The following is a 72,089-nucleotide window of genomic DNA, read 5'->3' on the forward strand; positions in this document are numbered from 1 at the left end:
AATTAAGAATTCAATCACGAGCATTTGGTCTTGGTAGATTAACGATTGTAGGCGTTCGTTCTCAATTTGCTATTTTAAGTTTCAATCTTGAGTGTTCGTTCTTAAATTGATATCCTGAGGTTTCAATTCTAAGCGTTCGGTCTTCGCGTAGTATCCTTAGGTTTCAATCATGAGCGTTCGGTATTAATCTGAGGTTTGAATCTTAAAATGGTCAGTCTTGATGTATTAATAATTATAGCATTCGGTTTTAATCTGGTAGTATCAGCTGGTGACCCTGAGCGTTCGGTCTTGCTTCTGTACTAGTAATTGTAAGCGTTCGGTTTTTGATGAGGTATTCACAGGTTTAACTTGTGAGTGTTCGGTCTTAATTTTGATTCTTAGGTTTGAATCTGGAACGTTCGGTTTTGGGGTATTAGTGTTTATAAGCGTTGGTCCTCAATTGTTATTCTTAGAAAGCAATCTAGATCGTTCGGCCTTGGTGTATCAGTCAAAATAAGCGTTCGTTCTTAACTTGGTATTCTCGGGCAGTAGTGTTGAGCGTTCGTACTTCATTTGATAATCTTAAGATTGGAATCTTTAGCGTTCGGTCTTATTAGTGATTTATAGCGTTCGACCTGGATCAGGTATTTTGAGGTTTAGATTGTAAGCGTTCGGTTTTGGTGTAGATCTTGACCAGTTAGTCTTAGGCTTCAATCTAAAGGGTTCGTGGTGTTAGTGAACGTTCGGTCTTGATAAAGTTTCAGTTAGTGATCGTCAATAGTGAGCGTTCGATCTTAGTGATGTTTTCTGGTTAATGATCATTTGCATGGAGCGGTCGTTCTTGATGATGTCTACTCGTCCTACGCAACGTTCAGTCTTGATGAAGTTTGATATTGGAGCGATCGTTCAAACAGTGTTTAATTCAATAGGGTGTTCGATGGTTTAACGTTCGGCCTAGGTAATTGACCTTAGCGTTCGGCTCAGTAGCGTTGAATCCAACATGGTGTTCGTTCTTTAGCGTTCGGCCTAGTATGGTTTGATCTCTCAGCGTTCGTTCTGAAAGTGTTCGGTCCATATGGTGTTCGGTAAAAATAGCGTTCGTTCAGTAGCGTTCGTCTAGCAGTATTCGGTGAATATGGCTCGTTCAAATAGTGTTCGGCAGAAAACGTTCGGCAGAAAGCGTTCGGCAGACTGTGTTCGGTTGAGTGACATTGATTTACCCTAGACACTTGAGAGAAACACTGTGAGTGCATCTGTGAGGTTTTGTTATTTTTGAATCACCTCTTGAGCTGATTAATCATTTTGCTATGTATTGAATTGCTTGGATGATTTCTGTAAGTATGTGCTTTTCTTGACTATGTGTTGGATATTGTCTACTTCTTTTCTCTGTCCAGACTTCTTGAGAACTTTGTAAATCCTGTTTATTTTTCTCGTGAGTCTTTATTTTTCTGTATGTTGCATTTGTGTCACTCCTTTGAAGTCCTTTGAATTATTCCCTGATTTGCGTCTTAATTTTGCCCAGGAGTGCAAAAGACTAAGTGTGGTCTATTTTGATGAATCATTATTTTATTCACTTCATTTAGTTTATTGTGCTAGAATTAATCAGGGAATTGTGCTTAATTGTCCAGTATTTTCCCATTTTACTGAATTGAGCCTAATCCGATCAGAAATTCTTATTTTAATTAATTTGAATTATCTGAAACGAATTATTTACATTATTGAGTGCATGAAAAATTTTGGAAAATATTTTTGGACATTTAGACTTTCTGTACAAATTCCCAATTCCTCTCGGGTAATCGTTTACAGGGGCAGAAGTGCCTAAAAGTCAGTTTTTTTTGCCAATGGTGACCTGTGTTCACCGGACTGAGTACCTGTGTTGGACTTTCTGTACAAATTTGCAATTCCTCTCGGGTAATCGTTTACAGGGGTGCTGTAAACGATTACCAGTGCTGCGTGAATGTTGTGTCAACTTGTGTGTCTTCGTTTGAGTTCAATTCTTATCCGTTTTCCATGCAATTTTTTTTGTTAGTTTCGTCTAGATGTCTATTTTCACGTATAGTTTTTCGTTTGTTAAAATTCGTTTTGTATTGTTCCCAGTATTTGTTTTACTCTCCTATGTCAGTTTAGTGCACATTGTTTGAGTGACTTCTAATATGTTTGCATTTGCTTGTTGTTTGGTACTTGTGGTGACTAGGAATATATAATTGGACAATGCTAAGACCTCCCAACACTCTTAAAAAATACGTTTTGGAGGAAGCACATAATGGAAGGAAGCCACCAAGTTCCAAGTGCAGCTGCAACAAGGGAATTTCATTCTTAAGAAGTAGAAAACTACGATTATGGTCATGTTCCAAGCTAGGACCCATTGGAAAATTTATTTTTGAAAAACCATCTACGTTTCAACCAAGTGCAGCCCACGGTTTTCTTAAATCATGTTGGAAGATAGTTGATAGTTTGTTACATGCCACACGAAAATGCAGCAAAACATCTTTTTGAATGTGGGAGCCGCCACACATTTTGCAATAAAAGAGGGACCACTTTGTAGAAAAACACACGGCCCTCTTCTTATTTTCTTTGAAGGAAATTATACAACACATGGGGCCACTACTTGTGTCTAATGTGTTGAATTTTATTTAATTGACATTATGAAGGAAAGTGGTGTCTTTGCGGAGAATTAATCTTTGGAAATCTAAGTTATTTTGAGCTGGAACGTTGTTGCCAATTTAAGTGGGAAATGACTCATTACACCTTTAAAGAAGCTCTCAAGGTCACACACTTCACGGCAACTTGGAGCAGTCCAGCAAGGAGGATGGTGACATGACTGGAGTGTCTTGCAACGTGATTGAAGAAGGGAGGAAGGCAAGGAGACAACAGCTGAATTTGAAGAAGAAGTCCAGCCACATATCTAGGAGTATCACGGTGCAGCAAAAAGAAAGAGGAGATGGAGCTGGACGTGTGAAAGAAGATGAAAGTGGAGGTTCATGACCAGTAGTGATGTCTCGGTCCAGCAACACCACCAACACCAGCAGCTACAACTTGTGGATGCAAGGAGTTCATGGCTGCTGGAATGTGCATAAGGAGGAAGCTCACGACGTGCTTGAAGAAAAAGGGAGAAGGAGGTGTTGAACAAACCCAGCAGCTACAAACAGACAAGCAATTTGGAGAGGGTCCCATCTATTTTCATACATGCAAGGAGTTGGTGAATATTGGTTAATAAGTCACGGGGGAGACAAAACAAAACGGGAAAGCTGATACAGTTGGAAAGAAGGAGTAGATTAGGAGGATGTTCAGAATTGTTGCTATAAAATGGAAGGCAGCATAGAAGAAAAAGATCAGACTTGGGAGAATTTTAGAGGGGATTAGATTTAGGATTAGGAGTAAGTTTAGGAAGCAACTCTCGGTTCCTCCCTTCCAGGGGCTGAGTTTCCATTTCATCCAAAAATGTAGTTTTTATTTCTGAAGCATTGTTCATTTCATTTTTACTTCTACGGTTCAGAATTTTATTTTAATGTTGAATTTCGTTTTCAGTCAAACAATTTTATTTTTATTGTTTTTATTCCATTTCCAGTTAAATGTTTTTATCTCTTAAATTTACCGTTAATGATTTTCTACACCGTTAAATTCTATCATTGTGTTTTACTGGTAATGTTATTTTCAAGAGTCATTTTTTACGGTTTATTTTTACTGAAGCTTTTGGTAAATTTTAATTACACTGTTGTTTTGTCTTTTGCATATTTACTGTTCCATGTTTTGATTTCCAATACTGTGTAATTTTCCATTTTCCGTTTTTACCATCTTTTACCGTTTATTTTTATTGTCTTTAAAATTTATTTCAGTGTTTTTACTTTCAGTTGTGTTTAAATTCCAGTCTAGTTTTAAATTTTATTTACCGCACAAAACATTCACAAACCCCCCCTTTCGTGTTAGCTCTGAGACTGAACCACAAATATTGGTCCTTGAGAGACGACCTAGGAGTCACATCCTAGACTATACTACATTCCTTTAATGCACATCAAATTTGACGGGTCGCGACACTCGTACCAAGTGGACATCTCGGGGAGAGATGGATGAAAGTGGTTATGTGGTGTTGTATTGTTGTGTATAAACTGTATGAAGCTTTGAAATGGTATGTCTATCCCTAAACTCAAAGCATTGTTCATACTCAAGTAGAGAAGAACAAGGTAAGTGGTGAGAGTAGAGGGAGGTCCTCATCTATAGTCTTTGAATTTAGACATAGACAGATTGGGGGATTTACCTTGCTAGTGTTGGAGAGAGACCAGTTGAACTATGCAAGTGCAAAGACGACCAATAGTTCGACAGTTATACAAATCCGGATGAGTCGTGTGAGTGTGAGTTGTGGTTTAATGAGTATGCTTTAATTGTTCCTGTATATGTATCTACGTATGATGACCTAAATTAACTGTGTTGTATGTATAACATGCTTTTTATATCTAGCTCACCCTTGCATTGTTTGTGTTGTGTGCTGTTTGGGTATATTTCTTTGGCGATGATCATCCACTTGGATGAGAGCAGATGTTGTCGAGGAGATCCCCTTGGAACAAGAGCTGGAGGTTGCTGATGTTGCAGAGTAGTCTTCTTAGGATTTCCTGATTGAACACTTGTAGTGTTCAATCCTTTCAACTGTTCAAGTTTAAATTCCCATTTATTTTATTTCTGGATGACTGTAATTTCACATTTAATTACACGTCATATTCCGACTGCTTTCTATAGTTGAATGTTGACGTCTTTATTATATAATATTGGGTATTATATAATCGGGATGTGACATTAATGATATCAGAGCAGTTCTTTCCTTAGAAACCTGTAGGTTGTGGGTGTGCTCCATTTGTGATTGCGTATTGTGGCCTCGTGTTGGAAGTTGTGTTGGTTTAAGTCAGGCTAATGGTCTTTCTTTCTGTGAGAACAGAAGATGGCACCTACGTCTCCTCATCGTTCTCCTCCGCGAGTCGATCAACCTTACACTAATCAGATGCTGAATGCGGTGCTCCAGGCGTTACAACAGCAGAATACTGCGTTGGTTCAGCAAAATACCTTTGCATTGCAAAATCTTGAAGCCGCAAGGGTATCGGCAGAGAACGCGAGAGTGTCTTCCGAGAACACTCAGAGGGAGTGGAATTGATGACTAGTGCTAGGACTCCTCCAAGTGTTTCTTCCGTTGTTATTCCTGCGCAAGAATGAAGCTTTGAAAGTTTTCTGCAACATCGCCCAGCGAGATTCACTGGCAAGTGCAGCCCTGATGAAGCTGATCACTGGTTCGGAGACATGGAGAGGATATTCGAAGCCAAGGAATGTCCTGATGAGAAGAAGTTGGCCTATACCCAGTATCTGCTTACCGGGGAAGCTGGTCATTGGTGGAACAGCATGAAGATGATTCTTGAAATAAGTGGGACTCCTTGGTAATTGTTTAAGACCAAATTTTACACTGAGTATTTTCCTGACAGTGTGAGATTTGCAAAGGAAGTGGAATTCTTAGAGCTGGTGCAAGGCAGCAGGATAGTGTCAGAGTATGCAAATCGCTTCAAGCATTTACTTCACTTCAACACGATGGCAGTGAATGAAGAGTGGCAGTGCAGAAAGTTCGAGAATGGCTTGAGGAATGATATCAAGTTGCTGGTAAAGGGATTGCGCATCAGAGAATTCCCTACATTGGTGGAGATGTCTCATGATCTAGAGAAGACGAAAAAGGAATCTGAGGGAAAACAGAGTCAGCCTACTAGGAATGGGGGACCATCTGGGTCTCGTGATGGAGTTAGTACTAAGAAGACCCCTTACGTTAGACCATCCTTTCCTTTTGGGTCTAAGGGTTCATCCTATCAACCATCGGTGCAGTCAGGACCAGCCGGCCCATCCGACATCGTTAGATGTTATACTTGTGGAGGACCTCATTACCGGAACAACTACCCTATGAGAAGTAGAGCAAAGAAGTGTTTCAAGTGCGGGAAGGAGGGGCATTTTGGTGTAGATTGTACTTCAGCAGTAGGATCAGGGTATCAGGCACAGAGAACTGGTTTGCCTCCACCCAGGGGAGGTGGCAGACCTCAGGCGATGGGCAGAGTTTACGCCTTAGTGGGATCAGAGGCAGTCAGCTCAGGTAACATCCTCATCTGTAGTTGTTTATTCCTTGGTATGCTTTGTGTTGTGCTTTTGAATTTGGGGCAACACACTCCTTTGTATTGAAGGCAGTTGTTAAAAGTTGGGTAGGTCTGTAGAAGAGTTAGGCATTGGTTTGTTGGTGTTTACACCAGCATCAGGATTAATTGGGACGTTTTCTGTGTGTATCCGTTATCCGATTGTCATAAAGAGACGTCAGTTCAAGGTAAACCTCACCCATTTACCTTTGCAAGGATTAGGAGAAATCTTGAGAATGGATTGGCTATCCATGAATCGCATCCTTATCAACTGCGATGATAAGGAGATGTCGTTTCCGGATGAAGACAAAGATGTCTTTGTCGATCGACGTCGTGAGTCAAAACCTCCTGGAAGGTGCTAGTTGCTTCTTAGTGTCATCACATATGGAAGCGACTCAAGTTTCAGACCATGCGGTGCAGAAGAGTCAGCGTGTAGACCTCGCATTTGCGGATGACTTCTTAGACTCAATCTAAAAATCATATATTTAGATTGAATTGTGTTCGCTTTGATGGAAGAATTGAAAAACGAAATCCATCACTAAAATTGTCAGGATCTGACATTTTTAGGCAAGTGGAAAATATTAATGTTATATTTCGGAGAGAAATAATTTTGGATGGTAGATTAAAACGATATAGACAAGAAGTTAAAAAATGAAAAAAATGAAGCATTTTCTTTGAACTTCCATATTGGGAGTCTAATTTGTTACGTCACAATTTAGACTTTATGCATATTGAAAAAAATGTATTTGACAATATCATATCTACTTTGCTGAATGAAAAGCCTAAATCTAAAGACAATCTTAATGCTAGGAAAGATTAAAGGAAATGGGCATAAGACAAAATCTTTGGCCAGGTGATAATTGAAGATATCACCTTGCTTTGTTTTCACTAACTCGTGATAACAAAAAGTTGTTTCTCAAAAATTTGAAAAATGTTTTAGTATGACATGGTTACTCAAGTAACATTTCTAGATGTTTTGATGAGGTGCAACATAAAATATCAGAACTAAAAAATCATGATTGTCATATTATTATGGAGCAATTACTTCTGTTGGGAATATGTAATTTGTTATCAAACCATGTCACTACAATCTTGGTGGAGTTTTGCTCATTCTTTAAAGTCCTTTGTAGTAAAAGCTTAAATCTACAAGAACTTAAAATTCTTCAAGATCACATTGTGGTTACACTTTGCCACTTAGACATGTTAGTCCCACCATCATTCTTCATAGTTATGGTTCATTTAATTGTCCATCTAGTAGAGGAAGCAAAACTGAGAGGTCCAATTCATTATTGATATATGTATCCTATAGAGAGGTAATGTTGAGTACTTTTAGTTTAAGGTATCATATTATATATATCCAAGTTGTTTAATATAATTATTTCTGACTATTATAGGGAATTAAGTCATTTAAAGACCTTTGTACGAAACAAGGCACAACCAAAAGGTTATATAGTTGATGGATTCTTAGTTGAAGATTTTGTTATTACCTTCTAAATACATTAAAGATATAAAGACAAGGTTCAATAGACCACAGCGTGTATGCGATAACCGAAATGATAGTGATTCTTTTGTCATTTATATTCCCGCAAGGTAGGAAGTCGATAAGAGGTTCCACAATGTTTACTTTAACTTAGATACAAAAGTTACAAGTCCATCGATATATGAAATGCCCCAAATTTCAGGATGTCACGAGTTATTCAAAAGCTGGTAAATTTCAAAAAATTCATCATAGCGCGGAAACGTATTTTCAAAACCTTAACATTTAAACATGCATAACTTATTCAAAACATAATAGTTCTAAAACATTTGTCCAATAAAAATAATGAAGGAAAATAAACTAACTCCAATTACATTGTCTTAAAGTTCAACTACAATAACTTTAAATAAAAATCCCAAGTTTATCCCCCATCATTTCTCAAATCTATCATGCTTCAACACCACCTACAAGTCATCCGTTCAAGTATAACACATTATACGATCATCGCCAATAATATCATTCACAACACACAAACACAAACACGTATGAGGTGAGATACCGATAAAATAATCAAAATAACTAGATATAAACACACTGATTATATCAACCATAAACAACCACCCTATACATAGTAGTAAGAACAACAGGATTCTTAATCTCTCAACAAAATTTTTTTTCATAATGAATTACTCGATCCTCGATCCATTGTCTCTAACCCTTAATGTCATCACTAACATCTCACACATAGACCTTTGGTCTATCCACTTATTAACACCTATGCTAACTACTTACTATAACGATTATAGTAACACCAATATCAACATAGCATAACTTGGAGCATCTTCAATATCATGATCATCATCATAGTTACACCACCATCATGATTAGCCCAATCATAATAACACCATCACTAACACAAAAATATCTTTTAACGTCTGTTATTTTAGGCTTTTGACGTTTGTTAAATGTTTGAGGTCATAGCGGGAGACATTAAATTGACGTTTGTTGTCTTTGAACAGAAGTTAATTGACGTTTATTGCCTTATAATAGACGTTAAGTAACGTCTGTTGTAAGAATAACAAACATCAATTTATGGGCATTTTAAAAAGAAATTGTTAATATTTTTTTTCCACTGAAACCATGAAAAATCAATATACAACACAAGAATACACCACAAAAATTTCCAAAATTTTAGAAGTAGTTAAGGAAATAGACAAGTGCCACTATGAGGGTGAGGAGAAAAACATGCACAATAACGGTCTGAAAATCCTCGTCGCAGTTATCCTAGAATGCACCCAAGAATTGCACCAAAAGCTAATGAAAACAAATTTTAATCGGTGCAAATGAAAGATAATGGTTCCAAACGTAATATAATCGGTGCAAAATGATTTTAAATGATGCAAAGTGGAAGAAAACTTACCTAGACGTTAATGGCGAATGAGAGAAAGCAGAGGAAGAAGTTGAATGCAATGAGAGAGAAAACGCGTAACTGGTTCTCCTATTCTGAAGTAGGTGAAAATGCAGGGTATTTGACGTTGGCCCCCTTCCCAAGCGACGTCTAAGTGGTAACAAAAAAGTAATATTGGCGCCCAAAATGAGATATTTTAGGACATTTTTTACGTCCGTGGAGAGGGGAGTCAATGTCTAATTGCAGTTAGACTTCGGGGGGTCTGTAGCCGATGTTTAAAGGTAATAAAATAATGACTTTTCAGTCCTGTGTGCAGACCATTTGACGTCTGACCCTAGGGGAGCTGATGTCTATACCTTATTTGACATCAATGATTCATTTAACCGACTTCTATAATGACGTTTTATTTATGAAACTGCCACCGGTCATTTTTTACGTTGGAGTTCCTTTCGTTAGACGTTAAACACGTGACGTTAAATACTATTTCTGCACTAGTGTACGAGTATCACTAAACCATGAACTCCATCATGTCAAAACTCAGTCATACTCATGTACCTTACCTCACCCGCCTATAACTACTTCTATACACCCATCTATAGTTTCTCTTACAAATACACTCGAGTTATCCTTCTTCTAACTTTGGACTTGTTCCCCTATCACACAAGGTAGAACATCTATCCCCCTCACCAAAGAAGATTCAACACTCGATTACCATTCTCTTTTCTACAACTATTTTCCAAAGAGAACACCATTCTCTTTTCAACAACCAATGCTAAAGAGAGTCACTCCCTTTTCAACAACCAATGCCAAAGGTAATATCCCTCCCTTTAGAATAATCAATGCCAAAGGGAGCACCTATCTACAGATAGAACCAGGATTTACTAGGTACAAAAAGTATACTAATCTCCCATGCCTCCTGCTCATTAACGCTCTTGTGCATTTCATCTTCCACTCATGCTCCAATCTCAACCACAAGTCAAACCTGACCTTAAACACAACCACTAATCTCAATCTCTGATTATCATCACATTCCACAGCTCATCAAGCTTGGTTCACATTCATTATTCATCAAAACACAATGTTTCTAGTAAAAATACTCCAAGATAATCGATTATCATAAGTGATAATCAATTATTCTTGAAACATACACATGTACACAAATTACCCTGTGATAATTGATTATCACTTAAGATAATTGATTATCTTAGTGATTCCACATAACAAATCGCCAGAATTCATCATGCATAAAGGGATAATCAATTATCATCTTAGATAATCAATTATTATCGTGAATAATCACGTTCCTAGAGCAAAACCTAAGGTCTAACCCCCATGTATCAATCCCAAATGACGTGAAAACATGCTTCAGACATCATACATGCATTCAAGCATCACATACCCTTGTAACATACTCAAACACATACATCATAACACTTGAATAATCCAAACTCAATCATTATACATGTTATACCCCAACAAACCGATATATCACAACACCCTTACAACATATATTTGTATGGGAAACCCTTAAGCATCATACCTTTGTTCCCTCTTAGCATTAAACTCTCTATTGGAATAACCCAACAAACCATATCCCTATGCCTACACAACCCTTACCCAATAATAATCACACGTAATCATAACCATAATCATATATACACATACATCAAAACAAAGACTACCAATCAATATAATCAATAACACATATAACATATAACAACAAGCAACAATGGTAAGCTTCCTCATACATTGACCAATACTAGGACTTTATCTACAATCCCAAAACATCACAAATCTTCCTTTGCATTAAGTTTATGTTGTTCTCTCTCTTCTTCTCCTTTAAACGTCAATCTCCTCTCTTCCTATGTTTTCTCTCTTTGATTTAGATTTTCTAGGGTTTTTAAACACACAATACACCCCTCTCTCTATATCTTAATATGTATAAATCAACTCAACTCTATCTCTAATATCTCCTCACTTATAATAATATATTTTAAAAACCAATCTATCTAAATCTTTAATTCTCTTTTATCTTATGTTCCCTTCTCTAGCCTTTTATTTTATTTAATTCAAACTCTTTTACATTTTACACCCCCTTTATTTAATTTCTACACCAATTAAATAAAGATAAAAGATCATTTTGCCCCTAAGCAAAAATACAAATAAAACAAAGGTTTCCTTTAACTCCCTTTCTCCCTAGAATTGAACTCACACCCATTCAAACCATCAATTATTAACAAGTCAACACATCACTTTGATAATATCACTCACACATCAATTACTTAATTATCAAGATATTAATCATGTGTTGCACTTTAGTACAATGATTTTATAATGGAATACTACCTATATATGGCTATTATGATGCTTTAGATCATATTTGGAAATAGTATGGTAATAATCTATTTACTTATATATGGCAATTGTGATACTTAAGATCACATTTAGCAATTGTGATACTTAAGATCATATTTGACAATACTTAAGATCATATTTAGAAAAAGTAGAATAAGAATGTACTAGGGAAAATTTTTATAAAGATAACATCTTTTTCACTACAAAAAAAAAATAGAATTACATACAGCCAAAATCTGTATATAAAATTCAAAATTCGTATATAACACTTGGTTACATACGGCTTACATACGGAAAAAATCCGTATATAAAACTGTCATAGATAAGTTATATACGAATTTATCCGTATATAAGTTATATACAGATTATATACGAATATATCCGTATGTAACTTTGTGGTTTTATAGAGAAACAATTAGATGACCTCACGCATCCAATACGTATAAATTTAATAAGGTGAAAGTTCATCTATGACTAAAGAACAAGCACCCAAGAAAAATGCAATCAAGTTTGTCCATATGACTACAAAACCCAAGAAACTCAAAACAATAATTTCACGCATAAAGTTAACATACTATAAAATTCAAATATCTAGGTACTCAAACATATTAATAACTAAATTCTGGATGTTTCTAATACTAATACTTACAATAAGAATGAAGCAAAATAAAGGATTCTTTATCTTGTACTTGATCATTGTCATGCAACTCTTAGTTTGAATCAAATTGACCTCCTATGTTGCAATGGTGTTAGGAGTTCTCCTGATTGCTTGTAGAAAAACTTTCCATCCTCCATGACAAATGCTTGAGGGATGGTGACAAAGGTTAGGAACCATATAAGGAGCGACCCCATTTTCATCAAACCCTTAGCCTTTTTGTTTTTGATACCTACTCACAAGTAAACTTTATCACCAAAAAATCATATTACCAATAAGATATGAAAAATGATTGTCCTAAACACTCAGACACACAGTAAAGAAAATACATTCTCGGAGAGCGAAAATGGGTGTTTAATTGTATTTAATTATTTCTTTATGATGCAATTATAGCAAAATCATAGTTTAAAATCTTTGAATGAGAATTTCTAAAATTATTAAACAAAATGTTAATTATTTAAAAATTGTTTAAAGTTTGATTTTATTTTATATTTTATTTATAGTTCTAAAATAAAAGTTATCTTCACAAAATTAATCTCTTAAATTATATTTTAATATTACTCATTTAAAATACGTTTTTCAAGACAATGATGCCATTACCTTATTATCTTCAGGCTTGCCGACAATGCTAAGATCTGCATAATACATTTTTGCAGAAAAACACTGGGGTGAGTCCAAATAAACTACAAGCTTTCAGGCCTAGTATCCCCAGTAAACCACGCAGGAATGCTAACCTAAATCAACATTTGCAAAAATTAAAAGCTAGCTTGCACAAATAAAGTACAGAGAACCATGTCATCTTGCCAAGAAAAGAAAATATAATTATTAAACAAAATTCATGACGTGAATCATACCATCTCAAATAACTCTTTCTTTTTCTTCTCAAATGAAACCTAGATAGTTGATAAGTGAAGAAAGAGTGTATGAATCTTGAATCCATGTGGAGAAGAGATAGTGAAAGGAGTGAACACTTCAGAACATCATCCACTTGATTAATTCCACCATGGCAGCAAAAATTCCAGCGTGGTAGCCACTTTACTTCTGTTTACAGCCTTTTGTGTGACTGTGCAAATTATAAATATAGCATAGGTTAACAAGAGAGGTAAATATGACTATAAAAAGGGAGACTCAAGTTTTAAAAGAATTCAATCAATTAAGCACCCGTCAATCATCATACTAATGCAACACCCAAAATTATAAATTGTTTTACTTTAGCATTTATAGACTCAAGTTCCTTAGCAAAATTTAAACTATTAAGAGTGTGTTTGAAACTCAGTGGAGCTTATCGAAATGCCAATCAATCAAGTCCCATTCTCTCTATATTTACTGTTCTAGAAAGTGGTGTTTTCTAGTTACAAGGCTACAAATGTGTTTCCTAACAAGGTAAAGATATATCACGGTACCTTTGACATCCTGCCTCAGCAATGACATTAGAGCCTTATCAGGCTCCACAAATTCTTCTACAAGAATGAAATAGGAGAAAACATCAGTTAGAATAATTACTAAGTCTACTTGTTAGTGTAGTCAACAGGACTAAAATAGGGGTAGTTTTTTGGGTTATCTCTAATCATTGTATCTAGCAGTCTAAGACAGTGACTTGACCTTCTATCTCTCTATTGTATCAACTCTTTGTCTATATAAATAACAGAACATGAGAGGTGTCTTTTAAGCCCTCAAGAACATATTTTTATCTAAAGTTGGTATCAGAGCAAGTTCATCCTACTCTGGTTTCTGCCCTAAGTGGTCCACCAGCATTGTCATTGTTGTTTGCATTTGTCCGGTGCCCATTGTCGTTGTCCGCGGTTGTCTTGCCATTGTCTGCAGCTGTCAACTGCAGTTTGAAGCTCTTCAACTTGGTTCTCTGCCATCTCGCATCTGTCTGCCACCGTCCACTGTCGTCCGCCATCACTGTTCCGTCCGGCGACCACTGGATCTGGTTCGCCTCTTCACGCGTCCACCAACCGCACCGGTGCCGGTGTCTGATTCTTCCCCACGCTCCGCCATGTGCCGCTTCTTTGTGCGATGCGAACAGGCGCGTGCAGGTCACGTGTCGCCCTCTGGCTGCCGGAAAGTCACCGCGACACTTCCATAGCCGTCGCTTGGACCTCCTCTCTTTGCTCTGCCCCTCCAAACCCTGCTTCAGTGAGGTCCAGAAGCTCCCCTTGAAGAAAGCTGTCGCTTGGACCACCTTGAGCAGGATGGAAGCCAAGTACCTTCTGAAAAAGCTGAACAATGGAAACAAGCAGATTTCCAATTGTGTGCCTTATTGTGGAAATCTGTGGAACCCCGACTTTTGATATCTCTTAGAGCCTTCAAAACATGTTAATCTTTTTGGAAGAAAGCTCAAAGCATTTATGCTAATGATATGGTCTCCTTCATGACTGAAGCCCAAGCAGTTGTGGAAGAGTTGAGAATGTTCTTGGAAGTGGAATCTTCGGAAGACATCAAGAAGAAGCTTGACAAGTATTATATGGTAATGATCCTCCGTGCTTTACACCCTGAATTGAGTCATATCAGAGATCAACTTCTGACAAGTCATGAGGTCCCTTCCTTGGAAGCCTTGACCACACGTCTTCTTCGTGTTCCAGTGCCTCAATCTCAGGAAGCTCTTGAAATAATGGAACCATCTATCATGGTTGCTACGCGGGAAAGATGAGGACGGGGCACTAGAGGAGGAGAACGTGGAGGTAGGGGACGTCCACAGTGCACTTACTGTAAGAGGATGGGTCACACCCAAGAAAACTGTTATTCCTTGCATGATTTTCCTTCAAAAATAGCCAATATCTCTAAGGCTGAAACTCCCACTTCCAACTCCAAGTTCACTGAGGAAGAGTATCAAGAGTATCTGCGATTAAAGTCTAACAGCTTGGCGCAATCATCTCAATCCCCAAGTACATCCACAACTTGCATTTCTCAATCCATGGAAGGTCAAAATTCATGGGTAATTGACTTGGGTGCTTCTGATCACATCTCTGGTAATACCTCATTGTTCTCAACCCTTTCCCTCCAAGAAAACCCCCATTTCATTACTCTTGCAAATGGCTCTAAAACTTGTTCAAAGGGAGTCGGTCAAGTCTCCCTATCTCCCTCTCTAACTCTAAAATTTGTTCTTTTTGTCCCTAATTGTCCATTCAATTTAATTTCCTTAAGTTAGTTAACCAAAATGTTAAATTGTTCAATAACATTCAATTCAAAATCTTTTGTTGTACAGGAGCGTGGCTCAGTGAGACAGATTGGAGGAGGATATGAAGCTGGAGGTTTATACCATTTTGGATCTCGTCCACGGGTATCCTGTGTTGCAGCTCTTCCCCCTAAAGTGTTACATGACTGATTTGGCCACCCTCACTTGTCAAAGTTAAAAAAGATGTGTCCTGAACTTAGTGGTCTTCAGACTTTAGAATGTGAGTCTTGTCAACTAGGAAAACATGTTAGATTTGTCTTTCCTAAAAAGTCTCAATCAATGTGTAATTCTAGTTTTTCTATTATTCATTCTGATGTCTAGGGACCTAGTCGCGTCTCTTCTTTTGATTTTAGATACTTTGTTATCTTTATTGATGAGTATTCTCGATGTACTTGGGTTTATCTAATGAAAGATCGCTCTGAATTGTTACCTATCTTCACATTCTTTTTGAATGAAATCAATAACCAATTTGGTTAAGTGATTAAAATCTTAAGAAGTGATAATGCTAGAGAGTATTTCTCATCCAATTTTTCTGCAATCCTTAGCTCCCATGGTATTTTGCATCAGTCCACTTGTCCTCATACACCCTAGCAAAAGGGTATAGCCGAAAGAAAAAATAGACACTTAGTTGAAACTGCCACTACAAAAAAGAAGGGCATTACCGAAGGCCACAAGCCCTCGGAAACAGCCCAAAACCGTCGGTATAGGACATTTACAGACGGCTTATCGACGGCCAAAAACCCTCGGTAATTCCCTTGTCGCTAACATTTACCGAGGGCCAAAAGCCTTCGGTAATTACCGAGGGCCAGAAGCCTTCGGTAATTACCGAAGGCCTGAAGCCTTCGGTAATTACCGAGGGCCTGAGGCCTTCGGTAATTACCGAAGGGCATAAGCCTTCGGTAATGACCTAACATTGGTATTTACCGAGGGCCAAAAGCCTTCGGTAAAATGGAGGGAAATGTAACTAAAAATTGTATTTGTTATAAACCAACCAGCAGACCTGCATAACAGTTTTCAAGTACAATAGGATTTTAAATGACTACTTAACTTAAAAATTAAGTTGTAGCCTAATAAATGCACATACCATATATAGGAACATAGAATATATACATCAACATACAATATATACAATATTTGAGAAAAATATTTTTTATATTTTAGTAAAAGATACAGATTAATGCAGGCAACAACAAGCACAAAACTCTGAAGTTGTTGGTAGTCTAAAAATAGAATGAATTTTAGTTTTCTTTTTTAACAAATACTAATACTATATGTGTATTTTTTTTGGACCACACTACAACTTTAAGTTATTAGACCCTACCTACACAATTATTTTTAAAATTGTTTTAATTAAAATTATAAATTTATCTTCACAATCTGTATAACAAAGGTCAATGTTTATATTGAGATAAACATTTCTTTGTAATCAAATGATGATAATAAAAACAATTGAGGTTTGGCTTCTGTTCTATTATCTGCTTAAAAAGTATAATACTCAATTTTTTTTCTTTTTAATTATGTTTCTAATTCTTAAATGTATTACATAATTATTATAAATAAGAAAAATAAAAATAATGAATGTTATTTACAAAGGTAAAACTAGTTTCAATACAAAATCTTGTTTCTTTTGAAGTAGACAAACAAAAGGGGAAAAAGAAAATGCTCTGCCATTGATTGTGAGACCTGTCATTTGACATGAGATATCAATATGTTACTCCTAAGTTTGAATGTCTGGTCTGAGAAAGTTTACATCCTACTGTCACATGTTTATTATTAGTCATCAATTTAAAATACTGTTCCATTTTCTACAGTTTTATCTGAATATTTGAATAGAAACAGACAAGCAAAATAAGATAATGAAAAAATAATAATCTTTTAACTGTTTCTTCTTTCAAAATATGTTAAATTTTATATGAAAAGTTGATTGTTGATTACAGTGCATTTGTCTAGATGATAGTTTTTAAAACAAAAAAAGTAAGAATGTATGCTTTAACTATTCCTTTTATTTTAGTAACTAAAGATAATAATGAAATAAAAGAAAATCTGATATACTTGAATCAGAGGGATGATAAAGACTAAGACTAAAGAGAATTAAAATCTTATTTGAATTACATTAAAGTTCTTTCTTTAACTCTCTCATAAAGCTCTTTATCTAAATAAAGATCGTGTGTGGATGGATCCTAAGCTCTCAGGATCAGATGAGCCTCCGAAGGAAGACTTTCAAGTTAATTATTGCTACTTTTTCATGTTTGGTAGAATGCCACATTTGCTTTTTCTAGTATTCTTACTGCAACCATTATGTCAATAACATCATAAGTCCACCCAAAACCCAAAAGTGTTCCTGTAGAAGAATTCCAATAATACTTCATGTGATTAGGAACAAAGGCTAGTCTTAGTCTTGTTTGGTGAACAGAATCTTTTAAACTCAGTTTTGGTGGTGTAATGGAGTGATTTCGAACCCAAAAGTGCTTGGAAGTGTTTCAACAGCTAAAGTGATGCTTCAAGCAAGTTTATATCATGAATTTGAAGGTGTGCAATCACTTAAACAATAAACATAAAGACTACACCAGAAAATCAGTGGTCTACTTCCAATTTTAGGCAAAATTTGGTGGTTTAAAGGGTGATTTTGCACAAACACGTTTGGACACATAATTTGATGTTTTGAGCAACTTTGTATCATCAATTTGGATGTGTTTAAACACTGAAACAACCAACAAACACACTGCAGCAGAAAAACACTAGTTGACTTCCACTTTTAGGCAAAAGTGATGGTTTAGGAAGTCATTTTTCATAATGGCTGAAATTTGACCAAATTAACACTGCATACAACTTCCAAATGACAAAATAAAATTGCACAAATGGTAAAAATGCACTGAAACAATCAGATTCATCAAACCACCCCTGCTGCAGCCAATTATGCAGCATTTTTTACACCATATTTGCACCAGAATTGAAAACAAATACTAGAATCAAATTGGACAGCACAAACAAAGCTTATGGAAGTCCTAATTCACTAGATATAGTTGCAGAATATTAGCTAGGAGATGTTTAAAGACATAAAACACATGCAAGGATATCAATCACGGTGAAAACGATGATTACAATATGCCACAGCACTTTGCTAATGGATTTGAAGCAACTTAGATATGCTTTTTGCATTTTATGGATTAATACAAGTTGCCACTACTTCAGACATGTGTAATAACATCAAATGGAAGTGTTCAAATGTTAAGAACAACAAAATGTGCATTGGAATAGGTTTTTGATATTGCACCAGAAATGAAAATTATGTGTAGATTTTGAAAACCAAAATAACTTCTTTTATGCTTTAGCAAATATCATCCAGGCTAGACATTGCCTCATTGCCTTTTATGGATTGATATATTGGTAGACATGCATCTAAACACAGATTTCCAATAAAAACACAGAAAATAAAGGCTGGAACAGAATCAACACACACAACACAAGAGAGAAGACAAAAGGCGAAAGAGAAAGAGAGATAAAAGGCAAACAAAATAGTATTTACCAAAAGGAGGAGCCAGCATGTTTATTTATCAAATTGTTGCATGGCTATATGCTTTTAGACAGATCAATCATGAGCAAAATAAATCAAGGCAAACAGAATAAGACATCATTTACCTACCTGGAAATGATGAAGTCTTCGACACTTGAGTGTAGCCCTTAAACAATGACACTTTTGCAACTAACTTTAACCCACTACGTTTGAAGCTTCCAAACGTTATGTGCTCCTAATTGAAACCCCAAAACCTTGTACAATAATGGACAATTTTAATTAGTAAAACGCAACAACAACAAAAGATTAATCATCACACACCCTATATCCATCCCAAACATAATTCCTACGTATATGCATGCTCACAAGGCCACCATTTTAAACAAAAGAGAAATTAAGTCAAGAATCATACCTTAGCTGGAAAAAAAATTCTGCACTACAAAAAGTCTCTAGTTTGGTGGGTTGATACTAAAAAACATATGCAAGTGATTTAAACACACAACTGAATGTTCAAGTAACTTTATTTGATGATTTTAATTGTCTTTAAACTCTAAAATTAGTTATAAACAGCCTGCAACTCAAAATCACTACTCCACTTCTATTTTAACTCAAAAAGTGATGGTTTTCACAGTGTTAGATGTCCTTCAAATGTACAATTCCACTTTGATCATGCTTAGTTGTATTTTTCAAGCTTAGTTTAGTGTATTTACACTTTCTACAGTCATTTGCATTGATAGCTAGTTGTTTCAATCATTATAACTTAGAATGAGATGTGTAGTTGTTTAATTTGCTACCTTATTACCTGTTATAAGGTCAAATTTTGGAATATACTATTTCTATGCCAAATAATAACTCAAAATACTTTGTTTTGATGATTTAAAGCTGTTCTAAAATTCTAATTTGACTTATAACCACTGTTGCCTAATCATATTTCAGTTTTAGCTTACAGAACCAGGGGCACATTCAAACCTTTGATTTCTATGTAAAAAATTGTTATGTTAACGATTATGACTTGAATATGTACAGGGACCTCTCCTACAACAACCTCAGTGGTTCCTTGCCTAGAATCTTGGGAAGAACTAACTACATCTTTAATTACAAGATTTGGGGGAAACATAGGTGTACATTGAGAAACTGGCAGCATTAAGGCAGAAAGGAAATGCGGAGGAATATTGACGATTTTAAAAGATTAATAAACAAGCATCTGAGTTGATAGACTAACACCTATTAGGCTATTTCTTTGTTAGACTGCAGGGAGATATAAGGAGCCAAATTAGACCCACAACCCCAAAGATTTGTTGAAATGAAGATTGCCAGGGACGTTAAGGAGGTCACCAAAGATTCTCGTAGCAATAGGGGGCAGCCAACTGGAGCAGTCAATCAGCTGGAAGGTATTAGGGAGGTTATAGGGTTATTTTGGGCACAAAACTGTTCATAGGAACTAAAACCAGACATAGTACGAGGAGTAACACCACTAGAGGTTCCAAGATGGGCAGTAACAATGGAAGTAATATCATATATAGGGGGTTAAGACTACGTCAACTACTAGAAAAATCCGAATCAAAATAATCTTCATATAGGGAGCGGTAATCATCCATAGTCACCTCCTTCTATGGTCTTAGTTCATCATGCTAAAAGTTCCAACTTATTAACAACAAAAATTTCTGTATTTATGTCCTCCAAAAACAATGCACAAAAAGTTTGTTCTACAGCAACTAATGACCATCCACAATATGAAATCAAATGCATAACATATAAGATACAGATTACAAGTATATAATTATTTATACATGTCAACACAGACACACCTTTAGAATCACAGAAATAATAGAAAGATCAAATTACAGAGTAAAATGTCGATATCACTTGTGCTCTGGTTCATAAAGGATGAGGAAAACTTTAATGGCAATAAAGGAGGGCAATAAAACCAGAAAACCTTTTGATGGAGAGTAACCCTGCCTAAGCTTCATTTCATTTCCAGTAAAACTAACAATACCACAACCCAATGAATAAATAAACAGGAAAGGAGTGAAGGTTGCTTACTTGTTAGAGTAAAGGCAAAGGGATTTTTCATCTGGTGCGCTAATAGGCACTTCTCTTTTCCTTTACTGTCCCGTGTTCCAATCTCCCTATCATTTTCTTTTATTGCTTCGACTCCTCCCAGGTGTCGTCTTCTGATGTGAAAAAAGGGCAGCAAGCCATCAAACTGATATCAAATGATTAAATACCCATCAAGCAAACACATAACTTACCTCGCACTACAGAACACCCAATTCGAGGGAAGCCCCTGCACATCGCCAACTCTGAACACAAGCCTCACGCGCACAGCCACGAACCACCACTCCTATGGCGCCAAAGCGTAATGATGACGAAACACCACCCCTGTGGCTACCCCACCCACAACGGCACCAAGAACCTTGATGAGACCGAACAAAACGGAGAGGCGCACAATGCCACCGGATAGACAGAGGTAAACGACAAAGGTAGACGAGATAATGGAAGCACAAACGAAAACGAAGCCACGAGAGAGGTAGCCGAGAGAATGGAAGCACGAAGTAAAACGATGGCAGACGTAGACGAGAGAGGTAGGGCAGGGGGGTTTTCACAGTTTCAGGAAATTGGGGACGACCTCGACGAATAGAACGAATCACTTGGTTTAATGGGTCTAGCCTATTACCGAAGGACACACATCCCTCGCTATCGTCTTCCTGACCTTCGGTAGTTTAATTTCACTAAGCCCGTCGGTACTTCTCTTTATGGCCGTCGGCACCTCTCTTTTACAGACGGCCTCAAGGCCTTCGGTATTAAGCCGCCGGTAATTAGCCAATTTCTTGTAGTGTGCTCGTACCCTTTTAGTTGGTGCCCATATACCTATCCATCATTGGGGGGATGCCATCTTAACCGCCTGTTTTCTTATTAATAGGATGCCCTCCTCCTCTCTCTCAATAATAAAGTCCCTTTCTCCATTCTCTTTCCCAATGATCCTCTCTTTCACACCCCTCCTCGAGTTTTTGATTGTGTATGTTTTGTTCATGACATGTATCCGGGGCTAGACAAGCTCTCCACTCGTGCGATCAAATGTGTTTTTTTTGGGCTATTCTCGGCTTCAAAAATGGTACCGGTGTTACTCTCTTAAAACCAAGAAGTACTACATGTCTGCCAATGTTACATTCTTTGAACAGACACCTTTCTTCTCTCCATCTGTTCAAGATGTCCATATCCTCCAACAGGTACTTCCTCTTCCCGTAGTTGAGTCCAATATATCTTCTGTCACTGTCAATCCAAGTCATGCTCAAGGTCCTCCCGAACCTTCCTCTCCACATATGGATATCTTCTGACACAGTACCCCGATGAGTAGTCCTCTTCTAGAAAATGGTGGATCTCCTCCTTCAAATTCTTCTCCCTCATTGCCTCCTGCCACGCCTCCTGGTGAAGATGATTCTGGTTGGCCCATTGCTCTCAGAAAAGGTACTCGTTCCACTCGAAACCCTCATCCCATTTATAATTTTCTTAGCTATCACAGATTATCGCCCTCCTTTTATTCCCTTTTATCCTCAGTGTCCTCTGTGGTTATACCCAAAAATGTAAAAGAAGCACTTGATCATCCTGGATGGCGACAAGCCATGATTGCCTAAATGCAGGCTCTTGACCACAGTAATACTTGGAAGCTTGTGCCACTTCCTCCGGGCAAAAAGACTGTTGGTTGTCGATGGGTCTTTGCAATTAAAGTTGGCCCTAATGGTGACATTGATCGGCTCAAAGCCCAGCTAGTTGCAAAAGGGTACACTCAGGTGTATGGCCTTGATTATTGTGACACATTTTCTCCCATGGCCAAGATGACTACCATTCGTCTGTTCTTTGCAATGGCAGCAATTCGTCATTTGCCACTTCATCAATTGGATATCAAGAATGCCTTTCTCCATGGTGATCTTGAGGAGGAAGTTTATATGGAGCAACCTCCTGGGTTTGTTGTTCAGGGGGGGTCTGGTATGGTTTGCAAATTTCACCAATCTTTATATGGGCTCAAGCAATCACCACATACTTGGTCTGGAAAATTCAGCTCCATTGTTTAGAAATTTGGACTAAAACTCAGTGAAGCAGATCATTCAGTCTTTTATTATCACTCGTCTCTCGGGAAATGTGTTTACTTAATTGTATATGTTGATGATATCGTTATTATAGGGAATGATACTGCTGGAATATCTCAATTGAAGGAGTACTTGTGTAGACATTTCCAAACCAAGGATCTTGGAAGCCTCAAATACTTCTTAAGCATTGAAGTAGCTTAATCAAAAGATGGAGTTGTAATCTCCCAAAGGAAGTATGCTCTAGATATTTTGCAAGAAACAAACATGATTGATTGTAGACCGGTTGAGAGTCCCTTGGACCCAAATCAAAAATTAACAACATAAGAAGGTGAGTTATTCTCTGACCCGAAGAGATATAGGAGGCTAGTTGGAAAACTAATCTATCTCACTATTACAAGGCCAGATCTATCTTTTGCTGTTAGGGTGGTTAGTCAGTTCATGCAAGCTCCATGTGTTGGCCATTGGAATGCTATCATTCGCATTATAAGGTATCTGAAAAAGGCTCCCGGGCAAGGGCTGTTATATGAAGAAAAAGGAAGGCTTCAGGTATGAGGATATTGTGATGCCGATTGGGCAGGTTCTCCTATTGATAGACGATCCACTACTGGATTTTGTGTTTTCCTTGGAGGAAACATTATCTCATGGAAAAGTAAGAAACAGAATGTAGTGGCTCGATCAACAATGGAAGCTGAATATAGGGCAATGGCGTCACTAACATGTGAACTTATATAAGTGAAACAGTTCCTTCAAGGGCTTAGCTTCTGTGACATCCAGAGTATGAAGATGTATTGTGATAACCAAGCTGCTCTTCACATTGCATCAAATCCAGTGTTTCACGAGAGGACTAAGCATATAGAAATTGATTGTCATTTTATTCGGGAAAAGTTATTGTCAAAAGAAATATGTACCGAGTTTGTTGGATCAAATGACCAACTCGCAGATGTGTTGATTAAGTCATTAAGGGGACCTCAGATCGAGTTTATTTGTTCCAAGCTTGGTACATACAATCTGTATGCTCCAGCTTGAGGGGGAATGTTAGAATAATTACTAAGTCTACTTGTTAGTGTAGTCAGTAGGACTAAAATAAGGGGTAGTGTGTTGGGTTATCTCTAATCATTGTACCTAGCAGTCTAGGACAATAACTTGACCTTCTATCTCTCTATTGTATCAACTATTTATCTATATAAATAGCAGAACATGAGAGGTGTCTTTTAAGCCCTCAAGAACATATTTTTATCTCAAGTACATGCTACAATCAATCATGGCTATGTTCTCAACCGTAAAACCTACAAAGTGCCCAACTTACCAGAGCCAAGAATTTGCACAAGTATATCAACCATCTTCCCTATATTCTCAAGTGTATCCTTATAGAAAAAAGGTAGTCCCCTAATTGCTTGTACACGAACCTGTGAAGCAACAGAAAAACACCAAAAAATGGAAAGAAACCTCAGCACATACATAATTCACTAGTAGAAATCCAGAGACAAAACAGAACCACCAAGATACAATAAAGCAGAAGACTTCTTTTCTCCATTACCAATGTTTGGTTTAAATCTAATAAAAACCTCCCTTGGTTTTCTTCCATTTTGAATAGGACGCCCTTCATATAAATTATTTATATACTCTGATTTTCTTGTGTGTGTTTATCATCTCCATTGATGAACTAAAAACAAAACAACAACCCTAGATGATCTCTTCCACCGCCACTGCAAAATGTTTATCATCTTTTCATCTTACACTTCTAAATGTTCTCTAAAACACAAATAAAACAACAACATCCATATCAGAAATGCCATGCGAATTACCCGTGGGTTTCTCACGATCCTCCATCTCACAACTTTATATTTGCACACAACAATCCTACACTCCACGTAAACACAAATTATACAATTACATTATCTCGTGACTCATTCAACTCATAAAACAAAGTAATGTGAAATGACTACGGAGACAAAGGACGAAAATCCTTACCCTAAGCAAAAATTGTGTGTAGCGAAAACGATTCTTAGTCATGGCAAAACAAATACCGCTCAAGAAGTAAAAGCAGTGTACCTTAATTGGCGAGGAATTCCCGGAAACTGATTCGCCACTAGGGGAAAATGAAGGATTTCAGCGGGCAATGAAAATTGCAGATGAGAAATGAAATGAAAAAGAGTGTGTTCCTATTTTATATATGAAATTAGAAATGGAATTGAAATGAATGGAGTAGAACCAGAAAAGATAAACCTAGCTTCTTCTCGAGCTCGTGAATCTCCTCACCTCATCACTCTCACAGAGCCTTCATCTTCGTGATTCACATCACTGAATCACATCTTGCGACTTGATTCGTCCTCGTTACAACCTTCTCCACCGAATCCACTGATTACATCCTCATTTTGGCACCGTTTCACCGAACACACGACCTAAATCGTATTTATCACCGAACAATCTTCCTACTTTCCACTCTGCTTCGAATCCTTCCTGCTCCTAGAGTATTATCACGAACCTAGGGTTTTCCAGACGCATTCCTCCTCTTTGGAGTACTCTTGCTAAGGTCCTTCATCGAATCTGTCGTCGTCTCACTGTTCACCGTTGTTCTTACATTCTGTTGTGTTTACTCATGGAGGAAGCTTCAAGGAGTCCAAACTATGTTTTCACTTAGGGTTCCAGATGATGGAGGGGAAATGCTCCAGAATAACGGCTCGATGAGAAGATGAGAACGACAAGAAGAGGCATTGAAGAATGGCTCGATGACGGTGGTTTATGATCGAAAGGGAAATATATGAGAGAGAAAGTTGAGAGGGAAAGCTGAAAATGCCTCGAGAACTTTCCAATTAGTTATCTACTATTTTCACTTAGGGTTAAATTTTTTAATTTTTTCTCTGTTCGTATATAATATCTGTATGTAACAGTTCCATTATATACGGGTTCAAATCCGTATGTAATAATTTGTACGTAAATAGCCTTTTTTTATTTTTCTTCTTTTCTTTTTTGTTATGAAACCTATATTATTGTGTGATAATTTTTTTGGCATATTATGTTGTTGTAACCAATTATTCAACAAAAGTGGCAGAACTGGTTTTTGGCTTGAGCTCTCCTCCATTGATATACGAAAGCTCTATAAGGATTTTTTTGAATAAATTTTTTTTCTTTCTTTTAGAATAATGAAGACAAGTAACATCTCGAAACATTGATATTTCTATATTTAAAAAGTATCTTTTAAAAAATAGTTGAGTTATTATTTTATGTAATGTTTGTTCGAGGACAATGATCTAGTATTTAGTTAGAGAGACATGACAAGTTTTTTTTTTAACTTATTTTTATATATTTATTTGTATATAAGTTAGGTAACCCTATTTTTTCTTTTAATATATTTGTTATTTTATCAAAAAAAAAATACTTCTACATCTAACTTTAATTTATTTATAAGTAAACTTATTAAAGAAATTTTAATTTATATTCTAAATTTAACATATAACTTATTGAATCTCATTTGATTTTTATCAATCACAAAATAACTAATTGAAAATCTATTAAGGATGAATTAAGTTGAGCTAAAGACACAAATCGTTCCAAGCCAAAAGCAATTTACACTACTACAAATTCATTGATTACCGAAGGATTATTACCGAAGGCCTCTTGCCCCTCGGTAAAAATGATAATACCGAAAGATTTCCCGACGGTCATTAAAGTTGGTCATTACCGAAGGCTTTTGCCCTTCGGTATTACACAGAGGATTTACCGAAGGCTTATGGCCGTCGGTATATGCATTCACTTAATAAAATATGAATTTGGGATTTCCCTCTTCCATTTTCCCAAATACTTTCCAGGAAAGCTTCTCCCAAACTTTCACTCCCGTCCCCGCTTTCCACTCTCCCCTGCCCTAATCTCTACCTCCCTCTGTCGTTCACAATCCGAAACCATCATTGCCATTGATTCTGAACCTATCGAGCTCGTGTTTCTGTACGACGGTGGTTTGGCGGCGTCAGGAGGTGTTGTCGCTGCGTCAGGGTTGTTGTCGCGGCGTGGGCAGAGCTTGTAGTTGCCAAGGGAGGCTAATCCAGGGGTTGTGTGATGAAGTAGTTGTCGTTGCGTAAGAAGGGTTGCGCGACAGAGGGTATCGAAGGGTTGTCGCTACCGTAGAGGTGAGTTATTGGTTCAAATTATTGCTTGAAATTATGTACCTTTTGGTGGCTGCCCTGTTTGTGATGTATGTGAGAGTTAACCTGAATATGTGTGTATTGCTTTTGAGTCATTCTGCACATTGTAACCAAATAGAAATCTAAGAAATAACCGATGGTGTGACCACGAAAAAATATTCTATAAATTTTAATGGGAACCGAGAGGTGTGGCAGCAATATATAGAGGATATATATTTATATTTAGTTATATGGCAAAGAACATATCTTATCTACCTGTGTGGATAGAAAAGAGTGGCACAAAGAGTTTTTTTATTTATATCTGTGGCTTGAATTGTAATGCCAATATAATGGTTTGGCACATGATGAAATGCATGCCGATACAAAGGTCAAAACAGTGAAGAAAACAGAAATAAAGATTTTTAGAAGGAGTGAAAATTTGTGTATGGAATAGGTAGAACAATGAAACGGATCGATGTGGAATGGAGAACATTAAAAGCCTGAAAGAATGTGAATTAAGTTCTTCTCTCTCGGGATCTATTGTCTTTAATATTTTGATGTCATTTCACTTTTGGTATTTCCACTAACATGCCTAAAACCTTATCATTTCGTATAAAGCGCTAGATTCTACGGTAGTTTATTTAACATACATATTCTTCTTCCACTTTCTTAATTCCTTTTTTTGAATTATGGGTTTACTTAAATTAATGCCATTTATTCTATCTATGTATACCTCACTGTCAGAATGGATGCTTGTTTGCTTTTTTTATGAAAAATATTAAAGTTCTGTTTTGAAAACAAATTAGGTGATTAATAATTAATTACTTCCAGAAGTGAATTACAACATGTTAAAAATGGTCCCAAATGAAAAATAGTTAACACTGTGGAGTGAAAGAGAAATAGAGAATCAGATTTGTGTTTGCGTTGCACTTTGTCCCACTTCAGACAAGGGTTTTCTCTAGTCAACACACATGCCAATTCTGAATAATTAGATCAACTAGAAAAGGCACGTCCTTTCACAATGGGTCACAAGCACTACCCTTGTATCTCTGTAATATTGACCTCGCATGGCTTCCCTAGCTAGCTGGTCCCCATTAACAGTTAGGTTATGTTTCTTTTCAACTCTTGTGTCTTGCAGTTCTTGCCAATTGGCTCTTTCTCAGCTTCATATAGTGCACATCACAATAATATGAATGATTTATATGAATTGTGAAGTTTTTATGAACAGAATGTAATGTTTTTGTGGAAGGAAGAGATATTAGGTTGAAGTGTGATGGTGCATTGTTCCTCACTGAAAATTTAGGCCATATACAGTGCATCAAATTGATAGCCCTTGCCTAATAAGAATAGTCATATATACGAAGAATGTTAGAGATCCCATTATGGATTAAATTAGTACAAACTTCATAAAAGTTATTCTGATAAAAGATTATCAAATGCAGGAAGTTGAGCAATTAAGATTAGTCCAGAAAAATGTTTATACAGATTCTATGCACTCAAGTAGAGAACATAACATGCACAAGGGTAGTAAGAATTGTATGTCATTTTAGGAAGAGGTTTTGTTCTATTAGTTAAGCAACCAATGGTGTTTTCGTTGGTTGAAAAGTTATGGAGATATATATATATATATATATATATATATATATATATATATATATATATATATATATTGAAAGGCAACTAGTCAGTCTACAGGACTTTGTTTTTTTATTTGGATTTAGTGAAAGTAGACATATGTATTCATAAGTAAAAATCTATGCAACCAGAGGAAGAGAAGTGATAACAGCATTAACTCACACGGTTCAAGAGTTAAGACATCTCTCGAATTGGCCAATGAGATGTGTCAAAGAATGGCACACTTACTTCACCAATGGTTACAAATTCCATACACATGAATGGTCTAAAGGAAACAAAACATCAAATTGTGGTGTGTATGTGAAGGGCCTAACAGAGGGTTGTTATGATGATTTCTACGGCATCATTCATAAAATATATGAGTTAGAGTACAACAGCACTACTTCTCCAAACAGAGTAGTACTTTTTTATTGTCAATGGTTTGATCCTTCTAGAGCTGGTACTAGAGTCGATCCACGCTTTAATATTGTCGAACTCAACCAAAGATTAAGATATGGACCGTTTGATCCTTTCATTCTACCAACTAATGTCAGACAAGTTTATTATGTGCCATATCCACCATTCCGCAATATTGACAAGCGTGGTTGGGCCGTAGCAATACAAACCAAGCCTAGAGGTCGCATTGACTCAAATGAGGTTGAGGAAGATGTTGCCTACCAACTTGACCAAATGTCACAACCACAAGAAGTTATTGAAGTTGAACGTATAACCGCATTGGTCGACCCTGATGGTGATGGAGATGAATTACAAGCAACAATACAAGGTGATGAAGAACAAGAAGAAGAGGAAGAAGAAGAAGAAGAAGAAGAAGAAGAAGAAGATGATGATGATGATGATGATGATGATGATGATGATGATGATGATGATGATCATGATGACGACGAAGAAGAAGAAGACGAAGATGATGATTATAAAGACGATGATGAAGAAGAAGATGAAGATGAAGATCATGATGACGACAATTGAATGTTGGACATCCATTGTAGCAAATTGAACTGTCATTTCAATAGAGTTATCTAAAATACCATCTTAAAAGTTGTATGCAATTATTTATACATTTACTTTAAAAACCATTGATCCTTCATTAATCATTTCTATTTTTTCGCTTTATTTGTAACCATTTCAATGCAGTAATGACAGGACAAGGTTCAGAACGTCCTGATAAAGGAAAGGGGGTTGCAAGGCCTAGAAAGAGGCAACGGCAGGCACCAAAGTATGTACTTAGGGTGCCTGCTAGACTACCTACCACTGCTGCCGGCAGTACATCATCTGTGGGGCCTCCTCCTACCCCTACAGTACAGCCTCCTACACCTGCAGTAGACCCTACTCCTACACCTTCAGTAGACCCTACTCCTACCCCTGTAGTACACCCTTCTACTACCCCTACAACAGACCCTCTTCCTCCTCCTGTAATTATAACCCCCACTCCTCCCCCTGTGGTTATGTCCCCCACTCCTGACCCTGACCCTACTTCTATACCTTCCTCATCTGTTATACCGCCTTCTAACACTGTCAGACCATCTGCTGATCAAGATTCAAGTGGTGATGGTGAAGGTCTTGATCCGCCCCTCCATGATCGACCATGGATTGAGCCGTATGGTAAAGGGTAAGTTTTTAATCTCTTGATATAATTTGATGTTTAAACCCTACTGTAAGAGATGTTTGACTTTTATCCTGCAGTTTTATTCCATCAAGGGTTGCTTCCCAGGCCATCACACGTTCAATTAAGCAACAGTTTCTAAGTCCATGGCCTACTTGGGGAGCAATTCCTGATGACGACAAAAAGCCCTTCTGGCAGCGTTTTCAGGTGAACAATCTATTTAACTAATTGTCCCTCTTATTTTACTATGTTCTGTCATCAATGTTTGTTCTCTTTAATGTTACAGATGAAGGTGCAGTGGAAACCTAAACATGAAAGTCAGATACACAGAAATTTCCACATGAAAGCATCTCATCGAATGTCAGAGATGTTTAGAGATGCCCGCAATGCAGGACAGCACCCTTACTGGCTGGGTGAAATAATTTGGAACTCTTTACTGGCTCATTGGAATACAGTAGAGTTTCGCAATAAATGTGCCAAAGCCCAGAGGAACAGAGCGTCTGAAAGGGGTGGCACCCTGTATACTAGTGGGTCGATCACCATTCATGAGCATGCCATTCGTATGGTATAATTTCATTACATAACTCTTTCTTTCATATATAAGTTATGTATTTATTTCATACATACACTTGTAATTCTAAATTATGTTACAGGCACAAGCTCTAGGACGGGCGGTCCATGTTGATGAGGTCTTTGCACAGACTCATGTAAGGAAGGGCACTAATCAATTCGTTGATGAAAGATCTCGGAAGACTCATGTAAGCAAATAACACTATTACTATTACTAATTTTTCATTTAAGCTATTCTATCATTTCCTAACATTGCTTTTAATGTTTCAACAGGAAGAATTTTCTACGAGACTTTCACAGGTTAGATCTGAACATGAGTCAGCTCCTACACCGGATGATGCCAATAATGCAGAAGATGACATTCGTAGGACATAGTGCTGGATCGACATCGTTGGTGGGAAGAAAAAAGGATGAGTGTACGGTGCAGGACAACTTGCTGCAAACTATACAGCATCGAGAGGAGGTACTCTGAAGCACCAACCTTCTTCTTCCACCACTACTCCTGACGAGGTCGTTCTCTGCTTCACGCAGGCACTGCAACAACGTGACCAGGAAATCACTGATTTGAGAGCAGAGTTTACAAACTTCAAGGCCCTGGTCATGAGAGTTTTTCCTGCTACTTCACAGGATGAATTAGTTATCCCTCCAACCCAGCCACAACCCTCCTTGTCACCCGCTGTCCCTCAGTAGCCCTCATCAGTCCAACCCTCATCAGTCCAACCCACACCAGTCCAACCCACACCAGTCCAACCATCAATAGAGGAGCAGGATGATGAAGATCATTCTGATGATAACTATGTACATTATTAGTTTCATTTTCTTATTAGTTGTTATAGAAACATTTGGATATTAGAACATTTGGAGTTAAGATAATGTCGATGTTAGATGAACTTGGTGACTTTGAATGTTAGAACATCATTAAGATTGATTGTTTTATGTTTTAACTATAAATACATGTTCTATGGATTAATGGATATTCTATAGATTACTGTATTTTCTATGGATATTGATCAATGATTGCATCTTTCAGATGCACATTATGTAGGTCTGTATGTGCTTGAAAACTGTTTAGCAGGTCTGTTTGTGATTGAAAATTGTTATGCAGGTATGTTATATGTTGTTGGTTTCGCCACAACAGAATTGTCCCTTTCATTTCCTTCAAATTTACCAAAGGCTTTTGCCCTTCGGTAAATTCCCACGTTTGACACTTACCGAAGGCCTCCGCCCTTCGGTAATTACCGAGGGCTTTTGCCCTTCGGTAATTACCGAAGGCTACTGCCCTTCGGTAATTACCGAAGGCTGCTGCCCTTCGGTAATTACCGAAGACTTTTGGGCCTCGGTAATTACCGAAGACTTTTGGCCCTCGGTAATTACCGAAGGGCAAAAGCCCTCGGTAAATTTTAGCGACAAGGGATTTACCGAGGACTCTTTGGCCGTCGATAAGCCTTCGGTAAGTACCTTCTACCGACGATTTTTGGCTGTTTCCGAGGACTTCTGACCTTCGGTAATGCCCTTCTTTTTTGTAGTGTTACACAAATCAACTTGAATTAAAGAATTAAATCAAGTTAATTTGAGTCGAAGATCAACATCTCTATTAAAGTCAATAATCAAAACTAATAAGTTCTAAGATTGGAATAAGTATTTTATATATATATATATATATATATATATATATATATATATATATATATATATATATATATATATTTAGAAGTTAATTAAGTGAGACTCACTTGAATTAAATATTATCTTCTCTAAAAACAACTAATAAAAAAGTTTTCATAAGTCAAATTGAGACTCTATTTCTAATATAATATATTATTTTATTTGATGATAGTAACTATATATATATATATATATAAATTTTGAAAATTTATTTAAGATTGTTTTATTTGTAAATGAGCATTAACTAGTTGGAACTATATTTAAGAAATTAAAAATTAGTATTTTATTTATACGTATATGACCCAGAAAAATAATGTTAATATAAATTTAAAAATAAAATTTTTATTATTTTATCCATTCGGTCTAAATTATCTTAGTATCTTAGACTAAATGTTTACAAATTCGTAAGACATATTGAGACAAAAATATTTTAATGCCAGACCCACTTCTGGATAATCCTAATTGAATGCAATTCCCTTCTTCTGACTTACTTTCAAATATATATAGATATTGCTTTGTATTTATTTTAATAAATTTAATATTATATTAAAGTACTCATTAAGTCCGATTGCGCTAATTATTTTTTTCTTCTGCTGCATCTCTTTGATTAACTGATATGGATCTAGCTCCTCCTCAATCTAAAAAACATAGATAATCTAACGTAATACATTTTATTTGTTTTCATTATTTTATTTATATGCTAAAGAAAACGAGAAAGGATATTTTAATACAAATAAATTTTTTACATTTATAAAGCACTACTTTTAGTTTTTTTTTTCTTTTATAAATACAAAAATATACTTTTTCTGTGACTATTTTATTTTTATAATATATATTAAATAAATATAAATGTGTGTTATGAAAACTTATCTGTCCTTCCGTTTTAGTCTAATACATATTTTCCGTTGACTCCAATATAACGTTTTACTAGCAGCTTCCCAATATGTAATTGGTCTTATTAGTTCAACATTTAACACTACAAACAAAACAGGCTTTTCCATTCTACTAGTACTAAATAAGAGGGTGCACTTTTTATATAGCTGGCTTTTGTCATTGTTTATAAAGAATGAAAATGCTACAATAGATGATACCAGCGTTCAAAAGTTTATATAGGAATAGGAGCCATGGATCATACAACAACACCAACTAAGTCTTGCAGTGTTGTAGAAGCAGCGTTGGAGTTCTGAGCGATGAGATCCTTTTGTGCTTGGAGATTTAGGTGTATATATATAGTTATATACATAGTAGAGTGAAATGATGTGAATATAATTGCAGTGGATTTACAAAGATGGAGGAGTTTGACGGTGCGGTGCTTTGTTCCTAGAATTGTTGCCCCATTCGATGGCTTCAGCAACTGCTCTTTGGCGTTCCATGGCAGCGAGATCTTGATCAAGAAGATTGGAAGAAGCATTGGTGGGTTGTTGAGGGTCGTCAACAGGAGATGCTCCTGGTAGGTCTTCTTCACCCTTTGGGATTGTCCCAAGAAAACTAAGGGCAGTCACAACATCACTGATCAAAGGTCTCACTGATGGCTCCTCGTTCAAACACATGGCTGCTATTGCCACTGCTTGATTCAAGGATCTCACTGGAAACTTTCCTTCAAGAACTGGGTCTGCCAATTCTGAGTACCTGTTTGGCTCCTTGAATATTGGTTCTGCCTGCTTCGTTCAGGAACAATTAGGGCAAAATCTAACAAATCAAAATCATTTTTTTATATAAAGTGAATTAGGGAAAACTGACCCAATTAACGAGATTTTGCTCATGTGGTTTTCTTGTGTTATCGATGGCTCTCCTTCCGGTGATCAATTCAAGCATAACAACTCCAAAGCTGTATACATCTGATTGTACAGTTAGTTTACCAGTTCTTTGATACTCAGGAGCACAGTATCCATAAGTACCCATTACTCTTGAAGATACATGAGATTTGTCTCCCGTAGGACCCAACTTTGCAAGTCCAAAATCAGACAGTTTTGCATTGAATTCTCTGTCTAATAAGATGTTTGATGATTTCAAGTCACGGTAGATCACTGGAGGATTCGCTTTGTCATGCAAATATTCTAGACCTTTTGCAGCATCCAAAGCTATTTTCATTCTATGGAACCATTCTAGAGGCTTTTGTCGTGGTTCAAGATCTGCTACAAAATTCAACAAAATATGTTGGGAACCTTTATCAATTGTTCACATGAGCAGAAGGAATAAGCAGAATCTTACCAAGAAGATGATCCTCAAGGGATCCCAATGGCATGTACTCATAGACCAATAATCTTTGATCTCCATCAGCACAATATCCAATTAGATTCACTAGATTTTTATGGTGCAAAAGACTCAACATTAAAACTTCAACAAGAAATTCTCTGTTCCCTTGTAATCCATTCCTGTCAAGTTGCTTCACAGCTACTTCCTGTGCATATTTAATTAATTACAAATATCAGAGGCATGTTCTTCAAAAGATCATCAATATCACCAGAGAAAAAGAACTGAGTACTGAGTAATATAGCTGCAAAATAAAGTGCCATTGTCCTACCTGGTTGGTTTTTTCAAGTTTTCCTTTGTATACCCTCCCAAAACCACCTTCTCCTATTAGGCATTCTTGCCTGAAGTTCTTTGTGATATTAGCCAATTCCCTGAAGGTGAAAGTTTGAGCAGCAATGTTGTTGTTCTCTTTATCTTTTTTGACCTCCTCTATTTTAGGTTCTGTTTGATGGTTTGTCTTTGCCTTGTAATTGTGATTCTCTGTAACTAAACAAGTTTGCATTAAAAATCATGAGACAAACTTTTGAGTTAAATATATTCTTAATTTTTATACCCGAAATTAAAATTTATTTTTGTCTCAAATTTTAATACATTCTAATTCTTAATTTTAAAAAATAATAGATATAATCTTTTTATTTAATAACATTAATTTTTTTAAACTTATTAAATAATATTCCAAACTTATATATATCATAACGCGGTTATGAGATCTATGTATTTATAAATTTGTTTTTAAATTTTGGATTCTCTTAAAATTTGAGATAAAAAAAAATCAATTTTACATCAAAGGTTAAAGACTACAAACATATTTATTTCTATATTTTATTACAAATAAATATTAATGAAAAAGTATACAAAATATATATTAATGACAAAAGTATATATATAATAAAAGTTGATGATTGATATTTCTTGTTCAAATGATTTCACCTGGTAGTGACTGAGCTGATTCTTTGGGAGAATGACAAGTAGGCTGTGGCATCCTTTTTCCATTGTTAGAAGGTTTGGCTGCTTTACTTGATGAAAAACATGAAAAGCAACTCATTTCTCTACAAATACTAAACAGAAAAAATTTGATTTTTTTCAAGGAGAAAAAAAAAAGAAGGACCTTTAGATAGATTCAATTTAAAATCCTGGAGACTCCAAATTTTCAATCCATCAACAGAAGCTTCCTTTTCTATTTACGTCCCCAAAACCACAAAGAAAAACATATTTTACAAAGTGAAAATGGTTTGAAACTTTTAAGGAGACTTTAATGTCCTTGTCTTAAGAGCTTTGAAATCAGAAGAAGAGGAGCTCCAAAAACTCTAATTTGGAATGTTTAATGAAAGAAAGCAAAGAAGAAGGAAAAAGATTTCTAATGAGGTTCGAGAACGGAAGGACAAAGTATGAAACACAACCCAAATGAAGAACCAAACCCCATCAAAACCCAAATGCCATGCATCTAATGGGGCTTAACAAACCAAGAAACAAAGAGACACCGTGGAGAGTTTTGGCCACTATAGGAACAAATTTGGATGATGAAATTTTTTTTATCTTCCCACATAATGTGGCGAGTAAAATGGACATAAGTTGTAACATTCTCTCGATTTGTATGAGAGAGAAAGACGAACATAACTAATTCCAACGTGTGGAGTTATGTTCAATGTGTCGTTACACAACACACTTATGTTCCATTATAGAATGAGACAAACACAAAAATAGAGGCCTTTGGATCTATATTTTGACATAGTATTATGGGAAAAGATGAAATTATCTTTTCTTGAATGATCTTAACAAAGCTCAAGGAAAACGTAAGTAAAGGACAAATTGAAGTATCAATTAGACTACAAGCTTATATCACACGCGTAAATCCATAATGAATGTTAATGGGTGGTGTGATACATGCATATTTTAATTATCTTCTTCTTGATAGGCAGGTATAGATATCATATGATACTCAATCCGTGTTATTTGAGTAATTTAGAAAAATTAAGTGATAAAATATAAAGTTATTAGTGAGAGAATGGTAATTATTTAAGAATTATTTATAATTTGTTAATATATTGTATATAACTTACTTAAATGAGATTCAGGTTATTTTTTTTGTATTGTATAAGATTGGGATTATCCTATCCTACAACTATAAAAACAATAAGAGGTCATGTTGGATCAAGTTAGCTAGCATTATCTTGACCTACATAGGATAATACTATCCTATGTCAATTTAAGATATGGTATTTATTATAGTATTTGAACATTCCTAAAACGAGAATGTATTCCTAAAGGTTTATATACACATACTTGTCACCTAAATCATATCAATGACTTGAACATTATGGTGTCTATAGCTACCCCACCTCCATTAGTTGAATCATGAGCCACACAAGAGCATCTTAAACATTAGAATATACGCACACATGATCCTACAAAACAATTTTGTTCCATACAAGAACATTTGACACTTATCGTGGTGTCGATGTATACTTGGAAGATCTAATGATATCTACGAGAAACATGACCAATCAAGATAAACAAGTGGTGACTAGAGAATATAACAACACAGATTCAAACACTACATTATTCTTGGAGTTGTAGTAACAACTGGTTAAGGTTAAGAGGAAGAATGAGGAGGAGAAAAACAACTTAGAGAGATGAAAATTTTATGTTTCAAAGACAACTTGAGGAGACATCTCAAAATAATGAAAATTGGAGGAGTCAATTGAAGAAGAAGAAAACACTAGAAGGAAAACATCATGAATGAATATGACTAATCAAACCCCTACAAGGCTGGGAGTATGATGTTGTTACCCTTTTGTGCATAGGATAACAGACTATTAAACATATCGGCTCTAGTTGGTCAGTCTTGACCTTCAGCCTAGGCCGACAAGTCTCGACCTTCAGCCCAGGCCGACAAGTCTCGACCTTCAATCTGGGTTTAACTGTCTCGACTTTTGACAAGGTCAACTTATATAGACCTTCGACCTAAGTTGGCTCATGTCGGCTGTCAACACTTAATTTCGTCCGGATTGACTAAATAATTTTGTTTTATTGTATTCACCTCATAAAAGATAAATTTAAAAAATGTATATAAAAAGAAAAAAAATATATATATAATAAAAAAAAAAAGATCAGACGTTCGTCCAAACAGTGAGCGTTCGTCCTTCTCCACTGTTGCTGAGGCCGTTCGTCCAAATTGTTGAACGCTCGTCCCATACCGTTCGTCCAGTTCACCATGCATGCGACCGTCTCATGTGACCGTTCGTCCTGATTTGTGAGTCGTCAGCGTTCGTCATTTCTCAGCCCAGCGTTCGTCTTCTACTGTAGCTTTAGGACGAGCGATCGCGTTCGTTCTCGAGGATCGTTCGTCCTCTGCATGGCGCGACCGTTCGTCCTCTATCGTTCGTCCTTCCTCACTGTTGCTGAAAGCGTTCGTCCTTCTCCACTGTTGCTGAGGCCGTTCGTCCTCATATTCAACCGTTCGGTCATCCTCAAACGTTCACTATTCGACCGTTCGGCCATTTGTTCATTTTGGACGTTCGTCCTCGCCCTCAACTGTTCAACCTCTCATGTTTACCGTTCGGTTATTTCTGTTTATTAAACGTTTGTTTATTTTGTGTAATAAGCGTTCGGTCTTTAAATTGAACGCTCGGTCTCCATGATATTTGTCTTCAGCGTTCGGTTTTGGACGTTCGGTCTTGTTTTGTGAACGTTCGGTTTTCATTTGAACGTTCGCTTTTCATTCGAACGATCGTCGTCCACCGTTCGTACTTTGCCCTTATTTGGATGTTCGTTCATACTGACTTTTAGGGCGTTCGGCAAACAGTGTGTTGAGGCGTTCGTCCAGATTGCTCCCATCTTCTGCCGCTCGTCTAATTCACCTCCCCATTCTACCGCTCGTCCAGATTGTATTTCTTTTTGAAAACGGACGTTCGTCATATGATATTGGATGGCGTTCGTCCAATTTGAGTTTCGGACGTTCGGTGCTGGCGTTCGTCCAAAAGGTCCGGGGTGGGCCCTAATCTCAATTATTCCACCATCCACTTCTAACTTCTCCCATTTCCACTATTCCCCACCATCACCAACCTCACACGAATGAGTGCTCCACCACCATCCAATCTTCCACTACTGTTTCCCACTATTCCCCACCGTATCAATCTCCACTTCTACCTTCTCCCATTTCCCCCAATCCTGGCCGACATCACCAAACCTCCCACTTCAATGGATGCTCCACTCAACTTCCACTAATGATTTCCCCCACCGTATCAAACTCCACTAGCTCCACTTCTCATCATCACCCACCGTGACCCAACCACCTCACCTTCTTCCTCCATTTTCATCATCCAACTTCAAATTCAAATTTTCAATCCAACTCTCACAAGAAAAAAGAAACCACTCACTTAAAACCATACCCTCCAAAACCAATTCACTCCAACAAACAGAGAACCCAAATATGTCCACGGCCTAATCTTAAGCCGGAACTCCCTTCACCCAACCGATCCTCCATATTCACTTACTGCACCTATCATCCTTACACCATCTCCAGCATCATCAACACGCCCACTGATCCTTTCCCTCTTTCCCTCACGACCATTTTACTATTCATTCATCAACCCCAACATCCCAAACCCAATGCCACGATCAACCTTACCTCACGGCCAACACAAGATACACGGCCAACATCCATCCATCTTCATCGCCTTCAGCTTCATCCTTACACTACAGCCCAACACCTATCACCCTTATACTTCTCATTCTCATCATTCGTTCATTCACCTTTCAATAACCTTCATCTTCCCAGCCATCACTAACCCCTCTCTGCTATCACCCCTTCTTCATCTTTTCCTCCCGGCCAACATCATTATCTTCACCTTACCACAACCATCACAGTACCACCATCTTCATCAATTTTCATCTTCAACACCATAGATCTCCAACACCCGTCACTGCAAAACTCACACCCCTTCATTCTTCGCCCTTTTCTTCTTTCATTCCTTCCATCACAGACTCACACAGATTTTCGGAAACCAATCATCCATCTTCACCCACGGCCATCTTCAATAGCTCACGCCCCCCGCTACTAGGGATACCCCCCATCATCATCTTCACCATGGCATAACTCTCATCACCCAATGATCAACCATCCCAAGAGCCAAACCCAATCAAAGCAATCAAACACAGAAACAAAAAATGGATAAAGAAGACCAGGAGAGCCCATCGTGGTGGCCTCGGTGGTGATGGGCATCGTTGGAGACGACAAGGGTGTGCCCAACTCGCGTGCGAAGAACGACGAAAGAGGAGAAAATCCCGTGCGTGAAGAGAAGAAGGGAGAAAAAGCCTGGATCTGTTGGCCGGCGACGACCTCGGTGGTGAGCGGTGGCTTGAAGCAGAGGCGCGACTGGATCAGGGAAGGAGAGACGCGGTTGGTCCGGAGAGGTAAAGACGCGGTGGTCATCTTCATCGAGGTGGCTGGTCCGTTTCGAAGGCCGCAACTGGCAGTGGAGAGCTCAACTCGCGGCGGCTTGCCTGAAGGAGATGGCGGCCCGTGTACAGGCGTGGCAGAAGCAAAATCCTCCCTGGGTTGTCGTCGTTACAGAGAGGCGAGAGAGAAGCGGTGGTGCGATGGCCGGTCCGGACTGGTAAAGGAGCAGCGATGTGCGTGTGGAAGTGACGCCCATTTCATTGGAGAACTTGGCTGGAAGAAGGAGAGGAACCCCTAAGGGTCTCCTGTGCTGAATAAGAGAAGGGCCCTGGACCTCTTGTTTTCTTTTACCCAATCCCATAAAAAAACAAAACAGAGAACAAAAAAAAAAGATAAAAAAAATATAATACTTTTCCTACTTCACGTACCCCCTATTTTCTCACTCGCGCACCCCAATCCATTTCTTGAACTTAGACCCATCCAAACCCTTAAACAAAAAAAAAGAACTTTTTCTGCACCCTTTGTTTCATGATTGGCACCCATTCAACTTGGGCCTAAACGAAAAAAATTGGATCGAACACACATTTCAGAATACACCTCCAAATTTCATTTCTACACCACTCGGACATATACAAAATTGGAGAAAAAGGACATTGACCCAAACAAAGGGGCATCAATTTCACACGTCACTCCTGGTTTTATCTCTGTACCCTTAATTTTGTTAATTTTCTCTTGTTTTGTTTTTTACGCTTTAGTTTCTTAATTTTATTATTATTTGTTTGGTCATTAATTTATATCGTGTAATCCCCTTGTATGATAACCCCCCATCCCTCTGTACTGTTTTTGTCTTGTTTATTTATCTGCATACACTCACTTTTTTTTTATATAATGAACAAAAATTACAAAAATAAATAAATAAAAATATATTTTAAAGGTTTAGGCACATGTGTGATCGCACGCATCGTCCTTGTGCCAAAAACCTTTTCTCTTTCTTCAAAAATACCAAAAAAATATGTTTTAAAGGTTTAGGCACATGTGTGATCGCACGCATCGTCCTTGTGCCAAAAACCTTTTCTCTTTCTTCAAAAATACCAAAAAATATGTTTTAAAGGTTTAGGCACATGTGTGATCGCACACATCGTCCTTGCGCCAAAAACCTTTTCTCTTTCTTCAAAAATTACAAAAATATATTTCAAAGGTTTAGGCACATGTGTGATCGCACGCATCGTCCTTGTGCCAAAAACCTTTTCATTCTCCTAAATAAAAAATACCAAAAAATATAAAAATCCTCAAAAACCAAAAAATCAACATTTTCAAACAACAAACAATATCGCCTCTGCAGAACTACGTGATCCTTGATTCTCCATCAAAAGTGGAGATACGTAGGAGCAAGGCCAGTCCTTGTCAGGCTCATTCTCCCAAAAATCTAAATTATCCATAACAGGTTTTCAAACAATTTTCCAAACAAATTTCTCAAACAGTTTCTAAATGAACTACGGAACCCTGATTTCTCATTCTACATGAGAATACGTAGGAGCAAGGTCAATCCTTGTCGGGCCCAAAAAGCTAAAAAATATTGTTTGTTTTCTTTAGCGTTTTATTTTAAGGGGAAGTTAAATACTTTGAAAACCACATCCACGTCCGCACATTTAGTTAAAGGTACTGCCTTAGGGCAGGCGTTGTAGGGTGCTAATACCTTCCCTACACGTAACCGACTCCCGAACCAAGAATCTGGTTCATTTTGACCATGCCTTATCATTTTATGGTTTTTCCGTAGTTTTCCAGAATAAACTATGGTGGCGACTCCAAAATCTCTTTTCAATATTTACTCTTTTTTTATTGGATCGTCGTCCCGTCGCGATTCCGGTTGCCACAGGTGGCGACTCCACTGGGGACCGAACCCAGAATCTCTGGTTTGATTAATAAATTTACTTTCATCAAAAAATAAAAAAAATATATAATATTTCCTCGTTCACTGCATCTGTAGCATTGGTGGACCCTCCACGAGGTTGTCACACTTCAATTCTCAGTTTTGTTTATTTGTTTCTTTCTCTGTTTGTTTCTTGTTTATCTTGAAATTCAGACGAAATTAGTATTTCTATCTTTACTTATCTTTTACTCTGATAATATGAAAACATTGTTTATCATATGATCTAGTAAAATCTAAGTAAAGAGGGGCAGCTGTCAACACTTAATTTCGTCCGGATTGACTAAATAATTTTGTTTTATTGTATTCACCTCATAAAAGATAAATTTAAAAATGTATATAAAAAGAAAAAAAAAATATATATAATAAAAAAAAAAAAAGATCAGACGTTCGTCCAAACAGTGAGCGTTCGTCCTTCTCCACTGTTGCTGAGGTCGTTCGTCCAAATTGTTGAACGCTCGTCCCATACCGTTCGTCCAGTTCACCATGCATGCGACCGTCTCATGTGACCGTTCGTCCTGATTTGTGAGTCGTCAGCGTTCGTCATTTCTCAGCCTACCGTTCGTCTTCTACTGTAGCTTTAGGACGAGCGATCGCGTTCGTTCTCGAGGATCGTTCGTCCTCTGCATGGCGCGACCGTTCATCCTCTGTCGTTCGTCCTTCCTCACTGTTGCTGAAAGCGTTCGTCCTTCCCCACTGTTGCTGAGGCCGTTCGTCCTCATATTCAACCGTTCGGTCATCCTCAAACGTTCACTATTCGACCGTTCGGCCATTTGTTCATTTTGGACGTTCGTCCTCGCCCTCAACTGTTCAACCTCTCATGTTTACCGTTCGGTTATTTCTGTTTATTAAACGTTCGTTTATTTTGTGTAATAAGCGTTCGGTCTTTAAATTGAACGCTCGGTCTCCATGATATTTGTCTTCAGCGTTCGATTTTGGACGTTCGGTCTTGTTTTGTGAACGTTCGGTTTTCATTTGAACGTTCGCTTTTCATTCGAACGATCATCGTCCACCGTTCGTACTTTGCCCTTATTTGGATGTTCGTTCATACTGACTTTTAGGGCATTCGGCAAACAGTGTGTTGAGGCGTTCGTCCAGATTGCTCCCATCTTCTGCCGCTCGTCTAATTCACCTCCCCATTCTACCGCTCGTCCAGATTGTATTTCTTTTTGAAAACGGACGTTCGTCATATGATATTGGATGGCGTTCGTCCAATTTGAGTTTCGGACGTTCGGTGTTGGCCACTACAAGAAATGCAGTAATTACCGAAGGATAAATACCGAAGGCTTTTTGGACCGTCGGTAATATCGATTTACCGAAGGCTTTACCGAAGGGCATGTGAGGTGGTAATTACCGAAGGATTGTGACCGTCGATAATGGCTGAGTGGAAACCGAAGGCTTACGACCGTCGGTATAAGCATCGACTTAATGAAATGCGAATTTGTGATTTCCCTCTCCCATTGTCCCAAATTGTTTTCGCGCAAGTCTTCCTTTCTCCCTTTACCCGAAATTTCTTTCTCCGAACACTACTCCCTTTCTTGATTCCCCAATCCATTTGAGTCCAAGAAAATTGTTTGTCCTTTGCTCCCAATCAACATTGACTTCCTTCTTCGGTTGGTGGTGGTGAGGGGAGGCTTGGAGCTGGTTTGGTGCTGTCGCTACGAGAGGTTGGGTGGTGCGTTTCTGTCATCTTGGTTAGGGGTTTTCTTTGACGAATATTCTACGGTAGAGGCTGAGTTGCTGCCTTTTGTGCTGTGGAGGAGGCTATGTTAGAGGGAGGGTGTGGACAATCCCTGCGGTGGAGGTTTTGTGTTGCCTTACTTCCCCTGCCGTCAAGGTAAGTAGGTTTCTTATTGAACCTGCATGTGTTGAGCCCTTATTCTTCGTAAGAGGGTGTTTGATAATTACTATTTGTTGGTGTTACGTTTTGGTAATGTAACTTGTCCATTATTGTACAAGGTCTGAGTGACAGAAGGTGTGGAAGGTTCCAACACAGTAGGTTAAAGCTGGTTGCAAAAGGGCTGCACTCAAGTGTCCAACAGTTATCATTTACAGGTAGGTAAAGTTCATTCTGTTGTGTTTGTCATGCTCATTGTGTTCTGTTAATTGCCTTATGAACTGAGAGCCAATCATAATTGAATTTGGATTGTAAAGTTTGCAATTTGAGCATGTATGAGTTGTCTATTTTGATGATAGCCTTGATGGGAAATAAATTGTGCACTTTGAGCATAGAAACTGTAGTTGATGCTGTTTTAGTTTGCTGTTGATTGATCTATCTAAAATACTATAGCCTTGATGGGAATGAGCCTTTTTCCCTACACCTAAACTTCAAATAACTCACAAAACTGAATAACACTACACAATGAGCATATAGTAGGAGAGGTTACTTGTTAAGTAACCCTACCATTCAACCTTTCCAAAATAACTTTCTGCCAAAGTTATTCACTGTTTCCCCCTGAAATTGGCTTCCATAATAGTCCCACATATGAAATAAGGAAAGAGTGAGTAGAGGAACTGCCCATTATTGCAATATAGATGTCGTGATTGCACCAGCTCAATGATAGAAGTGAATGTTAATGAGCCTATTTGGAAGTAGAAGCCCACCCTATAAATATGGTAACCCCAATTAAATTCATACCCACAGATCTTGCACTTTTTTCAACCACCAGTTGCCAAGGAATCAAATTAAGTCTCAACTGGATCTGTGTTCAACCTTTTCCATAATATACATAATTCTTTCCTTACTTTCTATCTTCTGCTATAATTGTCATTCTCATTCTTCTTTGTTTGTGTCATTTGTAGCTTTATTTTTTCAGTTTCAGTTTTGTCTTAGTCATGTGCATTTGTTGATTATTACCATTTGTATCTTTTAGTGTTGTTGAAGGTTGCTTAAGGTGTAGCCAACCATAATAAGCAATGGAATGCAATATGCATAGCTTGGTTCCTAAATTCCTTACCATTTCACTGTTTCAGAATTTAATTGTAGTTTTTCACCTTGGTCAACTTCTTTGAATTTTTCATTCTGAGTTTGGTCATGCTAAGCCTTTTAATTGTAGCTTAGTTTAGTACAGTTACACATTCTTGAGTCAATTAAATTGTTGTCCAACCTTTGCTTGTTTTGAAATCTGATTTTGGTGTTATAATGGTGTAATTTACTGCATAAATTGGCTATGGCAGGGTTGATTTTCGAATTTTGCTGTTTTTATGGTATTGGAAAGCTTGAACAAGCTTAAATTGGTGTTCTAAAGTTGATAGTACTGTTGAATTGGTCATATGTTAGCTTATATGCAGATTTGGTCTTTACACCATCACTTTTTTGTTTCTTAAGCAATGTGCAAGTTTGTTTAATGATATGAAACATGTTCCAAGTAATAGCAACCTGTATTAATCACTAAAGTGCAAAAAGCATAGTTGAGTTGCTAATAAATCCTGAATCAAGGTGCTGTTATTGCTTTTTTGATCAATCTTTTCACCGTGATTGATATCTTTGCTTGTGTCTTAGGTGTTTAAATTCTTCTAGCTGATTCTCTGCAGTTATATCAAGTGTTTTAGGATGTCTTAGAGTCATTGTAACTGTTGTCTTCATTTCATTTCACTGAATTCTAAATTCTGGTGTAGTTTTGGTAACATTTTCATGCATATTTGGCTATAGCAAGTATGATTTGTTGAATGTTGTTGTGTTTGTGCATATACAAAGTTTGAGCAAGTTTATTTTTCCATTTTAAAGTTGTGTGCACTGTTCAAATGGTCATTTTTATGCCTATATGCATAATCATCTCTTAAACCATCAAAATTGGCTTTAAAATGGAAGTGAACCAGTGAATTCACATTGTAAGATGTTTTCAAACTGTTTGTGTTTAAACATCTTTAAAATGATGATACAAAGTTGTTTGATGCAACAATTGAGCTGTTGAATGACTTCCAATCAATATTGGGTTTAAAACCACCAAATTATAAGCATTTTCCTAGTGCAGTGTTCAAATCAAGTAGTGTTTGAAAATTTGTTTGCTCCAATTTTCGATTCTGGGTTGGCATGTGTAGGTTTATGTTTCCAAATGTAAGGATATGACTAAAACATTGTAAAAAATCCATAAAAAGCAAAACAATAACCTAAAACTCAAAGTTTGAGTATTTAGTACCTAAAAAGTGTACTTATAAGGTGACAAATTGTCATTTCACCTAATGTAGACTCATTCTAAGGTATGTGAACATCCTAACATGTCTAAACTAGTGGAATGAAGCTAGGAAACTTGTCAAAAGCAAAGAATTACCTAGCCAGCAAAGGTCAAAGTTGACAACATGTTATCTCACCGAAGTTGCTCATCTCATAAACATTGTTTCTTTCCTCCATCATGGGGTGCCAAAACATCACTTTCCTCCACTAAAACACCAGGACCAGCCTAAGACAAGATCAAAAGTGCTTAAAACTCACTTCTTTTAACAATGGTGACCCCTGTTCACCTGACTGAGTACCTGTGTTGGACTTTCTGTACAAAATCCAATTTTCTCTCGGGTAATCGTTTACGGTGTCCTTGTAATCGATTACAGTGTCAAACAAGGTGTAAATTTGATTTCTAAGGCATAATTTGAAAGGTCTTTGAGTATAGATTCCAACAAAACAAGAATCAACTCATTTGGAGTTCGGTGGAGAAAGTTATGAGCAAAAGAACAAGCAAAGGTCAGAGTTGGCAAAAATATATGAAACGCTAACTTGAAACAATAAACTGTACCAACTCAGATGTCCAAAAATTACAAATTAGTAGTCATTGGAAAGATTTTTGAGTCTAGTTTCTAATAAAAAAAGAATCACATCATTTGGAGGTCGGTGGGAAAAGTTATTAGTAAAATAGCCAGCAAAGGTCAAAGTTGACAGCATGTTATCTCACTCAAGTTGCTCATCTCATAAACATTGTTTCTTTCCTCCATCATGGGGTGCCAAAACATCACTTTCCTCCATCATTGGGACATAATCACATCACTAACCTCCCTCTCCCACCACTGAAACACAAGGAACAGCCTAAGACAAGTGCAAAAGTGCCTAAAAGTCACTTCTTTTTTCAATGGTGACCCCTGTTCACCTGACTGAGTACCTGTGTTGGACTTTCTGTACAAATTCCAATTTTCTCTCGGGTAATCGTTTACAGGGTTGGTGTAAACGATTACCAGACCCTTGACTGAGTACCCTCCATTATACTTTTTTTTTCAGCTATTCGGTAATTACCGAAGGCTTTTGGCCCTCGGTAATTACCGAAGGCCAAAAGCCCTCGGTAAATGTTAGCGACAAGCGATTTACCGAGGGCTCTTTGGCCGTCGATAAGCCTTCGGTAATTACCTTTTACCGACGAATTTGGGCTGTTTCCGAGGGCTTCTGGCCTTCGGTAATGCCCTTCTTTTTTGTAGTGGGCGTTCGTCCAAATGGTCCGGGGTGGGCCCTAATCTCAATTATTCCACCATCCACTTCTAACTTCTCCCATTTCCACTATTCCCCACCATCACCAACCTCACACGAATGAGTGCTCCACCACCATCCAATCTTCCACTACTGTTTCCCACTATTCCCCACCGTATCAATCTCCACTTCTACCTTCTCCCATTTCCCCCAATCCTGGCCGACATCACCAAACCTCCCACTTCAATGGATGCTCCACTCAACTTCCACTAATGATTTCCCCCACCGTATCAAACTCCACTAGCTCCACTTCTCATCATCACCCACCGTGATCCAACCACCTCACCTTCTTCCTCCATTTTCATCATCCAACTTCAAATTCAAATTTTCAATCCAACTCTCACAAGAAAAAAGAAACCACTCACTTAAAACCATACCCTCCAAAACCAATTCACTCCAACAAACAGAGAACCCAAATATGTCCACGGCCTAATCTTAAGCCGGAACTCCCTTCACCCAACCGATCCTCCATATTCACTTACTGCACCTATCATCCTTACACCATCTCCAGCATCATCAACACGCCCACTGATCCTTTCCCTCTTTCCCTCACGACCATTTTACTATTCATTCATCAACCCCAACATCCCAAACCCAATGCCACGATCAACCTTACCTCACGGCCAACACAAGATACACGGCCAACATCCATCCATCTTCATCGCCTTCAGCTTCATCCTTACACTACAGCCCAGCACCTATCACCCTTATACTTCTCATTCTCATCATCCGTTCATTCACCTTTCAACAACCTTCATCTTCCCAGCCATCACTAACCCCTCTCTGCTATCACCCCTTCTTCATCTTTTCCTCCCGGCCAACATCATTATCTTCACCTTACCACAACCATCACAGTACCACCATCTTCATCAATTTTCATATTCAACACCATAGATCTCCAACACCCGTCACTGCAAAACTCACACCCCTTCATTCTTCGCCCTTTTCTTCTTTCATTCCTTCCATCACAGACTCACACAGATTTTCGGAAACCAATCATCCATCTTCACCCACGGCCATCTTCAATAGCTCACGCCCCCCGCTACTAGGGATACCCCCCATCATCATCTACACCATGGCATAACTCTCATCACCCAATGATCAACCATCCCAAGAGCCAAACCCAATCAAAGCAATCAAACACAGAAACAAAAAATGGATAAAGAAGACCAGGAGAGCCCATCGTGGTGGCCTCGGTGGTGATGGGCATCGTTGGAGACGGCAAGGGTGTGCCCAACTCGCGTGCGAAGAACGACGAAAGAGGAGAAAATCCCGTGCGTGAAGAGAAGAAGGGAGAAAAGGCCTGGATCTGTTGGCCGGCGACGACCTCGGTGGTGAGCGGTGGCTTGAAGCAGAGGCGCGACTGGATCGGGGAAGGAGAGACGCGGTTGGTCCGGAGAGGTAAAGACGCGGTGGTCATCTTCATCGAGGTGGCTGGTCCGTTTCGAAGGCCGCAACTGGCAGTGGAGAGCTCAACTCGCGGCGGCTTGCCTGAAGGAGATGGCGGCCCGTGTACAGGCGTGGCAGAAGCAAAATCCTCCCTGGGTTGCCGTCGTTACAGAGAGGCGAGAGAGAAGCGGTGGTGCGATGGCCGGTCCGGACTGGTAAAGGAGCGGCGATGTGCGTGTGGAAGTGACGCCCATTTCATTGGAGAACTTGGCTGGAAGAAGGAGAGGAACCCCTAAGGGTCTCCTGTGCTGAATAAGAGAAGGGCCCTGGACCTCTTGTTTTCTTTTACCCAATCCCATAAAAAAACAAAACAGAGAACAAAAAAAAAAAGATAAAAAAAATATAATACTTTTCCTACTTCACGTACCCCCTATTTTCTCACTCGCGCACCCCAATCCATTTCTTGAACTTAGACCCATCCAAACCCTTAAACAAAAAAAAAGAACTTTTTCTGCACCCTTTGTTTCATGATTGGCACCCATTCAACTTGGGCCTAAACGAAAAAAATTGGATCGAACACACATTTCAGAATACACCTCCAAATTTCATTTCTACACCACTCGGACATATACAAAATTGGAGAAAAAGGACATTGACCCAAACAAAGGGGCATCAATTTCACACGTCACTCCTGGTTTTATCTCTGTACCCTTAATTTTGTTAATTTTCTCTTGTTTTGTTTTTTACGCTTTAGTTTCTTAATTTTATTATTATTTGTTTGGTCATTAATTTATATCGTGTAATCCCCTTGTATGATAACCCCCCATCCCTCTGTACTGTTTTTGTCTTGTTTATTTATCTGCATACACTCACTTTTTTTTTATATAATGAACAAAAATTACAAAAATAAATAAATAAAAATATATTTTAAAGGTTTAGGCACATGTGTGATCGCACGCATCGTCCTTGTGCCAAAAACCTTTTCTCTTTCTTCAAAAATACCAAAAAAATATGTTTTAAAGGTTTAGGCACATGTGTGATCGCACGCATCGTCCTTGTGCCAAAAACCTTTTCTCTTTCTTCAAAAATACCAAAAAATATGTTTTAAAGGTTTAGGCACATGTGTGATCGCACGCATCGTCCTTGTGCCAAAAACCTTTTCTCTTTCTTCAAAAATACCAAAAAATATGTTTTAAAGGTTTAGGCACATGTGTGATCGCACGCATCGTCCTTGCGCCAAAAACCTTTTCTCTTTCTTCAAAAATTACAAAAATATATTTCAAAGGTTTAGGCACATGTGTGATCGCACGCATCGTCCTTGTGCCAAAAACCTTTTCATTCTCCTAAATAAAAAATACCAAAAAATATAAAAATCCTCAAAAACCAAAAACATCAACATTTTCAAACAACAAACAATATCGCCTCTGCAGAACTACGTGATCCTTGATTCTCCATCAAAAGTGGAGATACGTAGGAGCAAGGCCAGTCCTTGTCAGGCTCATTCTCCCAAAAATCCAAATTATCCATAACAGGTTTTCAAACAATTTTCCAAACAAATTTCTCAAACAGTTTCTAAATGAACTACGGAACCCTGATTTCTCATTCTGCATGAGAATACGTAGGAGCAAGGTCAATCCTTGTCGGGCCCAAAAAGCTAAAAAATATTGTTTGTTTTCTTTAGCGTTTTATTTTAAGGGGAAGTTAAATACTTTGAAAACCACATCCACGTCCGCACATTTAGTTAAAGGTACTGCCTTAGGGCAGGCGTTGTAGGGTGCTAATACCTTCCCTACACGTAACCGACTCCCGAACCAAGAATCTGGTTCATTTTGACCATGCCTTATCATTTTATGGTTTTTCCGTAGTTTTCCAGAATAAACTATGGTGGCGACTCCAAAATCTCTTTTCAATATTTACTCTTTTTTTATTGGATCGTCGTCCCGTCGCGATTCCGGTTGCGACAGATGGCGACTCCACTGGGGATTAACAGAGAGTCAGGCCATTTAATTAGATGTGCAAATTCAATGTGGTTTTTCTTTGTGTTCTTCTTCCTTTTTTTTTTTTTTCTCTTTATCCTTATTTGATATAATTGTATGTGTGTTTGTTTTGATTATATTGAACCCTAGGGTAGAAAACATGTTATATCTGCCTGGGATTTTTCTGGTTGTTTTGCAGGTGAGGGTTTGGGGTGTACGATTGCATTCTCCCTTCACACACACACATTATGCATATCATGAGTGGGGCCCTATACCCGGGTCTGAGCGCAAATTAGAAATAGAGGGGTTGTGTAGCGGTGTCATTTGGGACATACTTCCTGTTTGGCTATCGTGAGAACCCCAGCCAGAGTCTGTTCTCTTCATTTGTGTCTCCACATCTAGTTGATTACTCTGACTGTTGTGGAGAAACAGTGAAAAGTGCCATAGCTCTGGTGGCCTGATTTAAGCATTAGGGAGCTATCCTTGCGAGTGCATATATTTGGCCTTAGAACTTCAGTCATCCAACCTTTGATAAGGCACAAAAGGGAGAAATGTGTATTCTTATAACCCTCATGTTCGCTTAATAAAAATCACGCACCTTGTACATACCTCTTTATCCATTTTTTTTTTTTTTACTTTTTCCTTCTTTCTTAGCTCATGTTTTTTTTTAGTCTTGTCACGTTTTGTGGATTCTAGTCAAAAATTATAAAGTTGTGATTAATGCCTTAAGCTAAAAAAGGGGAATTAACATGGAATTTTGAGTCAAGAGGTATTCGAGTTCATACATTTTGACGAAAAGATGCACGTCGAGTAAAGGAGGATAATATTGGTGGGGTATAAGAATTTGTTGAGTCTGTTAGAGGTGGAGGCCCAAACATCAGCAATTACTACTTTAGCCCAGTACAATGATCCACCACTAAGGTGCTTCACTTTCCAAGATTTCCAACTTGTGCCACCAGTGGAAGAATTCGAGCAAGTCTTAGATATGGAAAAGACTCCATACAGCTACCTTGAGCAGTATATACTTATCTTGCAGTTAGCGAGGATCAGGAAAGTACACTCAATGAAGTTGGAAAGCGAGTTCACAATCAAGGGCAAAGTGAGGGGCCTTCCTCAAAGATACTTATAGGAATACCTACATCGTTTGGCTTAAGAGGAAAATTGGGAAATGTTTACAAATGTATTAGCCCTTCTCCGCTATGGTGTCATGCTTTCTCCTAAAATGTTAAGAACCTCGTCGATTATGCCGCTATGAATGCATTTGTGGGAGACAAAGAGCGCTGTGAGAATCTAGTCAGTGCCATCCTGGCTGAAGTTTATGGGATCCTTAATCGTTTTACGAACTTAAGGGGGGAAAGATGTTATGTTGTCTACCAGTGTTGTATTTGTGGTTCATTTCCCGTGAGACTGGTGACGTCTTAAATTCCCTGTACCCCATGGACGAATTATTGTAGTATGTAATCGATTACAAGGACATTGTAAACGATTACCCGAGAGAAAATTGGATTTTGTACAAAAAGTCCATCACAGGTACTCAGTCAGGTGAACATGGGTCACCATTGGAAAAAGAAGTGACTTTTAGGCACTTTTGCGCTTGTCTTAGGCTGTTCCTTGTGAACCACATGTGAAAAGAGTAAATGAATGGGCGCAACTTTGTGCAAGTTTAAATGAAGAACAAGTTAAATGGTGTGTCCCTTGGGAGCATAGATCGCAGATTACATATCATTGCGGGAGGTATCCTAATGTACCCCTCATGGGTATTAGGTGTTGTATTTATTGCAATCCTGTGTTAGCGCAAAAAATAATTTGAGTATCCTGAGAGGATCGCTAACACCTGCATCTCTCGCCACATTGCAGATCATATGAGGAATGAATCTTCGCTGAAATGTTCCATCAAGTTAAAGACAATTGGGGGCAATGTTGTTTGCTTCAATGAAAGGCCCAAGATCATGAACTGTTAATGAAAGTTTCCCTTAGCCAATGAATCACAGAAAGGGTTAAGATAATCAAGTTGTAATTAATTTCCCTTACCCAAATTGCGAAAAGAAATTTCAAAATGATGAGCAGTGGATAGAAGCAGCAGTGACAAAATTAGAAGGAATGTTGCCATTCAGCTAAAAGGGGACATAAAGATTGAATGAGTCAGATGAAGGAATATGTCGTTGAAGAAGGACAAGTCACTCACAATTAGATTTCTTCATCAATGAAGTCATGTTCCTAAGCTATTAGCTGATGCTGGGTCTGTAATGTCAATCATCAACCCGCCTAAGGGGATTGAAACATTCCTCAATTGCTGTGAGAAACTGATCAGACCAATGAAGAATGTGATGATTAAAGCCTGCGATGGTTGACCAAGAATTCCTATGTCTCGCATTTTGGGGATTTCAGAATGATGAACCACCTTATTGACTCTGTTTCGTGTTAATTTCCAAAGTTATACCGGGGCAATTATTTTCACAGCTTTATAATTTCTGACTAGCGATTTTGAACTGCGTTGTCTGTTCTTTTCTTTTTTTATTTTTTTCCTTTTTTTAATTTCTTTTAAAAAAAAAAAAACTAAAAAAACTAAAATACAGCTAAGATACCCTAAAGGACTCGAACCAGTTCACAAATCTTGGAGAACCAAAAAGAAGGAATGAAAGTCGATATCCAACAACTGAAGGAACAAATGAGCTTAATCTTAGAGGCCCTAAACGCCTTACAATGACTTGGAGATTTGTACACACCATAACTACAATAGAGTTTGAGTGGCACAAATTTTCCCTCCTTATTGGTCTTTCCTCATATTACACTCCGCCGTGAGAGGCAGACTCGGGTCATGAAGCCCACAAAAGACCAAGAAGAACACATTTTAAAGAGGAAACAAGCTGGGGACAACCACTTGCATGGTCCATTGGGGAAATTATTAAGCCAAGTATTGTGAGCACGATGAGGACAAAGCTGCCTGAGTTGAAATCTTCTCACCAAGTCAATGTTGAGGTTGTCAGGCACAAATTTGAGGTGCTAGAAAAATTGTGAAAGCCATAAAAGGTGGATGAAGCGTCAAGTTTGAAGGTGTTGAATGGACGCTCGTCGCCAAGTGAGCGGACGCTCGTCACATGGCGAGCGCACGCTCGTTCCATAGCCACGCTCGTTCAGCGCGCAGAGGACGTTCGTCCAGAAAGTGGACGCTCGTCCAGAAGGAGGACGCTCGTCCAGAAAGTGGACGCTCTCCACGCTCATGCATAACGCTCGAATCGCTCGTCCAGCAGAGGACGTTCGTCCAGAAAGTGGACGCTCGTCCACGCTCGTGCATAACGCTCGAAACGCTCGTCCACGCTCGTCTAGAGCGCTCGAATCGCTCGTCCAGCAGAGGACGTTCGTCCAGAAAGTGGACGCTCGTCCACGCTCGTTCATAACGCTCGTGCAGAAATAGGACGTTCGTCCAGAAAGTGGACGCTCGTCCACGCTCGTCCACGCTAGTCCAGAACTTTCGACACGCTCATCCAGCAGAGGACGTTCGTCCACGCTCGTCCAGAATTGGGATGCTCGTCAAGAAAATTGGACGCTCGTGTGACTCAATTATTGAACCCTTCTCTTTAAAAGTTGATGCAGAGGAGTTGCAGAAGCATATTTGGACGGAGAGGAGACTTACGCGTGATGCTACCAAGTGTCCTACGAAAAGGCCTTGTCTACTGGTTTCGTGAAGCCTGTTAAACTTCCATGATCCAGGGCTTATGGTTTCATCGAAAGTGTTGGGTGTTCGAGCGCAAAGCCAAACTTTAATTGATTCAAGATGTTTAAAGTTCGATGAATTGGGCTTTAGGAAAACATAAGTCATTATACAAGAGAATTTGATGTTGTGAAGTGTCTTACTACCGAGGAGGTATGCGCATCGATATAGCACCTTCATCCATGACTTTCAATGTGAACATTCACTATAAGGTTCTCCAAGGTTTACTTGAAATCGTATCCTAAAAGGGTGTCAAAAAAAAAATAATTAATAACAAAAAAAAAATTGAAGAAATCTTGAGTCGTTTGTCTTCTTGCAGATTGTCAAACTCTTGTTTTTTCGAAAATAGAAAAAATAATCAAAAACAATGTTGCAGTGTCGGATTTTCCCGAATTTATTTGTTTTGTTGCGAGGCATGTTTTCCATCTTTACAGTTGTGTCAGCGTGTATTTAATCTTTGTTTTCCATCAAAGGCTTATCTTGAGCCCATTTCTTCGTTGTTTCATGCAAATAATTTTGAGTTTTACTCTCGTTCTCATTTTTTCGAAGTTAATTTTCCTTATTTTCCTTCATCGTAAATATTTTTTTTTATGTCCTCTTCTTCTTTGTTTATTCGATTAGAATTTTTTTCTTTGGACCAAATAAAAAGCAAAAGGCATAAAAATCTAATTTCATTTCATCATCGGAGCAGGAAATTACAGTAAAGGTCGGATACACTCATACGATCTTAACATTAAAATAAAAATGCATAAAAAAAAAAAGCTGATATAACAAAGAAGTGCAAGGTCACAAATTCAAATAAAAAAAAAAACAAAAAAAAAGAGCAGAAAATAAACAAGGGCAAATAAACAATGTTCGGGGTTCGATCACTGGTGATCGTTAATATTACAGACCTTGAAAATATAAAAATAAAATGAAAGAAGTTCAGCGAAAAAATTCCCGAGCTGGTTGTGGTGGTCTAAGGGAGAGCTCCGTCGAGGGAGCTCTGGTTCGAAATGTGATAAGCATGGGTGGAGGGATTTGTCGTGTGTCCCTATCGTCGTCAATGATGATCGGAATGGGGAACAAGTTCAGCAGCCTCGGCGCCCTCATGATCACCCAGTCGTATTCTTTCCAAAAAAAAGCAAGAAAATTTGTGTCAATAATAGGGAAAGAAGGAAAATTTCAAAAAAAAAAAAAAAGAGATGGAGGTGATCAGGATGCTTACCATACATGTATAGCGGCAGTTGTGAAAACTGAGTGCCAGTGGGGTCTATCTCCGCTTGCCAGCGCCTGACCCGATTGCCGTGGTTGTTAAACCAGCAGTGCACATTGTATTCACTGGCTTCTCCGAAAGCCCTTAGTCGAGATGCAATCTCAACGACTTGGGCTCTGCTGGGATGTGTGACCCCGTAATTGTAGATATGGGTCATCATTTTGACCTGATCGTCAGTAGGTCTCCACCGCTGACCGGTGTACCTCTCCATCTCCATCTCGCTCATCTTTCCTCTCTAAGTTTTCACACAAAAAAAAATATAAAAATAAAAAGAACAAAAACATAACAAAAGCATAAAAACAAAAAGTATTTTCAGTGTTTTCTTTATTCGTTTTTGTTTCCTTTTAAGTTTATTTTTTTTTTGTCCTGTCTGTTTTTGTTATTTCAGTGTCTGGTCTCGGATCTGTTTCACGGTCCTTGCAAGAGGGTCCTAAATGGATCTATGTCCTTTTGTCCTTGTCCATTTGTCCATGTCCGGTTCTTTCAAATAATTTTCTCTTTTTAAGTTTTCTGATTTTATGGGGTACGTGGCGTTGTTCTACCCGATTCTCTCTGCCATACCTTCAAACGAAGGGAGATAAACGTCTGGTTTCCAGCCTATATACCCCTTAAGTTAAGACAGTTGTGTTTTTAAGTGTTTTAAGTTTTTTTTTAAATAAAAAAAAAGAGGAGGAAGAAAGAAGACTCAGAAAGAAAGGCAGAGAAAGGCAAGACGGAAATAAAAGCGGACAAAGCGGAAAGTAGAAGAATAGAAGAGCTTGCAGAAAAGAAAAAAAAACATAAAGGGGAGAGGGGAAGGAAAGCAAAAATGGAATGCGAAAGCATAAAAAGAAAAGCAGAAGCAGAAAGCTAAAGAGTAAAGGAAGAACAGAAAAGCGTAAAGGAAAGCAAAAAAAGGAAAGTGGGAAAGCATGAAGGGAAGTGAAGAGGAAGAGCGAAAAAGCCTAAAGGAAAGGAAGAGAGATTTAGAGTTCAGAAGACTTACCTGGAAGGAGAAGGGCTTGCAGAAGCTTGTCGGAGGACTCAGACGCCTTCGAAGGCACGCGGAGGCAGAAGCTCCTCGCAGGAACTCAGACGCTCTCAAAGGACGCTCAAGGAAGAGAGAGAAGAGAGAAAGGGAGAGCAAGAGAGAGAGAGAGATCAGAAAATGTCGCCCAACGCGGATGAGCTCTCGACTTATAGCCAAGCAAATCCACTGTAGCTACAGTTCCGGTCACTACAACCGTCTGGTGTCGGTCTGATCTTTCTGAGTTCAAAAAAAAAAAAAAAATTGAAAATCTGAAAGCGGATAGGGTTTTGTTGGGTCGATCCGGCCCAATTCAATACTTCTTGGATGATCCGATTTCACCAAAAAAATAATAAAACAAAAAAATCAAAAATATGATAAATGGAAAATTTTCAAAAATATACAAGTGGAGTGATGTAAAATTTGAAGTGTTCAATTTTTTTTTTCATTTGCATGATAAAGGACATCTTCAGGTTCATTGGGCCTCATTACCATGTTAGCCTTCTTTGAACCCAATTCTTTCTGAAATATAAATTTGAGTGAAAAATTATTTTGGCATGTTTGTATTTTCACATCACCATTTTGTTTGATTTTTATTCCTTCTTCTTCTACATTTTTGAATAAATCAAAAATATTAAAAAAAAAACAGTGCTCGAGCCCATTAGGCCCAATGGCCTTCGTGGTTTTTTATCTCGAGTATACTTCTTTTGGAAATATGTCAAAAATATTTTGTTTTCACATTTTTGCTGTTGAATGATGTTTTGTACATTTGTTCAAATTGTCCTGTGTGATTTTCTTTGAATTTGTAGTTAAAAGAAAAACAAAATGAACAGTGCTCGAGCCCATTAGGCCCAATGGCCTTCGTGGTTTTCTCTCGAGTATACTTCTTTTGAAAATATGTCAAAAATATTTTGTTTTCACATTTTTGCTGTTGAATGATGTTTTGTACATTTGTTCAAATTCTCTTGTGTGATTATCGTTGAATTTGTTGTAAAAGAAAAAAAAAAAAGAAAAAAATCTGAGAATGAAAGATGAACAGTTTTTGAGCCCATTAGGCCCTTTCGGCATATGTGGTTTCTCTTGAACCAGTGCATCAGAATTTCTGAAAAAATAAAAATCCTTGTTTGTGTAGATTTTGTGTTTTCAATTCATAATTTCCCTTTTCATTTGTGTGAACAATTATTTGTGCAAAAAAAAAATGCTTTCTTTGTCATCTCCTTGTGACAAGTTCACACGGCTCAGGTCATCTGATCCATTGGGTCAATGTGCCTGGTAAGTCCAACTTCCTTCTATGTTACTTCTCCTCAGGGCCGATCCGATCTGGATTTTCCCGTGTCAGAAAGTAACCAAAAAAAAAAACATTTTTCAAACATTTTTCTAAATCAAGTTTACTCATATCAATTTTGGCATCGCTCACCAAGCCTAGTTTCTGCACTGGTTCCCAAGCCCTTGTTTCCATTTTAGCTCTGAAATCCTATTTCCCATACTGGCTTGCAAAGCTCAGTTTCCATACTGACCCGCAAGGCCCAGATTCTACAGAGGCCAAAAAAAAAAAAAATCTCAATTTCCACAACAACTCATAAAATTCCATTTTCCATTGGCCAAGAAATCCCATTTCCCCAATGGCCAAGAAAGCCCTTTTCCATGCTGGTCTGCAAAGCTCAGTTTCCATACTGACCCGCAAGGCCCAGATTCCAAAAAAATCTCATTTTCCCCAATGGCTCACAAGGTCCAGTTTCCAGGCTGGTCCGCGAAGCCCAATTTTCAAAAAAAAAAAAAAATAATATGTTTTTCAACTAGTATCATCATTTTCATTTCATTTTACTTTTCTTCATGCATAAAACCAAAAATACGCAAAAGTTGAGTCATTTTGTTTTTTGATGCAAATCATCCATTTTATGAGATTTCAAAAAAAATATAATGGATGTCATAATCTCCTGGAGTCAAATGATCAAATCACATTCTTAGGAGATATTTGTGTGTGCATTGCTTGAAATCATCGTCCTTCAACCTTCGCTATACCAAGAGATTGGCCCAATCATATTCTTGAGCCCAAATGATAAACACCAAGTTTTACACTGGGGCAGATTTTTCCGTTACCTCCACTGCTTTCATTTGGGAGATCCTGGATTCCGTTAAAAAAAAATGAAAAAATGACTCTGTTGAGATCATTTAGTCTTTGTCTCTTAATTAATCTTTTGAAAATAAAGCGATCAAAATTTGAAGTGATGTGTGGCCATCTTTCTTCATCCAAAAACAAAAAAAACAAAATATATCCTTTGATACCAAATTTGAGCCAATAAGAAATTTTTTTCAAATTTTACCCAAACAAGGGTTACCATCACAGTAGAAGTCGACTCAGATTGCAAAAGAACACACTTAGTGATCAAATAAAGAGAATTCCTCAAAAGTGAAGCAAAAATGGCAAGAATCACGAAGTGATGACAAGCAAAGAGTGAAATTTGCAAATTAGCAAAGAAACTCAAAACAGTTTTGACGAATAACTGATACAAAATATAGATGGTAACCCTTGTTTTTCAAAACAAATACCCATAAAAATTTATTTGAGCCTTTATATCCTTTCTTTCAACACCCTTTAGCCCAAGCCACATTGCTAGCCCAATAAAAGTCCACACAGATTGAATGATGGTTGCTTAATTTTTCATGAAGCTTAATTTTGGGACAAGACAAAAATGACTAACAATGCAGTCAAAAAAAAAATGAAAAATGATGAAAAATAAATGTCCTCGGATGAAGGGAACTCCCTTTTGATTAAGATTTTACAAAGGAAAATCAAACCGTTTGGGGCAATCTTTTCAAGCCAATCCTTTCCATATCCATCACAAATTCTTGAACACATTCAAATCCCATCCAAACTCTTCCCCCGAGTCCCAAACTTGGGGCAACTTTGTAAGCTCTTCATAACCTTTTCGCCTGTTCTTCAAAACCGGGGCAACCATGTGAGTTTCATATATTTCGGCCCGGCCCATTCAGAGTATTGAGCAATTTTGTTAAATCTCAAATTTTTTTCATCTGAATATTCAAAGCTCATACAAAGACTGAGGCATCCCTTGTTGGACCCTGTATGATCTTGGTTCGCCCCGAACTTCAAAAGTATTAAACCACCAAAATTGGGGCAATTTGCAAATCCCACATGATATTCTCACCCCCTGATTCCTGACCTATTCCCTCTCAATTCACAGATACATTTGTCCATACCAATACTTTTACCATGTTCCAGAGCAGCTTCTGGGTATCTACTACCTCACATTGGCCTTTGTAGCCATTTTAAGGAGTAAGAGACTCAAGTAGCCAACCCGGTACTCTCCAAATCCTTCCAATCATCCTCCACATTTTTGTCCCAACCCTTGATACCAAGCATGTACACACTAGTATCTCGTCAAGAAATGCGTAGCACACAAGCTTCATTTTGCACAGTTGACTTTAGGATTGGACATCCATTGAAGGAAATTGGAAGTCTAGATCGTCATAAATTTGATGATTTCAAAGAAAGCAATTTGACTCAAAAAAAAATGTCATAGTTTCATAATCTTCCAATACATCATGTACATATTTTCATCAACTTTGAATTTGCCTTCATGTATATTCATCAATTTTTTCTTCCTTCAAAAAGACAAAAAAAAAATGCATCAAAGTTTTCCCCTCCATGTATATTCATCAAATTTTTCTTCCTTCAAAAAGACAAAAAAAAATGCATCAAAGTTTTCCCCTCCTTGTACATTACATCATTTTTTCTTCTTCAAAAAGACAAAAAAAAATGCATCAAAGTTTTCCTCTCTAATTTCAAAATTTCATCAATTTTTTCTTCTTCAAAAAGACAAAAAAATCAACATGTATCAAAGTTTTCTTCTCTAAATTTCAAAATTTACATCAACCATGTTTCTCTTGCACATTGAGGTTTCAAAATCCATATACTTGTACAAAAATGCAACACCTTGATTCTTAATTCCAAATTTTCAAACAAAAAGAAAAAAAAATCAATCAAAATCAAAATAAAATCAAAAAAATCTCTCAAAATTTCAACAAATTCAAAATTTCATCTTTTCAAAACAATCAACCAATTTTTTTGCTATTGGTATCTCGGCCCTCTGTAAGACAATGGTCGAGCCCAATTTTACTTTCTGCTATTGGTATCTCGGCCCTCTGTAAGACAATGGTCGAGCCCAATTTTGCTTTTTGCCATTGGTATCTCGGCCCTCTGTAAGACAATGGTCGAGCCCAATTTTACTTTCTGCCATTGGTATCTCGGCCCTCTGTAAGACAATGGTCGAGCCCAATTTTTACTTTCTGTCATTGGTATCTCGGCCCTCTGTAACACAATGGTCGAGCCCAATTTTGCTTTTTGCCATTGGTATCTCGGCCCTCTATAAGACAATGGTCGAGCCCAATTTTACTTTCTGCTATTGGTATCTCGGCCCTCTGTAAGACAATGGTCGAGCCCAATTTTGCTTTTTGCCATTGGTATCTCGGCCCTCTGTAAGACAATGGTCGAGCCCAATTTTACTTTCTGCCATTGGTATCTCGGCCCTCTGTAAGACAATGGTCGAGCCCAATTTTACTTTCTGCTATTGGTATCTCGGCCCTCTGTAAGACAATGATCGAGCCCAATTTTGCTTTTTGCCATTGGTATCTCGGCCCTCTGTAAGACAATGGTCGAGCCCAATTTTGCTTTCTGTCATTGGTATCTCGGCCCTCTGTAAGACATTGGTCGAGCCCAATTTTGCTTTCTGTCATTGGTGTCTCGGCCCTCTGTAAGACAATGGTCGAACCCAATTTTAATTTCTGTCATTGGTATCTTGGCCCTCTGTAAGACAATGGTCGAGCCCAATTTTACTTTCTGTCATTGGTATCTCGGCCCTCTGTAAGACAATGGTCGAGCCCAATTTTGCTTTTTGCCATTGGTATCTCGGCCCTCTGTAAGACAATGGTCGAGCCCATTTTTACTTTTTCAAACGACCCTCTGCATGGCGATGGTCAGGTACATATTTTTAATTTTTTCAAATGACCCTCTGCATGGCAATGGTCAGGTACAATTTTTTATTTTTTTCAAACGACCCTCTGCATGGCAATGGTCAAGTCCAAATTTTAACTTTTTCAAATGACCCTCTGCATGGCAATGGTCGAACCCAATCAAATTCAAATTTCTCATTCATTTAATCTTGTTCATTTTATTTGAAAAAAAAAACAAAAGAAAAATTTTTAAAAAAAAAAAATGAAAAAAAATTCCATGTTTGATCCTGGTTCCTTTTCCTTGAAATCCAGACGAAATTAGCATTTCTATCTTTACTTATCTTTTACTCTGATAATATGAAAACATTGTTTATCATATGATCTAGTAAAATCTAAGTAAAGAGGGGCAACACTCAATTTCGTGCGGATTGATTAATAAATTTACTTTCATCAAAAAATAAAAAAAATATATAATATTTCCTCGTTCACTGCATCTGTAGCATTGGTGGACCCTCCACGAGGTTGTCACACTTCAATTCTCAGTTTTGTTTATTTGTTTCTTTCTCTGTTTGTTTCTTGTTTATCTTGAAATTCAGACGAAATTAGTATTTCTATCTTTACTTATCTTTTACTCTGATAATATGAAAACATTGTTTATCATATGATCTAGTAAAATCTAAGTAAAGAGGGGCAGCTGTCAACACTTAATTTCGTCCGGATTGACTAAATAATTTTGTTTTATTGTATTCACCTCATAAAAGATAAATTTAAAAAATGTATATAAAAAGAAAAAAATATATATATATAATAAAAAAAAAAAAAAGATCAGACGTTCGTCCAAACAGTGAGCGTTCGTCCTTCTCCACTGTTGCTGAGGCTGTTCGTCCAAATTGTTGAACGCTCGTCCCATACCGTTCGTCCAGTTCACCATGCATGCGACCGTCTCATGTGACCGTTCGTCCTGATTTGTGAGTCGTCAGCGTTCGTCATTTCTCAGCCCAGCGTTCGTCTTCTACTGTAGCTTTAGGACGAGAGATCGCGTTCGTTCTCGAGGATCGTTCGTCCTCTGCATGGCGCGACCGTTCGTCCTCTGTCGTTCGTCCTTCCTCACTGTTGCTGAAAGCGTTCGTCCTTCTCCACTGTTGCTGAGGCCGTTCGTCCTCATATTCAACCGTTCGGTCATCCTCAAACGTTCACTATTCGACCGTTCGGCCATTTGTTCATTTTGGACGTTCGTCCTCGCCCTCAACTGTTCAACCTCTCATGTTTACCGTTCGGTTATTTCTGTTTATTAAACGTTCGTTTATTTTGTGTAATAAGCGTTCGGTCTTTAAATTGAACGCTCGGTCTCCATGATATTTGTCTTCAGCGTTCGGTTTTGGACGTTCGGTCTTGTTTTGTGAACGTTCGGTTTTCATTTGAACGTTCGCTTTTCATTCGAACGATCGTCGTCCACCGTTCGTACTTTGCCATTATTTGGATGTTCGTTCATATTGACTTTTAGGGCATTCGGCAAACAGTGTGTTGAGGCGTTCGTCCAGATTGCTCCCATCTTCTGCCGCTCGTCTAATTCACCTCCCCATTCTACCGCTCGTCCAGATTGTATTTCTTTTTGAAAACGGACGTTCGTCATATGATATTGGATGGCGTTCGTCCAATTTGAGTTTCGGACGTTCGGTGCTGGCGTTCGTCCAAATGGTCCGGGGTGGGCCTTAATCTCAATTATTCCACCATCCACTTCTAACTTCTCCCATTTCCACTATTCCCCACCATCACCAACCTCACACGAATGAGTGCTCCACCACCATCCAATCTTCCACTACTGTTTCCCACTATTCCCCACTGTATCAATCTCCACTTCTACCTTCTCCCATTTCCCCCAATCCTGGCCGACATCACCAAACCTCCCACTTCAATGGATGCTCCACTCAACTTCCACTAATGATTTCCCCCACCGTATCAAACTCCACTAGCTCCACTTCTCATCATCACCCACCGTGACCCAACCACCTCACCTTCTTCCTCCATTTTCATCATCCAACTTCAAATTCAAATTTTCAATCCAACTCTCACAAGAAAAAAGAAACCACTCACTTAAAACCATACCCTCCAAAACCAATTCACTCCAACAAACAGAGAACCCAAATATGTCCACGGCCTAATCTTAAGCCGGAACTCCCTTCACCCAACCGATCCTCCATATTCACTTACTGCACTTATCATCCTTACACCATCTCCAGCATCATCAACACGCCCACTGATCCTTTCCCTCTTTCCCTCACGACCATTTTACTATTCATTCATCAACCCCAACATCCCAAACCCAATGCCACGATCAACCTTACCTCACGGCCAACACAAGATACACGGCCAACATCCATCCATCTTCATCGCCTTCAGCTTCATCCTTACACTACAGCCCAGCACCTATCACCCTTATACTTCTCATTCTCATCATCCGTTCATTCACCTTTCAATAACCTTCATCTTCCCAGCCATCACTAACCCCTCTCTGCTATCACCCCTTCTTCATCTTTTCCTCCCGGCCAACATCATTATCTTCACCTTACCACAACCATCACAGTACCACCATCTTCATCAATTTTCATCTTCAACACCATAGATCTCCAACAACCGTCACTGCAAAACTCACACCCCTTCATTCTTCGCCCTTTTCTTCTTTCATTCCTTCCATCACAGACTCACACAGATTTTCGGAAACCAATCATCCATCTTCACCCACGGCCATCTTCAATAGCTCACGCCCCCCGCTACTAGGGATACCCCCCATCATCATCTACACCATGGCATAACTCTCATCACCCAATGATCAACCATCCCAAGAGCCAAACCCAATCAAAGCAATCAAACACAGAAACAGAAAATGGATAAAGAAGACCAGGAGAGCCCATCGTGGTGGCCTCGGTGGTGATGGGCATCGTTGGAGACGGCAAGGGTGTGCCCAACTCGCGTGCGAAGAACGACGAAAGAGGAGAAAATCCCGTGCGTGAAGAGAAGAAGGGAGAAAAGGCCTGGATCTGTTGGCCGGCGACGACCTCGGTGGTGAGCGGTGGCTTGAAGCAGAGGCGCGACTGGATCGGGGAAGGAGAGACGCGGTTGGTCCGGAGAGGTAAAGACGCGGTGGTCATCTTCATCGAGGTGGCTGGTCCGTTTCGAAGGCCGCAACTGGCAGTGGAGAGCTCAACTCGCGGCGGCTTGCCTGAAGGAGATGGCGGCCCGTGTACAGGCGTGGCAGAAGCAAAATCCTCCCTGGGTTGCCGTCGTTACAGAGAGGCGAGAGAGAAGCGGTGGTGCGATGGCCGGTCCGGACTGGTAAAGGAGCGGCGATGTGCGTGTGGAAGTGACGCCCATTTCATTGGAGAACTTGGTTGGAAGAAGGAGAGGAACCCCTAAGGGTCTCCTGTGCTGAATAAGAGAAGGGCCCTGGACCTCTTGTTTTCTTTTACCCAGTCCCATAAGAAAACAAAACAGAGAACAAAAAAAAAAGATAAAAAAAATATAATACTTTTCCTACTTCACGTACCCCCTATTTTCTCACTCGCGCACCCCAATCCATTTCTTGAACTTAGACCCATCCAAACCCTTAAACAAAAAAAAAGAACTTTTTCTGCACCCTTTGTTTCATGATTGGCACCCATTCAACTTGGGCCTAAACGAAAAAAATTGGACCGAACACACATTTCAGAATACACCTCCAAATTTCATTTCTACACCACTCGGACATATACAAAATTGGAGAAAAAGGACATTGACCCAAACAAAGGGGCATCAATTTCACACGTCACTCCTGGTTTTATCTCTATACCCTTAATTTTGTTAATTTTCTCTTGTTTTGTTTTTTACGCTTTAGTTTCTTAATTTTATTATTATTTGTTTGGTCATTAATTTATATCGTGTAATCCCCTTGTATGATAACCCCCCATCCCTCTGTACTATTTTTGTCTTGTTTATTTATCTACATACACTCACTTTTTTTTTATATAATGAACAAAAATTACAAAAATAAATAAATAAAAATATATTTTAAAGGTTTAGGCACATGTGTGATCGCACGCATCGTCCTTGTGCCAAAAACCTTTTCTCTTTCTTCAAAAATACCAAAAAAATATGTTTTAAAGGTTTAGGAACATGTGTGATCGCACGCATCGTCCTTGTGCCAAAAACCTTTTCTCTTTCTTCAAAAATACCAAAAAATATGTTTTAAAGGTTTAGGCACATGTGTGATCGCACGCATCGTCCTTGTGCCAAAAACCTTTTCTCTTTCTTCAAAAATACCAATAAATATGTTTTAAAGGTTTAGGCACATGTGTGATCGCACGCATCGTCCTTGCGCCAAAAACCTTTTCTCTTTCTTCAAAAATTACAAAAATATATTTCAAAGGTTTAGGCACATGTGTGATCGCACGCATCGTCCTTGTGCCAAAAACCTTTTCATTCTCCTAAATAAAAAATACCAAAAAATATAAAAATCCTCAAAAACCAAAAACATCAACATTTTCAAACAACAAACAATATCGCCTCTGCAGAACTACGTGATCCTTGATTCTCCATCAAAAGTGGAGATACGTAGGAGCAAGGCCAGTCCTTGTCAGGCTCATTCTCCCAAAAATCCAAATTATCCATAACAGGTTTTCAAACAATTTTCCAAACAAATTTCTCAAACAGTTTCTAAATGAACTACGGAACCCTGATTTCTCATTCTGCATGAGAATACGTAGGAGCAAGGTCAATCCTTGTCGGGCCCAAAAAGCTAAAAAATATTGTTTGTTTTCTTTAGCGTTTTATTTTAAGGGGAAGTTAAATACTTTGAAAACCACATCCACGTTCGCACATTTAGTTAAAGGTACTGCCTTAGGGCAGGCGTTGTAGGGTGCTAATACCTTCCCTACACGTAACCGACTCCCGAACCAAGAATCTGGTTCATTTTGACCATGCCTTATCATTTTATGGTTTTTCCGTAGTTTTCCAGAATAAACTATGGTGGTGACTCCAAAATCTCTTTTCAATATTTACTCTTTTTTTATTGGATCGTCGTCCCGTCGCGATTCCGGTTGCGACATCGGCTTTTGAACTAGGCTGACACATCTCAATCTACGACCGAATCATTTAGTCTTGATTTATGACCTGGATTGGCCTATCCCAAGCTTTGACTCGAGACAGTCTGATGGAAAATCCCTTAGCCATGGTCAAGCACTTTCAAGACAGTTAAAGTCATCCTTGAAGATGGTGTCAACTCTACCTTGTGGACCACCTTTGGAGCCATCATGAAGCATGGATTGAAGAGTAGTGTAGGAATTTAGGCCATGTAGTGTAGGTTTGTTTAAGGCTTGTATTAAGGCCTAAGTAGCATAGGATTTTCCTTAAAAGTTAGAAATCCAAACCAAGTGGAAAGTGTGTGCCATGTGTCATGCTTTCATTGGAGAGGATTTACTTTTTAAAAGGTAGTCACATGGCACCTTAGCAGTAGAGAGTTTTTGCTTTTAGTAGTGGCCACATGGCACTCTAGGAATGGAGAGGATTGTGTTTTGTGAGTGACCACATGTCCTCCCATCATTGGAGAGGATTGGTGGACAGATCCACTCCTTAGAAGGCCTCATTTTTGGCCAGTGAGAGCAAAGGTAGGAGATCATGCTTTTAGGGTTAGAAGGAGACACACTTGGCCTATAAATAAAGGTGTTTTCACCCTTGTATTTCATCTTTGATGTTGAGTAATGTTATGCTGCCCATTTTTGGCCATACTACTCATCTTAGATCAAGACTAGAGCAACCCATGAGGCCCCTCTAGTCACCTTCCTCCTTGAGTTGACCTAACCTCTCTTGGAGCCACCAAACACTACACCACCACCACCATATCTCCTAGAGGCTTTGATCTTCTACACCATTCATACATTAGCTCATCATCCTTGGACCATTTACCCCCACATTTCTGCAACATTCATCCAAGGACTAGTGTAGCATTGGCCTTTAATGTCACCCAATAGACGTCGGTCTACCCAAATCCCAACGTATATAATTGGCCGGTGGCATAAATGTAAATAATTGAGTATGGAGACGTCTGTTCCGGAGGGGGTCGGACGTCTATAATATTGTAGACGTCCGGCCCCTTCCAAAACGGACGTTTGAGAGACTGACGGGGGAGTTGAAGAGTTGATTGCTTCAGCCTTTTGAACGTCCGTTATGGAGGGGGCCGGACGTCTACAATATTATAGACGTCTGGCCCCCTCCAGAATAGATGTTCAAAAGGCTGACGGGTTCAACTACCTTGTTAGCCTCTTGAACGTCCAACCCTGTCAGCCTCTTGAACGTCCGTTCTGGAGGGGGCCTGACGTCTATAATATTGTAGACGTCTGGCCCCCTCCAGAACGGACATTTAAAAGGCTGACGGGGGGAGTTTAAGAGTTAATTGCTTCAGCCTTTTGAACGTCCGCTCAGGAGGGGGCCAAACGTCTATAATATTATAGACGTCCGACCCCCTCCAGAACGGACGTTTAAAAGACATTTAAAAGAAATACATGTACACCAAAACGCGAACCCGCGAGGAGTTACGCGCTTCCGTGAGAGTTCCCTCTGTGCCTTGCATTTCCAGGTTGGTTTTTATCTGTTTTGGACCATTTAAACTTACTTTTATTCCGATTAAATTGTTCAGTGATGAAATATCTTTCATTTGGACCGATTAAAAATTGTTTTCGATGCGTTTTGGTGCAGTTTGTTGCGTGTTCTTGGGCGGCGTTTTTTGGCCTACGTTTTAGGTCGTGCCCTCCTCCATTTCCCTCTATTTTCATTTTGAATCTGCTCTTCAGGTTAGTTTCTTCGTTAATAATTTTTTCATAGGGTTTTGTGTATGCATGTTTTTGACGTGTTATTATAATTTTCATTAAGTGACCCTTAGACGTCTGGCAGTGCACAAACAGACGTCCAAATCCCGAATAACCCGTTCAACCATATAGACGTCCGTTCCAACACAAACGGACGTCTATATAGACGTCTGTTGTGTCAGAACGGACGTCTATATAGACGTCCGACCGGGCACAACAGACGTCTGGTTAACGTCACCCACAAAGACGTCGGGTGCATGTCGGACGTCAAAAGGCCAAAATAACAGACGTCTAAAGCCCTTTCTGTACTAGTGGGAACACCCCTCCATGCACATCTCATATCTTTATCCCAACCTAGCTAAGGAGTTTGCCATCATTTGGTATCAAGAGCTTTGGTTCTTCAAGAGCTAAGTCTTTTTGTCCTTATCTATCCTTTATTCTTCCATGCTCTTGATGTTATTTTCCTACTTGTCTTGTTGTGTTTTGTTTTTTTTCATCTATATATCATTTGTTCTGGCAGCTCTAACGATTTTCAAACTTAAATTGCATCTAGCTTAGTTATCCAAAAAATACGTAAAAATATTCAAATGAAAGCCCTTTGAGTCTAGTTTCCAACGAAAAAAGAATCACTTCGTTTGGAGTTCTGTGCAGAAAGGTATAAGTAAAACACTCAGCAAAGGTCAAAGCTGGCAGGATGTTGTCATTAGCGTTTTTCAAGTTCGTTTTTGGTAGTTTTGGCTACTTTTTTGTGTATTTTCTTTTTTTTAGTCATTCCTTACTGTTTTTTTTTTGGTCAATATATGTTTGCTTGAGTCATTTTAAGTTTCAAATCAATCCATGTTGTCTAGAGTCATGTTTAGTCCTTTTGATGTCTCTATTTCCTAGTTGAAACTTTGAAAATCATCAAAAATATATGTTGAGGTCATGTCCAAAAACTGATTTGTATTTGTGCCTTTGAGTGCTTTTATTTTATATATTTGAGTTCATACTTGTTGTTAGATCATGAACAAGTTCATAGAGTTAGGTTTCCATTATGTCACTTTTTGTGTTTCATGTTATATTTGATTCTAGTAGGTTTTCTTCATTTTGGTGCTATAAGCTTGTATAAACTTGAAACTCCTTGTAACATTCCAGATTTGAGATCTGATTTGGTGTGTGTTTGTGCTAAAAATTTCAAAAAAAAAAAGAAGAAACAAAAGGTACAAAAGCAAAAGCAAAAAGTAAAAGTAAAAGCAAAAGCACATGCATGTACCATATGTAACTAACTTTTTTTGTGAGCACTTTGATGTTGATTTGGGAGCTGAAACTCATGTCCCTAGCTGCTGTTCCAGAAACCATGATGACCTAAAAAGGTTGCCTTAGTGCACTGGTACGACTGTCGCGGTCATACAAATTTGATGTGCACGAAAATATGCAGTATAACTAGGAATTGACTCCTAGGTCGTCTCTCAAGGACCAATTTTGGAGGTTCAGTCTCAGATTTATCACGAAGTGGGGGGGGGTTGTGATTTTTGATGCAAAAAAAATTAAATCAAACTGAATTTAAAAATACTGAAATAAATTTTAAACACTGTAAAAACTGAACGGTAAAAATGGAAAACGTCTGAAAATAAAACGAACGGTCAAACGTAATGACCGAATTTTAAAGAAAGTACAGAAAACAATTAAATTGGAAAGCGTTAAATTTAGTGAATGGTAAAAATAAAATTTAACATTTTTAACATAATGTAAATCAACAGTGCAGTGAAAATAAAAATTGAGAAACAATTGAATAAAGTTTTGAAACCGTAAATTGAAACTGACAGAATAGAAATTGCAGTTAACATCAATTAAATTCCAATACATTGAAACTAGAAAACTAGAAAATTGAAACACATAAGACCCAAACCTCCCCAACAGGGGAGGAGGAAAAATAAACACTCAGAATCAACACGTCCGTGGTTGCTCTTCCTAAAACTACTCCTCAAATCTAATTTGTTGCTCCTTGCATTTTATAGCCACTCCTCACATACTCCCGTGAGCCCTCCTTGTTTCTAGCAAGGTTTTTTTTTTCTTTTGTCCAATTGCCAGCCTGAATTCCTTCCACTCCAATGTGCCAAAGAATTAGGATAGGGGCCCTCCATTTCTTGTCTTCACGCAACAACCCTTCCACCCGTGGGCTTCCTTCTCCATTCCTCTCCATTCCATGTTTCTCTTCTTTCACCCGTGAACACCTTCTGGAAGTGGCAGCAACAACTCCCTCTTGGTGGCTTCTTCTTTGCTTTGCTTCTTCCAATTTGCGTGTGCTAGCAACAAGAAGGTGAAGAAGTCTTCTTCTTCAACTAGACTAAGACCTTGGAGCATCTCTTCTACTGGACCAGCTACTGAATGTGCTTCCATTCTAAGATTATTGTTTCCTCTTCAAACTCAGTTGCTAGACTTTGACGTAAAACATCTCCTTTGCCTTGCTTGTATGCTCCAAGTAGGAAAGCACTACTTCATTCTTCCTTCTTTACGTGAACTGCCCCCTTCATTCCAGCAAGCTTCACTTGTTAATTGTTGGATGGAAGCTTGTGCAAGCCGTGAGTTGGATGTGCAGATTTTCCAATTTAATGTTTGCTAAATCATGTAGCAAGCAAAGAAAGCCGTGAGGTGCCCCTTCTCCATCAGCTTTTCGGTTTTCAATTCATAAGGCAAAAGAAAGATTTTCCAATGCTAAATGGTGGATCCCATCTGATTCCAATTGCCTTGTTTTGTCCTTTGCAAAATTCTTCAATTGAAAGCAAGGAGAAATACATTGCCGTGCCCTTTCATTGGTGGTGGATCCCACTTTCTTCAATTAAAATGATGATGGTTGATTTCCTTATGCTTCTACGTGAATGTGCTAGCAAGTGGCCATGACCTTCTTTGCTTTCAACTTGTTTTGCTGAATTTTTCAATGGGACATTGCTATTGCAATTTATATTTGGAACGTGATTGTTTTTCAAGTGGTGGCCCCATGTGTTTGTCCAACTTGCAAACTTTTGACTTGAAAGAAATGAGTTGCAACATGGTCTTCCATTCACTACAAAAAAGTAGGGCATTACCGAAGGCCATAAGCCCTCGGAAATTGCCAAAAGCCGTCGATAATGGATGTTTACCGAAGGCCTATCGACGGCCAAAAATCCTTCGGTAAATCGCTTGTCGCTAACCATTACCGAGGGCTTCTGCCCTTCGGTAATTACCGAGGGCTTCTGCGATAATTACCGAGGGCCAAAAGCCTTCGGTAATTACCAAATAGCTGAAAAAAAAAAGTATAATGGAGGGTACTCAGTCAAGGGTCTGGTAATCGTTTACACCAACCCTGTAAACGATTACCCAAGAGAAAATTGGAATTTGTACAGAAAGTCCAACACAGGTACTCAGTCAGGTGAACAGGGGTCACCATTGAAAAAAAAGTGACTTTTAGGCACTTTTGCACTTGTCTTAGGCTGTTCCTTGTGTTTCAGTGGTGGGAGAGGGAGGTTAGTGATGTGATTATGTCCCAATGATGGAGGAAAGT

General features: G+C 38.3%; 2 protein-coding genes and 3 long non-coding RNA genes across 7 annotated transcripts in view; 2 read left to right on the forward strand and 3 right to left on the reverse strand.

The window, feature by feature from the left end:
* Positions 1 to 3,512, forward strand: part of LOC128195177 (uncharacterized) — a 4,696-nt gene extending 1,184 nt beyond the window's left edge. Inside the window, exon 2 of the long non-coding RNA XR_008246748.1 lies at positions 2,174 to 3,512. This is a non-coding gene — a long non-coding RNA (uncharacterized LOC128195177). The remainder of the gene's footprint in view (positions 1 to 2,173) is intronic.
* Positions 3,513 to 5,262: 1,750 nt separating this feature from the next.
* LOC128195314 (uncharacterized) lies at positions 5,263 to 6,490 on the forward strand. The gene is made up of 3 exons (XM_052872569.1): positions 5,263 to 5,396; positions 5,442 to 6,091; positions 6,246 to 6,490. The coding sequence occupies exons 1-3, from the start codon at positions 5,263 to 5,265 to the stop codon at positions 6,488 to 6,490; spliced, it is 1,029 nt and encodes a 342-aa protein (XP_052728529.1).
* A 5,410-nt stretch (positions 6,491 to 11,900) lies between these two features.
* Positions 11,901 to 21,551, reverse strand: LOC128195178 (uncharacterized). 3 transcript variants are annotated; one of them, XR_008246750.1, is made up of 7 exons: positions 20,971 to 21,551; positions 20,762 to 20,892; positions 18,848 to 18,972; positions 13,427 to 13,483; positions 12,878 to 13,086; positions 12,624 to 12,658; positions 11,902 to 12,255 (listed from the first exon to the last, which is right to left on the reverse strand). It is a non-coding gene; the product is annotated as an uncharacterized LOC128195178 (long non-coding RNA). The 3 variants fall into 3 exon arrangements; XR_008246751.1 differs by lacking the exon at positions 13,427 to 13,483 and having other exon boundaries at positions 11,901 to 12,255; positions 12,624 to 12,757; XR_008246749.1 differs by lacking the exon at positions 13,427 to 13,483.
* A 2,349-nt stretch (positions 21,552 to 23,900) lies between these two features.
* Positions 23,901 to 24,910, reverse strand: LOC128195179 (uncharacterized). Its single transcript, XR_008246752.1, has 3 exons — positions 24,859 to 24,910; positions 24,612 to 24,666; positions 23,901 to 24,212 (listed from the first exon to the last, which is right to left on the reverse strand). It is a non-coding gene; the product is annotated as an uncharacterized LOC128195179 (long non-coding RNA).
* An 8,565-nt stretch (positions 24,911 to 33,475) lies between these two features.
* Positions 33,476 to 35,692, reverse strand: LOC108322777 (probable serine/threonine-protein kinase PBL26). Its single transcript, XM_017555014.2, has 5 exons — positions 35,578 to 35,692; positions 34,919 to 35,127; positions 34,606 to 34,795; positions 34,135 to 34,526; positions 33,476 to 34,052 (listed from the first exon to the last, which is right to left on the reverse strand). The coding sequence occupies exons 1-5, from the start codon at positions 35,690 to 35,692 to the stop codon at positions 33,675 to 33,677; spliced, it is 1,284 nt and encodes a 427-aa protein (XP_017410503.1). The 3' UTR covers positions 33,476 to 33,674.
* Positions 35,693 to 72,089: the final 36,397 nt, after the last annotated feature.

Source organism: Vigna angularis, chromosome 2 (assembly GCF_016808095.1).
Source record: "Vigna angularis cultivar LongXiaoDou No.4 chromosome 2, ASM1680809v1, whole genome shotgun sequence".
Taxonomy (NCBI): Eukaryota; Viridiplantae; Streptophyta; class Magnoliopsida; order Fabales; family Fabaceae; genus Vigna; species Vigna angularis.

Excerpts from the sequence above, each read along its gene's own strand:
- LOC128195314 (XM_052872569.1), top strand. The coding sequence starts at position 5,263 with ATGGAGAGGATATTCGAAGCCAAGGAATGTCCTGATGAGAAGAAGTTG. Across the intron at positions 5,397-5,441 it reads GAAATAAGTGGGACTCCTTG|TGTGAGATTTGCAAAGGAAG; the intron begins GTAATTGTTTAA and ends TTTTCCTGACAG. Across the intron at positions 6,092-6,245 it reads ATCAGAGGCAGTCAGCTCAG|CATCAGGATTAATTGGGACG; the intron begins GTAACATCCTCA and ends TGTTTACACCAG.
- LOC108322777 (XM_017555014.2), bottom strand. The coding sequence starts at position 35,692 with ATGAGTTGCTTTTCATGTTTTTCATCAAGTAAAGCAGCCAAACCTTCT. Across the intron at positions 34,527-34,605 it reads CCTTGAGGATCATCTTCTTG|ATCTTGAACCACGACAAAAG; the intron begins GTAAGATTCTGC and ends ATTTTGTAGCAG. Across the intron at positions 34,053-34,134 it reads AGCAAAATCTCGTTAATTGG|GCAGAACCAATATTCAAGGA; the intron begins GTCAGTTTTCCC and ends TGAACGAAGCAG.